At 51.7% G+C, this 69,917-nt stretch overlaps 3 protein-coding genes across 5 annotated transcripts; 1 reads left to right on the top strand and 2 right to left on the bottom strand.

Annotated features, from left to right (window-relative positions):
• Positions 1-20,752: 20,752 nt before the first annotated feature.
• LOC132248332 (ral guanine nucleotide dissociation stimulator-like) lies at positions 20,753-44,873 on the bottom strand. 2 transcript variants are annotated; one of them, XM_059721359.1, is made up of 10 exons: positions 42,963-44,873; positions 42,294-42,359; positions 37,745-37,922; positions 37,418-37,533; positions 35,340-35,420; positions 31,586-31,767; positions 29,409-30,109; positions 26,764-26,832; positions 25,126-25,240; positions 20,753-22,129 (listed from the first exon to the last, which is right to left on the bottom strand). In XM_059721359.1, the coding sequence occupies exons 2-10, from the start codon at positions 42,317-42,319 to the stop codon at positions 21,954-21,956; spliced, it is 1,644 nt and encodes a 547-aa protein (XP_059577342.1). In that variant the 5' UTR covers positions 42,320-42,359; positions 42,963-44,873; the 3' UTR covers positions 20,753-21,953. The 2 variants fall into 2 exon arrangements, with proteins under 2 accessions (XP_059577342.1, XP_059577343.1); XM_059721360.1 differs by lacking the exon at positions 26,764-26,832.
• A 261-nt stretch (positions 44,874-45,134) lies between these two features.
• LOC132248362 (uncharacterized protein SPEM3-like) lies at positions 45,135-50,209 on the top strand. 2 transcript variants are annotated; one of them, XM_059721365.1, is made up of 3 exons: positions 45,135-46,150; positions 46,763-46,940; positions 49,218-50,209. In XM_059721365.1, the coding sequence occupies exons 1-2, from the start codon at positions 45,208-45,210 to the stop codon at positions 46,780-46,782; spliced, it is 963 nt and encodes a 320-aa protein (XP_059577348.1). In that variant the 5' UTR covers positions 45,135-45,207; the 3' UTR covers positions 46,783-46,940; positions 49,218-50,209. The 2 variants fall into 2 exon arrangements, with proteins under 2 accessions (XP_059577348.1, XP_059577352.1); XM_059721369.1 differs by lacking the exon at positions 49,218-50,209 and adding an exon at positions 47,998-48,350.
• A 1,447-nt stretch (positions 50,210-51,656) lies between these two features.
• LOC132248355 (zinc finger protein 135-like) lies at positions 51,657-64,116 on the bottom strand. Its single transcript, XM_059721364.1, has 2 exons — positions 60,851-64,116; positions 51,657-60,302 (listed from the first exon to the last, which is right to left on the bottom strand). The coding sequence occupies exon 2, from the start codon at positions 54,419-54,421 to the stop codon at positions 53,420-53,422; it is 1,002 nt and encodes a 333-aa protein (XP_059577347.1). The 5' UTR covers positions 54,422-60,302; positions 60,851-64,116; the 3' UTR covers positions 51,657-53,419.
• Between the last annotated feature and the right edge of the window lie 5,801 nt (positions 64,117-69,917).

Raw genomic sequence — 69,917 nt, 5'->3', positions numbered from 1 at the left:
GGTGGTTCTTCAAGAGCTTCAGTGCCGCAGAGGGCATAATAGAATGCTAGGTGCAGCTGGTGGAAGTGCCATAGGTGCTTGTGCAGGTCACTGTGTGACCTGTATTGTCTTGGTGGATGGCAGGTTGGGCATAGCAGCTTTGCAGGGAGGGAAAGGGAAGGAACGTGAGCACTGCCACGTCTGCACTTTCGCCTGGGTCATCCATCGGAGAGTCCGGTGGCAGGAGGTCCAGAGCTTCCCCCACCAGGGTGGGGAGGCCCTCGGTGGGGGGGTGGTCTTTATGACCACAGCGGTCTAGGGGCCATTGCCACTTAGGGCCTGCTGTCATGGCTGAGGGGCTGTGGTGGTCCAGAGGGATCTGCCATCACTCAGGGTGCTCCACTGTCATCTGGGGGGCTTTGGGATCTGGGGTCCTCTGCCTGGAGGTGGCTCTTGTCAGCCAGGATTCCTGGCTCTAAGAGTCGCTCTTCCTCCCAGAGTCTGCTGCTGGCTGGGGGTCCACCACCACCTGTCAGGGGCTCGACATTGCAGGGGGTGCGTTGGGGTTCATTGCCAACTCGCGTTCATTGGCTCACCCCCGTGTGAGGGTCCTCCATACCCCTTAGTCGGTGGTCTGTCCCAGCTGGGGGTCTCCTGATGTGCCTCAAGTGTACTTGTCAGTGGATCAGGGCCTCCTAGGGTCCTAGGGTTGTTTATCCATGTTCTGTCCTCAAAGTACAGGCGTTCACCTACTCTGACCAAGGGGCGATGCCAGGTCTTTGGCTACTCGCCCAAGTCAGGGTTTTCGCATAATCTGTTCTGGTGAGCCGTAAGACCCTTCAGCTACTCACCTGAGCAGTGCTGTCGCTTGTGCAACCAGCACTCTTTCGGATGTATTGGTGGCACCGCCTTCCCTAGCCCGTCAGCACTGACAAGAACCCACACTGCACCAGAGGAAAGAAAAACAAGCTGCTAGTTGACTCTCTTTTTTTTTTTTTTTTTTTTTTTTTTTTACGGCTGTTGTTATGGCAGTCTGCTGGACTGGGTTGGTGCTGGTCCTGGAGGAGATGCAATACCAGGCCCAGTGCGGGGAAAGAAGAAGTGGTTCTTGGTCTTTCCAGCAATTTTTAAGCTGGTAAGAATGGATATTTTTCTTTTTTGTGTTAGTAATGCATAAAACACCCCAACAAAACCATAAAATGCAGAAAACACTAACTACATGAGAATCCATTTCTTCTCCACAACTAACTTTTACACTATCCTCTACCTAGCCATCTCATCGAGCCTTTAACCAGAGAAACGGTAACCTAACTCGAAAGTGATAGCATGAGAAGCCCACTCTTTGTTTTAAAAAAAAAAAACAAAAAACCCCAATTTAGACACGTTCAGGCTTCTCTTTACATGTCTTTTCCCTCCTATTAAAACACTTCTCCTTCCCCCTGACCCCCCACCATACATTCTTTACCCCACCCCCGTGGGATAAAACTACCCCTTCCAACTCACCATTTCCCAATCCCTGCCCTCCTATATCCCCCTTCGTTTCATGGTACGCCAACTGCAAACATTCCTGGACAGTGTAAAATAAACCCCTCAAAACTAATAGCCGCCTCACCTTCCACATTGCCACCCGAATCCCCATGAAGAACACCCTCTGTTCCCATTCTTTCTCCCCTTTCACCACCAATCCATACATAACCTTCTTGTATGACACTCCTCTCCCCCAGCCACTCCCCCACAAAGATGTCCCAACTCTTCCCCACACCTTTTGGGTGCACAAACTTTCCCAGAAAATATGGTGTGCCAACTCCTCTTGATTACATAATTCCCTTGGGCATTTCCCTGACCTCACCAAACCCCACCTATATTGAATTTCCCTCCCCATCAATAACCTCCTCAGAAACTCAAACTCCCTGTGTTCTGCCTTCCATCTTTTATCTATACCCCCTTTCCACACTTCTCATACCTGCTCCCATGATAAGTCTCCCCTATCTGTTAAACCACCCCTTCCCCCAATTAGCTTAAATATATTCTTTGGCCCTTGTATCCCACCTGCCCCCAAAACTTCCAATCCCTTCTCTTCTAACAAAGGCCCCCAACCGTGCATAATGGAGCGATGGCTTTTCAGATCACAACTCCATCCACCAGGTCCCAAAAACCCCTAGCTTCCTCAACACTCTCCACCCTATGAATACTTACAAAATTTCCCTGCCACTCCCTTTCCTCCTTGCCCCCCTCTCCCCATGGCTGCCACCGTGTGTCCAGAAATGAAAACCTCCACTTTGGGGAAAGTTCCACCCCCACGATTCCTTCGCCTTATATAATTCTCCCCTTCCATCATGCTGGTTCTTTCCTCTCTAGAAGAAAACGCAGAACTCAGTCTGAATTTTCCTTGCCTGAAGCCAGGATGGTGGATACACCATCCCTGTAAATAATATCACTGGTAGTAAAGCCTCTTTAACAACTCTACCCTCCCTCCCAGGGAAAGCCCCCTTGTTCCCCATAACCGCAATACCTGCTTCACCTTTGACCCTATCTCTTCCCATGCCCTTTCTCCTGTGCCAGTCAAGTCAAATGTCACCCCTAGCACTTCCAAATTCTCCTTTACCACTTGAAACCCATACTCCTCAAGCCCCTCCAATTGCCCACAAAATACTCTTCCCCTCGTTCACTTCAGCTCCAGATGCTTCCCCATATTCCTCAGTGTGCCCCAAAACTTTTCCCAATGACAGTCTATCCCTGACTAGTATTGTAATATCATCCATAGAGAGTAAGCACCGTGCTTTTTCCCCCCCCCCCCACCATGGAGTCTGTACCCCGTGAATGCCCTTATCCCCCCAAATCCTGCATGCCAGTGTCTCTATGCCACACACACACAAGATCAAAGACAAGGGGAACCCTTGTCTGGCCTCTGATCCAATTTGAAAATGACCTCCAAAAAACCCTTTACCAGAACCCTACTAAAGGCCCCACCCAGCATATACTGCCTGTATCCGTCCCACAAACTGTTGTAAAACCCATCCCCTCTAAAACCCTAAACAAAAACCCATGATTCACCCCATCGTATGCCTTTTCTAAATCTAAATTCCCCACCACCAAATTCCATTTCCTTACCCTCCCATGTCCGAACACATCCCTCAAAACTCAGTGCATCTGTACGATTTTCCTTCCCTCTACCACACACGACTCGTGTTCCCCAACCACCTGCTTTAAAACCTCAGCCATCCATGCTGCCAGTATTTATGTGTGTAGCTTGTAGTCTACATTCAAGAGTGTGGTAGGTCTCCAATTTTGTAACTTTTTTTCTCTATCCCCTTTCTTGTATAGTAGAATCACCACCCTTCTGCAAAACTATCTCCCGCCCACCCCGTTCCATGAATTCTTGAAAACCCCAACTAAGTCTTACCCACCCAGTCCCAGAATTTGACACACAATTCTTTAGGGAGCCCTCCCTTTTTAACTTTTTCTGTTCTCTCCCATCCTTTGCATTCATAGTTTCCCCTTGCCCCGAGGGTATTTCCAAATGCTCTTCTGTTTGTTTCTTTTTCCCACCCCCTTCTTCCTCCATGTTCTCCCGGCAGCCATCTTTGTTTCCCCCATCCTCCATTTTGTTTCTCTCCGTCTCCAATTTTCTTCTGATACTTGTGGGAGAAGAAAGCTTGTTGGAACAAGTTCAATCCCCAATGCCATTTCTAACACATCCCCCCCCCCCCCATCTTGTTCTTCCTCCCCCTCTGTCTCCATTTCCCCCACGCTCCCCTCCATAACACTCAGCACATCTTCCCCTCTTTTTCCGTACCCTTCTCCTCCCTTTCTTCTTGTGGTCTCACTTTCTTCACATAGGAAAAGTGGCACTTTTTCTGTATGTGCCCCTCTTCCACACATGCCGCACAAGTGACTTTGCTCATGCTCACAGCCCCTGCTCTGTGCTTCTTTTCCCTGCAGCAAAGATAAATCGTGTGCTGGGAAAAAGCTGCTATATGCCCTGCCCTCCCCTCGCACATTTGCTACGAACCTTCATCTGTCCAAAGTAATGTAAATAACCCCTTTGCGGACCTATTTGGATTGCAGAGGGCTGGGGGGCAGGGGCTGCGGGTGGGAATGGAGAGGTGCCGGGCGGGAGGCCCCACTGGTGTCTGGGCTGTTGGGACACGCTCAGGCCAACACCGCCTGGCCGTGGGTGGGGCTGTGGGGCCCGGGGCCAAGCGCAGGGCAGTGTGGTGGGGCTGGGGGGCAGTGGGGGAGCCGTGTCCCCTGTGGGTGCCGTGGGGGAGGGGAGTCGGTGCTGTGGGGACAGTAGAGGCACCTAAGGGCAGGGACCTGGGCCGCCATCTGGCTGCCATGAACCCGTGCTGGTTTCCCCTCAGCATAATTTGTCCTGCCGGGCTCTCGCATATGTGAGCCTTGATAATTTTTTTCAAAGACTTTGCCAAGGATGGAGGTGAGACTGACTGGCCTATAGTTGCCCGGGTCCTCCTTCCTCCCCTTCTTGAAAATGGGGACCGCATCAGCCCTTTTCCAGTCCTCCGGGACTTGGCCCGTGTGCCACGAGCGTTCAAATATTCCCGCCAGTGGCTCTGCAATGATGTCGGCCAGTGCCTTCAGCACCCTCGGATGGATCTCATCTGGGCCTGCCGACTTAAAGGCATCCAGTTGTTCCAAGTGACTCTGCACCATCTCAGGGTCTACGCATGGCAGTCTGGCGCCTTGCTGCTGCCTCTCTACAACCCCAGTGAGAGACTTGTCGTGTCCCTCGCTTAGGAACAGAGGCAAAGAACTGGTTGAGGAGTTCAGCCTTGTCCCCCCTGTCCGTCACCAATTGCTTCTGCCCATTTAGCAGGGGTCCTATTCCTCCCTGGGCCTTCCTTTTACTCCCTATATATCTAAAGAAGAATGTCTTGTCCTTTACTTGGGATGCCATCCTCAGCTCCATGGTAGCTTTGGCCCATCTAACTGCCTCCCTACAAGCACGAGCAGAGGAGGTATATTTGTCTTTGGTGATCTCTCCCTGTTTCCACTTTTTATGTGCTCCCCTTTTGGCCCTTAGGCTGCCCTGGATTTCTGCGGTCAGCCAAGGAAGCCTCCTGGCCCCTTTCCCTCTTTTACCCCGCATGGTGATCGTCTCGCTTTGTGCCCGAAGGATCGTTTCCTTAAGGCACAGCCACACTTCTTGGGCTCCCATCATTTCAAAACTACTCTGCAGTGCGTCCTTGACTAATCGCCTGAGTTCACTTAAATCAGCTTTCCTAAAGTCTAGTACTTTCACTCTACTAGTTACCTTACCCACTCGACGTCTTATGGTGAATTCTGTTATTAGGTGATCACTGTCCCCCAGATGGCTACCGATCTGTAGGTCCCCTACCATGTCATCCCCTGTTGCCAATACCAGATCCAGTATGGCGTTCCCCCTAGTGGGACCATGTACCTCCTGTGTCAGGTGGAGGTCCTGTACACAGGTTAGAAACCTGTGTGAGTGGTGGGACTTTGCCGTCTGTGTCTCCCAGCAGATGTCTGGGTAGTTTAGGTCCCCCATGACTACCGCCTCTTTAGCTTTTATGGTCTCTGTGAGCTGCCTCAGGAGCCCCGCATCTATTTCTTCCCCTTGATGTGGGGGTCTGTAGCAGACCCCTACCGCCAAATCCCTTTCTCCTTGCCCCCCATGTAGCCTAACCCACAATCCTTCTACTTCCTCATCCTTGGATTCCGTCTTGATGAGGGTTGACGTATATTGCTCATTGACATAGAGCGCAACCCCTCCCCCCCTTTTTCCCCACCCTGTCCTTTCTGTACAATCTATAACCCTCAATATGTACCGCCCAGTCGTGGGACGAATCCCACCAGGTTTCCATTTCCCCTACTAAGTCATAGGTGTTTTGTGTAAGCAGGAGCGCTAGTTCATCCTGCTTGTTTCCCATGCTCCTAGCATTAGTATGTAGGCACTTGAGCCCTGCGACAGGTGCCTTTGCTGCCCCCCCGCTCCGAGTCCCAAGGGGCCCCTTATTTCTTACCTTCTCGTTGCTTACCTGTGCCGTAGTGCTGGCCGCCCCACGGCTTGCAGGTTCCCAATGTTCTCTTTCTTCAGGCTGGGCTGTCCTTGTGGGTGCCACATGGTTTGGTGGTCCACAGCTTCCCCCGCCCTCATCTTCCCCTCCCCCCGGCAAGCCTAGTTTAAAGCCCGCCGGAGGAGATCCGCCAACCTAGAAGAAAACACATGCTTACCTTTGGGGGACAGGTGAAGCCTGTCAGCACACATCTGGGCCTTTAGTGCCAAGACATTGTCCAGAAGGCACCGCTTCAGATCCCACTGATCCCAGCACTGCTCCCGAGGGGCCAGGACTGGGGTGAGCCCGGCCACCTGGTGCTCAGCCCTGTGGCCAGAGCTCAAGCTCCCCTTACTTCTCACCATCTCTTCTCCTCCTCTTGGCAGGGACATGCACGGTGGGGAGGAGCTGCTTTTGTGGGGAGCAGAAATGCACCAGGGTGGAGCAGTGGGTGAAAGAGCACAGGGAAGAAGACCCTGGCACCATGGGGGTGCGGTGATATGAAGAGACTGAAAGAAGGCAAGTGCTAGATGGGGAGAAGAACAGAGAAAAAGACCTCCCCCCCCCCCCCCCCCCCACACACACACGTGAGGTTCCTAGTTGTGACCTCTGGACTCTGACACACGAGGGTGCTGATCGTGGTGATACGGTAACTGGCATCAGCTGCAGCCTCTCAGCTGACCCTGGGCTCCCTGACCAGCTCCTCGCTCCCAGCAGAGCTTTGTCAAGGCACCTAGATACAAATGACAGCATGGGCCCCAGAAACCAAGGTCTTGCCATTCACCGTCATCTACAAACAGTCAGGTGTGAATGCACACAGACACATACGCCTGCACACCCAGGGATCGGTGTGTACGACCCCCTTCCCCCTCCAACCCTATATTCCATGGTTCTTTGCGGCATAGTTGCAGCGTGGGTATGTAGACCTCTTGCTTGGAGCATATAAGTCTTTGGGCTGTCATTTTTTTTTTTTAATGCAGCTTGAAACCCTTGGCAATGAATCAGATTTTAGAAGCTATTTGAATGGCATGCTATTTTTATTATAATCAATGCTTTAGTTTTTTGTTTTGTTTTTTTTTAATAAGGCTATCACTGTGGTACTTGGATGCACAGCAAGTTAAAACAGCCCACAATAAAGAGACCTACTTCAGGGTAGCAGAGAAAACGAAGGAGCTCAGTAATAATCACCAAGTAACCATTTGATGGAAAAGGCTGCTCTGCATCCTCCACTGCAGGTCAACAAGCGTCTTTGCTCCGATACTGCATGCAAACTAATATTGGACAGTTGGTCCCTTTGGACATGCTCCTTTCCGGTTTCGGTGCCCCCACATAGGAACTTTTCAGCGAAGCATCCGTTAGTCACCCACTATAGGACCCCTCTTTTCTACACACTAAAAACCAACCCAAACTGCCCCCCAAGTGATTTAATCCAAACCCCAGCGCCAGAACACCAGTGGCAATTCAGCAGCAAGGCCATTAGGAAGTGGCTACAGGTAGCAGCCAGCCTCAGCCCAAACTGCATTATTTCAGCACACTGCTCCTAAGTGGTTGCTGGCCCCTGAAGCAGGAAGATCCAGGTTAGATCAGTGTCTCTTAACCAGGTGCTGCAGGATCCTGTTAAAAGTGCCATGCCACCTGGCCAGGGTGGGAGAAGGAAAAAGCTCTCCTCCCTCAGTGTGGTGCCCTGTGCCTGCCCCGGCTACTTAGTGGCCCCTGCAGCTCCTCCTCCTCTGGGCACCACTGCCACGACTGCTCTCTCACTGCATCATCGGTTGCCTCCTTCAACATCAGCACCAGCTTGACTACACACTTGTTCTCTTCTTGCCTTCCCACCAGGACTTTCATATTTTGCACTGTGTCTTTCATGTTTGGAATAATGTTCCCCCCACAACTCTCCCAAGCCATTTCTCTGTCCGTAAATCCCTCTTCTAATACAATGCCCACAAAACATTGCCAATTGAGAACAGACATACGGGTACAATCAATTTTTTTGCCTCCATTTATGTCAAATGACTTGTGTCAAATCTTAGCAGAAATTCTGGTATCCAGTGCAAGAGGTATTTAAGGAAAAGAGCGGGGCCATCAGAAGAATAAACACGAAGCAGGTGGAAGCAATTGGAGATGATTTCCTCCCTCTCAGAAATTGCCCCTTATAACAAGACTTTCTTCAAGAAGTCCATTCAGATCTTTTGAACTCTTCTTTGCCCTCCTTTCTGTATTATAGCTGTATAACTCATCTGAATGCCTTATAAAGCTGTGGGAAATAGGATGAGAGTTTCCTAATTTCAGACATCAAGACAAATAGCAATAAATAGCAGCAATAAATAGATAGCAGTGTTTTACAGAGCTGTGTGTTAACAGCAAGTTTCTGCTTAACATGTAGCATCAGCTTTTCTCAGTGTGTTTCATCCATAGATGGCTATGAGCATCTGGCACATTGTGGTCAGCTCTTAGATCAGGGGTGGGGAAAATATGGCCCATGGGCCATATCCAGCCGGCCAAAGTCAGGGCTTGGTCCTGCTCCCTCCATCACAACACTGCCGGAGGTGCAGGGATGGACTCTTGGTAGTGCCTGGGCCCCAGCAATCCTTTTTGGAAAATGTGTATTTCAGGTGGTAAAGAGAGAGCTGGAGAAGACGCTCATTATTGAAGATGATGTGGGCTTGGAGCATCAGTTCAAGAGGAAGCTCCTGACACTGAGGGATGATGAGCAACAAGCGCAGCTAGACCAGGAGCTCGTGGGAGGGATGTTTGCTTGGAGAGCTTTCACTGCTGCCGACCAGAAGGGAGTTCTCCCCCGCTTCCCCTGTCCAGTCCTGTGCATAGTGCAAATGCAGCAGAGCTCAAATCAGAATTATAATCAGAGACGCCTGCTTGTGGCTTGCTGGGAGCGCACACTGGAGACATAAGTTTGCAGTCAGCAAACGGGTTCATCTTCAAAGGGGCTTGTGTAGATACAACTTTGATCAAACAAAGCACATTGCAAGGACTGCCCTCTTGAACGAAGAGCTGCATCCTGTGCTACAGGAGGGCGCTCAGGAAGGAGCGGAGCTCCTACTGAAGCATTCCCACTTTGGCCTAAGCTAATGTCAATTTAGGACAGGAATACATTTGTTCACTGGAAGGCTGGGAGAAGAAGAGAGGGTTTGAATCCTTTTGTTTAGTCATATTAGAAAAAGCCAATTCCCAAAGAGCATCAAGGGGGATGCTGCAAGCTAGCCAGCAAATGCACTTTGACAGAGACCTGCTCCAGCCTGAGCTCATTGCCAGCGATGTTCAGCACCAGCGTGCAATCTCCTGGCGAGAGGCTCTGCACTAGATCATGTAAAGAAGAAGCTGAAGACTGTAGAGAATTGCTCCTCTCTCAAGACATTTTTTATCAAAGTCCCTCCATCACCCTGGGGACACAGCCATTCCTGGGTGCAATCCTTGCTGCATACCATAGGCAAGAAGAGATTTGTTTCTGGATAAACCATCTCTGTCCCGTGCCGCAACCCTTTCACACTTGACCCACGGACCAGGAGCCAGAAGCTCCTGGGAACCCCCAGACAGTCCTCACTATATCACTGGGCACATCTCAGTGAAGGGGGGTTGTCTTCTCTGTGTTTCCCTGGATTCATCCGAGGCCAGTCATGTGGTAAGAAATTCCATGAGCTGCCCTTGCACTGGGAGATGCACTGCAGTGAAATGACGGTGCAGGAAGGCCTGAGGTGCTTGGCATTGTGCACTTGCACCGTGGAGCCAACCTTTATTTTCATGGCCCTCAGTTTCTCCCTTTCAGCGACATCAGGCAGAAAACAATGCAGGGAGAATGGCCTGAAAAGGCAATTCCAGATGTAATGAGCCTTGTGGGAGCAGATTATTCTTACTGAACCTGGGGATATGTAATCTCGTTGCAAGGGGCTTGGAAGTTGATTTGAGCTGAACCTTTCCGCAAGGTGCTACCTGTAGATGATTCCTGCCAGCGCCCGGTGCAAGTAAAGCGTGCTTTCAGCTTGTGACACCTACCGGCTTTGTGTGCACTATGTCTGGCTGGAGGATCTTGAATTGGATGCCATGTGGCCATTTTTATAGTACATCTCCATGCTGACCCAGTTGGTGGAGAAGGGGACTGGATATTATGGTTCTAGGATATCATGGCCCTTGGATACAAAAGCTGGGTAAATTAATTGATGTTTTTTGTGAAATGGGTATAAAAATGCCTACCTCAGAGAAGCCGTGTGAGATTGTTGAATTGATTTTGAATCTGGTCTTCAGTTGAAAGTAAATGAAGCAGTAGGGGGTTAAGGTTATGTATGTGATACCTAGTTTTGAGCCTCAACCTTGCCCACGGGGCCTGGACAAGATCTCTGGGCAACCAGAGCATTGAAAAAACTACCCAGGCATAAAAGTCCTTGTGGGTGTCTTTTGATTTCATTGTGCTACAGTGTTCAGTGTTTTTATTGCAAAGTGTGTGTGTGTTTGTGTGTGTGTGTACAGGAGTAGTCATGACTGTGAACCAACTTTCAGCCAGAGTTGGAAACATTCCTCATTTGTGTGTGCAGGATGTGCATTTTGTGATCTCGAGGCAGTCAGGCTGTCTAAGTGTCTTGGGACGTGATGTCGGTCTGAAGGGTGGTCTACATTTTGTAGACATTTTCTTTCATGTACCATAATGCTCCCACTGAGACGTCTCACCCAAACAATATGCAGTGCCACATCTGTGGTCTTTCTTCTCAACAAGTAGAGTTCTGTCCCTGTGACCACACATTTTTGTCTTCTCAGAGCACGTCTAGGACAGGCCGTTGTTCTCCTTTTGACACCTACTGCCCATCGTTGGGTATTTGGTTCATGTGACATTGGCTGGGTGCATCACTTGGCCTTATCTACACCAGGAACAGTTCCTCTGATGGGAGCAAGTCAGGCTACTCCTGGGTTGTCTGGACTGCCTGGAAGCAAGGTTAGCACGTGTCACTAAAAAACACCAGCAGACAGTTGATGGCAGCATTTACACTACTGTTAACATCAGGAAGCTTCGCTAGGGAGTAGTGGGAGGCAATTTTAACCCCATCTGTCCAGCTCTAGCCTTTTCTGTCTGCTTTCTCCAAGGGGATTTTTTGAAAGCCTTCAGGGCTGGCCTTTCTTGGTTTCCCCTGAAGTCATTGGTCTCAGTCTCAGTCCTGGGAGACTTGGTTTACTTCAGTGGAAACACTTCTTTTAGAAATCCCATACACAGGTCATTTGGGGATGTATGTAAAGGATTCAGAAGCCAACTTGCATGCCCAGAGGCTTTGACAACTTGCACTGCCCCAGAGGTCTCCATTGCCATAAACACTTCTCCAAACGGAGCCAATAAACAGCTTTGCTTCCAGCCGTGCCAGTCTCATGGCACGTTGCCCAGACTGTGGAAAGAGAGGCCGTGTCCCCCTGCAGAAAGGGGTGGTGATTAGCGGATGGGGAAGTGTCTGGTTTCTGAAATGCCTCAGTGCAAGGTTGTCCTTACCTGACCACGGAAAGGTCATTTTTTCCAAGAGCAACCATCTCTTGGCACATCTTCCTTGAGGGATGAGCTAGGACTCCCCACCTTGGTGTGTGACTCTAACCACTGCCGATCTGGCCTCAGACTTGAGGTTTGTCCTAGACGCTTGGAGAGCTGTTCCCATGGTCTCCTTCTTACCATCTTTAATGCAAAAGCAAGTGGAGTGGGGCCTGGCCTCCTCTTTATGGGTTTGGAGTTGAGCCAAAATGTTCCCGGCTGGCAGAAGAACAGAGACGCCTAAAAAAGCATAAGGCAAACTGCAGTCCGTCCTCACGTGGGCTTGTGCTGGCGACACTGCCGTGGGGCAGGAAGCTGGCTCCACGGCACGCTTCCCTTACAGGAATAATCACAGCAATTCCTTGAATGACGACTGTCTGCCATTCCTTGTGTAGAAGACTGTATTTGTAAAGATGAATATATAGGGTCTATGGGTGGACAAGCGTAACACCTTTCCACATTGTTGTTACCATGCTGCTGTGTAACACTAAGTCTTGTAGGTTTGTGGGATTTGTGCCCCTGTCTCTGCAAGAAGCTGCAGCTGTCGTGTGTGTGCGCGTGCAAGAGGGAGTGGGGCGTCCTTTCTTTTTTCCCTTTCAAAGGATCAGAGTGAAGACGAACATGACTTGCCAAAGCGGCCACCTCTGTGTCAATACCAACACTTCTCAGCTTTGTCTGTAGTGTGCCCTCCCCCCAGTTCAGGTTTTCTTTCCTGTAAAAGTAGACATTGCTGAATCCCACGTACCCAGGGGAGGAGGAAGGTGTTTGAAAACCCTGAAACACGTGTACAGGCTCTGGAGCCAATGCCTTAGCTTGAGAACCGACGCCTTTGCTTACTAGAACTGAAAGGTATTTAGAGATCCAGTGTGCTTGTCGCCTCTTAGGAAATTTGCTTGCTTTTTTAGACTCAAGTCACCCCTTGGAAAATCTCAGCTTATGCTTTGATTGTGGAAAGAAAAAGCAAATCTCCTGTAAAGACCTCAGACAGAGCACAGCTGGTCAGAAAGCTTTTGCCGCTGTTATTTCCTATTTGAAATCTGGGTTGCTCCTGTGCTGGTGTCTGCACAACTAAGTGTGGTAATACTGAGTCACCCTTCAAACCCCTCCCAGGATCTTCTGGCACCTTAGCTGAGAATTGCTGACACGGGGCAGAAGAGTAGGGGGTCTTCCCTGGGCCGTCCGCTATGATTTTGGAGAGGCAGGGGGTTCCCCTTGGGAAAATCTCCAGAGCCACAGTCAGGTCTCTGTTTTTCAGCCAGCTGTGCTTGCATCAACTCCATTTACAGCCTGGGCAGGGAGCAGCTGTCAGTGTTCAATAATAAACAGCTTGCCTTGTAGTGTATTAGAGAACCCAAAAAGCATGAACATTTATTCAGAAAACTGAAATTGAAGTTAGTCGTCTTGCTAATCATCAGAAAGGGCCTGCATGAAATCAGTAGGAATTTTAACGTGGTCTTCAGGAAGAGAGGATGGAGGCATTTTTGTGCCATCCACTTTTTAGCAGCATTGAACCAGAATGTCAGGTTGGAGCCCGAATGGGAGCTGAAACTACGGGGAGGTATCATAGCCTCCAAAACAGATCATAGCCTCCAAAACAAGGGGCAAGCAGTGCAGAACTCAGCTTTTTTGCACAGAATTGTAGGTATGAATATGGCATCACAAATATTTCACTTAATTTCAGATTTCCCTTAGAAATGGGATGCCTGTTCAATGTAGGTGGCTTTGCACAGGACATGTATGGAAATCTTGAGATCAGCACCTTTTACATTGGGACCATCTCCATTCCCTTTGGCTACAGATGTCAAGCTGCTCTTGGTGGGAACAAAGGCTAGGACACACTGTAGGTTAGACACATCTCCCCCGTACATGTCCAGTCCTGGCACATCTCCTTCTTGAGGACAGTGAAGAAAACAGACTGGTGTCTAGTGCTCTCCCCACTGCTCCCTAGGACAGTTATTTCCAAATTCCTTGCAATGTCCACTGTCAACCATCAGTATTTTTCAGTTCACCTTTCACTTCATCATGAAACTTTTAATTGGCAGGGAAGGAGGTTTTTTTGCATTTGTGGATCATGTCTGGGGAACCATTGCTCTAAGATAAGCAGCACGTCCTCTGAATATAGCAGCTGCTGTTGTGAGTACATATGAGTCAAGTGTAACTCTTATTCTTCCCTAGCCACTTACCTTATCTCACTGTGTTTGATGACAGCTCAGGCCTGAAGTGCCATACAGCCATAGCACCAAGTTGAAATGTTTATGATGAAGGCTTTAACAAATTATATGCCATAGGACAGTGCACATACAGATACTGCTTTGCAACCAGTGGAGACTAAGCTATGTGCACTTATTTCCCAATGTTTTGCAACAACCACTGTCAACCTTCAGTATTTTTCAGTTCAACTTTCCCTTTTCTCATTCTGCATTGAGGCTGGCGGAGCTTCCCACGGTTTGATCCACTCTCTGGTGAGCTTAAGACACAGGCAGGAAGGGCTGGGCTATCCGCAGGGGCTGTGCAGGCAAGAGATGAAGCATGGCACAGGCATGTACTGCAATGAATGGCACCCAGCAGGAGAAGGACCCTGGGGTGCCACCTCAGCGGCCCCTGCTGCCATGTGCTGCCAGTGCCCCCCAGGTCCTGCAGGCTGGATCCCAGCTCTGAGCATGCTGGAGGCTGTCAACCCCTGTCCTGAACACCAAGACCCCAGGGGCAGGTTCATGATGAACACGTAGTCGGTCCCCCAGTTCCTGCACAGCAGGAGACAAGCTCCACAAGGATGGCTGCTGTTGTGCGTGGATGTACAACAGTGATTCATGCCCCTTTTAAGGCTTGATGCCAGAGCTCACCCTCAGTGGGAGTTTTACCTGAGTCAGGCAGCAAGATGGGGCTCTTAGTGAGACAGCAACATCACTGTGTGGGCTGTACTAAATACAGTTGAGAGAACAGAGAAAACTGCCTGGTCATTTCTTTGGCCGTGATGTAAGTACCTGCCTTACACACTCACACACACAGCACACACAATAACCTATGGAGCACGACTGAGCTCCCTGCTCTGTGTCAAGGCAGAGTTTTCCCACCATGGTCTGCTCAATGTGCTGGAGAATGGGAGGCCCCTGGTTTGGCAAGTCACATTTTAAAACCCAGGCTACACGGTGTACCTGCCTTTGCATGTAAAACACTTCACGTGGAGAAGGGAAACAAGGTGGGATAACATGAGATTGATAAAGACCAAGCTCTTAGATGGGTGAGGAGTCTTAGTTAAGCGTAAAATTATAGCTGTTTGTAGTGTTTCAGCTTTTAAAGCAGTAGTACCTTCTTAAAAACAGAACTTTTAATGATCCTTGAGAAATGTCTGTTCCCTATTCCCATTACAAGGACGGGAAGGACATGGGACCCATTTAATGCCAGAAAATGAAAGATCTAACCTTGTATAATTTAACACAGAAAAGCACTTCTTCTGTGGCAATTTGATTAGGGAAATCCTGCAGTGCGTCTCCACCTCTCCCTGCAGAACGGCACCGATTCTTCCTATACTTCTCCCTAGTTCATCTACTAGCCGAGTGGGAACAGGGACATCTCCAGTGATGATGCAGTGCCAGGATGCAGGACAGGGACATTTCTACCTGGGAGAAGTGGTACAATCTGTGCGTTCTCCTTTGCCTGAGGAAGGGTGAGGGAGCCCAAAAGCTTACAAATAAAGACATTTTTTTGCAACGATTTACTTGGTCTAATAGAAGATACCACCCTGCAATAGCTGGTATAAGCAAGTCTTGTGGGCCTGGACTGTGGTTCTGGTCATTAGAGACCTTCATGTAAGCACCAAAGTTAATCAAGGATGAGCCTTTGTGCAGGTATGAGGACATGTATTTGGGAATTGTGGGTGGGTGCAGCAACCAGGCCACACTTTAGAGGTCAGCTGAACTTTGAGGTGGCTTAAGAGTTCAACATGTCCACTCCAGACACTTCATAGATGAGAAAGGGACATGATGTGGTGGGGACAGAACAAAGGGAAGGTGACGATTTTACTCATTCCAAAACTAGGTCTTACTTTGTAAAGCTGTATTCCTGCTGGGAGTCCCTTCGCTACTCAACCTTCAGTATATCTATATCTGTATCTGTAGCTATATCTATATCCTCCATAATGGTCCAAAGAATTTTGGAGAAAACTCAAACGAATTGGAAATCGCTGGGTATTCATTTCTCTGAAGAGTCTCACAAGTAGGCTGCTCGTTCTCCATGCCCGCTTTCTGCTGGACTTGTTTCCCCAGTACCAAGTGTTATCTGTGACAAATCTGATTAGGAACAAATTGTAAAAACGGTTCTCTATTTTCTTCATTTCCTACTGCAGTTTTCTGAGCAGCGGGTTGGGGTCCTGATGCCAGAGTCATTCAAGAGCTAACTGTCTGCTTTCCTAGCAATTATTTTCACTTTCCCGAGGGATGTCTGAACACCTGACGGCTGCTTGAGCATCCCAGGGCCAGGCATGTAGAAAAACACCAGCTAATTCCTAATGTTATCATAATTTCAGTAAAATATTAATAAATGTTGAATCGAAGAAGCATTCTGCCTTTTGAAAAGACATCTTGTTCAGGAGAGTACAACTGTTTAAAAAGATGACCTTTACCAGGACTTTTTAACTAATAAATATTTAATTGTCTTAAATAATAGGAACATAAACGTTTTAACTATATACATTTTGTCATCTCAGGAATGGAGGTTGTACAGCCATTCTGCAGACACTGTCTGGGTGCACGTCCGTGCTGTTGCCATGTTTAGACGAAAACTGGAACTGACACAGGCTGGGGGCTAAAAACCTGATCCTGCCAAACCTTCCCAGACCCCAGAAATCCCCTGCAGATCCTGCATCCCCATAAACCCTCCCATGGATTGTGCTTAGCCCGCATCCTCCCACAAATTGTGCCAAACCATTCCCCACCCAACCCCCCATGGATTGCACCTGCCCCCCCACCGCCACCCCCCTGCAGACACCCTCTGCCCCCCGCCCCTCTGCCGATGCCCCCCTATCTAGGGTTACCGGGGGGAGCAGGGAGCTGTGGGTTGGGAATGAGGAGCACCAGCGGGGCTGGAGGGTGGGAAAGGGGCTGTGGGTTGGAAGTGGGGGGCACGGGCAGGGCTGGGGGAGTTCAGGAGCGAGGGATGCTGGGAGGGCTGGGAGGGAGCAGGGAGCTGGACACCTGAGACACCTGAGATGGAGCAGGCATTTTTCAGTTAAAAATGCTCTATGCACCCAGCCAGGGGTGTACACCAGACTTCAACAAGCCATTTATATGGCAGACGGATACCTCCAACGTGGCGTTAGGTGCGGTGCTGTCCCAGACACAGGAGGTGGGGGAACATCCAGTGGCCTACATTAGTCAAAATTGTTCTTGGGTCTGCTTCCCGGGGGAGACACGTGGGTTCATGCCCATTGTGTTCCTGGGAGCCAAAGACCCGGACCTCCCAGTGAAGAGCCAGGAGGTAGGAGCTGGGCTGAGAGAGAGGGTGAGTGAGCACAGGGGAGCTTGTAGGGGGCTGAGGAAGTGTGAGCATGTGTGCGAGATTGTGTGTGCATGTGTGTGTGTGGGGCCGTGCCAGGCAGGACATGTCGGCTGAGTGGAGCCCGGGAGGGAAACCCCCCCGCCCAGGTCCCTCCTTAGCTGAGCCCCCCGGGAGCCCTGCGAACAGAGCGCACAAGCAGGCGCAGCCCAACTAGGGAGCAGCGGTTTGCACGGGAGTTCGTGCAGAGGGGCGCGCAGAAGGCGCCCAGAGGGCTGGTCCGAGCAAGCGGCCTGAGCCCAGAGGCCTGAAGAGCAGCTGCTGAGACCAGGTAAGTATGAGACGTAGCTCACAGCCGTGGCAGTGACTCGCCGTGCCCGTCAGCTTCAGCTTCCCCGCACGGAGACCCCACCCAGACAGAGCGTGCAGCCCTGGCCCTGGACTGCGGGGGCTGCCTGGGGTGGCAGCGGCTGCTGACCCCGAGCACAGGCGCTCCCCCACGTGTGGGATGTGCTCCTTGGTGGAGCCCCTGGAGCGCCGAGTGCGGGAGCCTGAGCAGGAGCTATGCCAGCTACGCACATCAGGGCCCATGAAGGCTACACTGACATCTACCGCTGGGCCCTACTCCAGGGAAACGGCGCAGAGAGGAAGGATGTGCAGGAGAAGGGGGAGGAGGTGGCCACAGAGAAGACTGGCAACAAAGACCCCCTGCAGCCACCTGGAAAACAGTTGCCTCCAGGTCCAGAGCATGCAGAGCTGGGGCCACTCCTCCCCGGCACGGCACATCAGCTAGGTCCCCGCACTATGCAGGAGGAGACTCCCACAGAGACGCCAGAGGAGGAGATAAGTGTTCAGGAAGTAAGTATTCCCACCCCGAGGAGGATACAGGGGGTGGGGATGGGGACTCTCTGCTGAGGGGCACAGAAGGACCTAACTGCCATCTGGACCACTTATCCCGAGAGGTCTGCTGTCTCCCTGCTGCCCGCATCCAAGATGTTGTGGACAGGATCCCCAGGCTTGTCCATCCCTCTGACTATTGTCAGACTATGTTCTCTTCTGTGCTCCCTGTTGCAGCCTCCTCTCATCCAGGGCACAGATCTGGGAGGGCTACTGGGCTGTGCTGGACTCCTAAGAGATCATGTTCGCACTTGAGCCCGGCCTCTTCAGCTTCATGCTAGCGCTGGCGCTGGGCCTCCTTGTGCTGGCGCTGGGCGTCCTTGTCCACCATCTGCATCTGCCTCAGCTCCAGGTCATGCTTGAGGTTGTGCTCCTCAACTTCCAGCTGCAGCTGGTATTTGCACAAGTCCCACTCAGAGGATGGCCCCTCAGGGTCTGGATGGATCAAGGAGGTGATCTTGTAGCCTGGTCATCATCGCACAGGATCTTAATCAGGTCTTCTTTCTTCTGCTCCTTCTTCTCTCTTTCATCACCTCTTTCAAGTTGACCACAGTCATGTGGTCATACTCGTCAGTCACCCCAGCTATCTACACTGTCCGCTTGACCAAATGCCAAATGAGAGATTGTTTGCTCAAGGGTTTCCAGTGACTCTGTTCCCTTCCCCAAATGATGCCTTCAAGACAGCTGCTTGTCAGAACCCACCACTACCATCACACGTGGTGGGCCAGTAGAGGGTGCTCCTGCATTGAGCCATGTGTCTCACTGCGCCCAACCACCTTCCAGGCTCCAAGTGCTTCTCTGGGGGTAATGAAGCCACCAACCATGATCTGGTCTGATCTTGGCACTATGCCCCATGGGCAACACAGGCCTAGTAGTCCTTGATGGTATTTGATCCACTGCAAGAACTTGGGGTGCTTCTCTGTCTGAAGCAGAAATAGTGGTTTCCCTTACTCAGCCGAACCAAGGGGATCCCAAGGTATAATCTACACCCTCTCCCAATGAGTCTCCCTTGCTAGGTACACAGGAGAAATGTACTGGTTACAAGAAGTAGGTTTGGAATATGGCACAGGATAGAGCAATATCAGAGAAGTCCCTTAGTGCAAACGGTGGCATGGTAGCCTTTGATCACGCATGTGAGTAAATGCTGGCTATCTATTTAGTTAGTGAGGCTGTGCAAAATTTTGCCAGCTGTTTCATTTCAAAGCTGTTTAAAAATGTTTCAAGCTCAAAACAGTGAAATTGAAACACAACTAAAGGAGTCAAAATGAACTAAGGGCACTTGTAACATTTCAAAAGCTTGAACCGATTTTGAATTTTGAAACAGGGCTTACTTGGCCTCAGCGCTGGTCTCCGACAGCAGCAGCAGCCTCATCTTATCCCGCTCACAGATCTAGGGGTTTGCATACCTGGGAGGAGTCTGGCACAGCCCAGCAGCCCTGCCAGGGGTGTGAGCGCCCAGATCAGTGTATCAGATGAGGGGAGGCTACAGCTGCTGCCTGGAACAGGAGGCAGCAGCAGTTCTCTCCGGGGCCGGGTACACTCCATGCCCAGCAGAAATCCAGGGGCTTGCACCCCGGGAGGACTGCTGGGCTGTGCCACACTACTCTTGGGGGACCAAGCTCCCGTATCTGTGCTGGATGAGGGGAGGCTGCAGCTGCTGCCTGGGACAGGCAGCAGCAGCATTTATCTCCAGTGCTGGGTGCAGCCTGTACCCCGGGGAAGGCTGCCAGGCTGTGCTGGACTCCTTCCAGGGATGCGAGCCCCAGACCTGTGAGCTGGATGAAAGGAGGCTGCCCTGTCACCTGTGACTGGTGCTGAACCTGAATAAGCCCAGCTTCGAAACTTAAAATATTTTGAAACTTTTGAAATGTTCTGAGTGCCCTTGTTTCATTTCGAAGCTGTTTCAAATCCTTTTGTCTTGTTTCAATTTCACTGTTTTGAGTTCGAAATGCATTGAAACAGCTTTGAAATGAAAAACCCAGCAAAATTTTGCACAGCCCCACTAACTAAATAGATAGCCTGCATTAACTCAGATGCGTGATCAAAGGCTACCATGCCACCATTTGCTGGAAGGGATTTCTCTGATATTGCTCAATCCTGTGCCATATTGCAAACCTACTCCTTGTAACTAATACATTTCTCCTAGCATGGGAGACTTGTTGGGAGAGGGTGTAGTTTATGCCTTGGGATCCCCTTGGTTTGGCTGAGTAAGGGGGACCTCTATTTCTGCTTCAGACAGGGAAGCACCCCAAGTTCTTGCAGTGGATCAAATACCCTCAAAAGCTACTAGGCCTTTGTTTCCCATTGGGCATAGGGCCAAGATCAGTCCAGATCGAGAACGGTGCCTTCATTTCCCCCAGCCTTGCAGGTGTGGTCCAGGAGTGGGGGTGCCTGGACGTGAGGTGCCCCCAGGGACGCACTTAGAGCCTGGAAGGTGGTCGGGCTCAGTGAGGTGGGTGCTCAACGCAGGAGCAGTAGCCACTGGCCCACCACGTGTGATGGTAGCTGTGGGATCCGACAACCTGCTGTCTTGAAGGCATCATTTGGGGAAGGGAACAGAGTCACTGGAAACCCTTGAGCAAACAATCTCTCATTTGGCATTGGGTCAAGTGGACAGTGTACATAGCTGGGGTGACTGACGAGTATGACCACATGACTGTGGTCAACTTGAAAGAGGTGATGAAAGAGAGAGGAAGGAGCAGAAGAGAGAAGACCTGATTAAGATCCTGTGTGATGATGACCGCCTGCAAGATCACCTCCGCACGTGCAGGCAGAACCCGAGGGGCCATCCTCTGAGTGGGACTTGTGCAAATACCAGCTGCAGCTGGAAGCTGAGGAGTGCAAGCTCAAGCATGACCTGGAGCTGAAGCGAATGGAGATGGTGGAGAAGGAGGACCAGCACCAGCACAAAGAGGTCCAGTGCCAGCATGAGCATGGTGGCCAAGAGGCCAGGTTCAAGTGCAAACACCATCTCGCAGTACTCAGGATGCAGTCAAACCCTGGAGTTGCAGGCGCTTAGCGAGCCCCAGCTGCTCCCTCAGGCTGAACACACCAATCTCCCCTCACAACAAACATGGAGATGATCCAGAAGCCTTCCCAAAACAGTTTGAAAACCATGCATGCCAATGAAAGCTGGGAAAGGTCTTGAGCATATAACTAACCTCGTCTCCCGAGAGTGTTTGTGCATCACAAACTGTTGGGGACCAGGCTGTGACCACGGAGCCAGCGAACAGGGACTGCCAACAGGGGAGCAGTTTGACTGCAGTTCACAGGCCAGGCATGGGCAGGAGCACATGGGGGCTTATGCCAGAGACTTCAGGGAAGTGAAGGAGGAGGGGTGCTACTATGGGGTGGTGACACGGAGCGCAGCCAAGGCCCCTGCCCTGCTGCTGCCTCCGGCCCGCAGCTCCTGTGAGGCCTCCGCCCAGACAGGCCCCTTGGATGGGTGGGCAGTGCCCTGAGCCCTGTCTGCGGGGGCTGCCTGGCGGGACCTCTGAGGCCTGGGGGTAGCGTGGGGGCCGGGAGTCTCTTGCCTGTCCCACCTGTGCCCGGACTGAGGCCCTGGAGGGGCAGGTGAGGGGGCTCCAGGCAGAGGTGAGCAGGCTGAGGGGGATCAGGGCAATTGAAGAAGGGATTGATGGCTACTTTCATTCTCTGCAGGATAAGGGAGGAGCACCAGGAGGTATGGGGGTGGGTGGGAAAGGGGCTGTGGGTTGGGAGTGAGGGGCACCGGCAGGGCTGGGGGGGCAAGGGGAAGGGTATATACCCCTTCCCCCACCCAGGGGTCTGCTTTCTTGCAATTGCAAAACCCTACCCTTATCCCCGCCTTGTAACAAACCTCCCTCCCATTTTCCCCCTCTCCCTCCCACTCCTTGTGCCCAACATCCCTCCTGAACATAAATTATATTCCCTTCTGCTCCCCATTCCCACCTGACCCCATCCCTCCCATGCCTGCACCCCAACCCCCCACAGGTTCCCAGTCTCCCCCAGCCTGAGAATGGTATTCGTGTCAGCTCCTTGTCAGGATGCTCTCATTCGGGTCTGACCCTGCTGCCTCTAAAGAGGCGAGGTAGGCGCCTCCTCTTTTTCTTGGCTGCAGCAGACAATGGGGAGGCACGGAAAGCTGGCTTTCTTCTTTGGCTGATGTCTGCGTTCCCCTGGCTGTTCATATAAGAAAGCACATTTGCTTCCTGTGGGAAGACTAGCTCTGCAGAAAGAGAAAAGCAAAGAAGCGTCGAGTGATTGACTCTGGATAGTAGCACTGCAAGCAAGCATAGAAAACTGGTGAGCATTCAGAGGTGCATGCTGGCTGGACACGTGCCACTTAGAAGTCTAAATAAGGTTCTTTAATTTGGTTTTTACTAATTATAACATCTCCTTTCCCACCAGCAAAAGTATGAGAAGATGTTGTACTGTCCAAAATTATGCTTCTGGAAGTCTGATAACACCAAACTTACCTGTGCACTACATGAAACAGTTTTCTGGCTCTGAGATCATTGACTACAGACAGTAGCATGACGTATACACACAGGGCTGTACATTTAGGTTGAAAGGCAATCATTTGACTTGCTTCCTTAATGCATCATTTCCATGTGTGGTTTTCTACGGCTTGCATGTGTTGGGTCCTTTATTCAACAAAAAGGTCAAAGCAAATTCTTTTCCATTCAGCTGAAACAACCCCTTTACCTCATCATTAACCAAGAGCAGGGATTGAACTTTGCCTTTTGGCATCAGAGGAGATTGCTGCTCCCTGAGCTCACAGGTCCCTGTCTGCTAGCAATGGGAGACAGCTGTTTTCCAAAAAGGTGCCTGTGTGGGGAGGGGGGACACTGGGGTGTTGGGTTGCTGGTTCCCGGAGGCGAGCAGAAAGAAACCTGCTCAACCTGGCTTTCTCCCCTCCCTTTGCATCCTCCCTCTCTTCACTGGCTCTGAAAGAAGGCTGTAAATCCAGTGCAGGGCCTGATACTGCTGCTGATTTGATGGTGATGATAGTTTGACCTCGCAATGGTCAGGGATTGATGGTAGACTCTCCTCCTGCCACTCAAGATACTCAGCAGGCTTAGGGCTTGCCAAACACTGCAAGTACAATGCCTACAATCAAATAGCCTTCTGTGAAGGTGAAGCTATTCTGTGGGTGATGCTCTGGATTTATACAGTGCTTTCCCCAGTAGGGTCTTTGACCATAAGTATGGCTTTTGGCATGACAATAGTTCAAATAAATAGTAAAGATTAGCGTGGGCATGCAAAACCTCAAACAACTGGTGGCCAGGATCCCATGGACAGTAAGTTTAAAGGAAAAAGGAATCGGGGAATTTGGCTGTACCTTCGAGAGAATATTATGGGCACTAGGATATGCCATCCCTGTGTAAGGAAGGTTAAGAATCACATCAACGGACTGGCTTGTCTAAACAGCAAATGCTTTTGTGACTTGAAACTTAACAAGGAATCTCTCCAAATGTAGAAACATAGCTACAATACTACAGATGACAAGAAAGGAAAACTCCAGGCAGACCAAGGCACTGCAATACAGCTAGTCCGAGACACACAAGCATCCTGTGAAGTTACATGTCAAGGACCAAAGGAAGTGTAGGTCCATTACTGACTGGGGAAAGGGAATTAAAATTGCTCGATACGGAAAAGGCAATGTGTTTAATGACCTCTTATCTCAGTCCACATAAAATGTGTCCTAGAGGTCTCAAGGAACTGAGCATACACTTAGGAAATCTGCAGATGATGCCAAGCGAGGTAGGACAGCAGATGATCTGGAAGATAGGTTGAGGATTCTCAATGACCTTGACCAATTGGAAAAAATGGTCTTAAATTAATGAAAGGATAGTATAATAGTTACAGGAGTAGAGCACAAGCTAAATATGAGTCATCACTGCAATATTCATACAAAAACTGATAAAGAGCAAGAGCATATGGGGCTGTATTAACATGCATGTTGTGTGCAAAGTAGGGGAAACCATTTTTCAATGATATTCAGCATTGGGGAGGCCTTAGCTGGAAAACTGTGGCCAGTTCAAGGCATCGTGCTTTACGACAAACAGATGAACTGGAAAGAGTCTGGAGAAGAGCAACAACAATGAGGAAGGGTCTAATATTGTCCTAGACAGGAAAGTTGGAAGACCTGGATTATGTAATCCTGAGAAAATGGAGGGGGTGTTAGAAATCTTCAGAAAGGGTTGTTACTTGTAAAGAGGATCTCTAGTTGTCTGTGATGATAGCAGGTATAGTAACGGGCTTCCATTGCAACAGGGGGCATTTAAGCTGGAAATGAGGAAATACTTCCTAACTCTAGAAGGTGGGGCTAGGCCCTGGGTGTCCTGCTCCCTGGATGAGTAGCCTTCCCATTAGCTTAAACATTAAAGTATGGGAGGGCCCTCATTCTCCTCCCACTTCTCCAATGAGCTTTTGGCCAGCCAAAATGCCATGACTTATAGTATGGCCTAGTGAGCGCATCTGACCTGTTCATGGCTCCAAACATGCTGAGCTGCAGCACAACCCTATCCAAAACGGCAGCTATGTGGCTGTGGCCACGCTGGTTAGGCACACAAGGTGAAGTGGGATATAGCCCTGTGACTCAGTTTACATGCACGAGGAAGAAAGGAGCTGTGCCCATTTGAAACATCTAGTAAACTTCAGTCTTCTCCAGGAAGTTATTGAAGTCAAGGATGTAATCACTCACAAGGAGACGGGACATATCAGGACAAAAAACGGCTTCAGCCCATACTTAACTAATTGGAGGAGAGGGAGGCTGTACTGTGCTGCACCAGAATTAATACCGTGATGCGGAGATTACACAAGTCATCACAAATTCCTGGTGCAGAGGTCGTAGATTTTTTCAAGCAGGATGGATTTCAGGGAGTGGATCTGGACTGTGTCGTCCCTGTGGCTTTCTGGGCACCAGTCAGGGTACAGGTGACGCTCCCAGACCTTTCTTCTGTTTCATTTGGCCCTGACTTCAGACAGCGGGACACATGTCAGCGCTGGATCTCTAATTGTCAGTCTTCCCCAGCTGCATGCATGACATCCCAAAGGGGAGTAGAGGTGTGCTGACTCCTACCAGGTAATCAAGAGGGAGGTCTACTCCACCTGGCTATGAGATGAAGCACTGCACTATTTCTAAAATGGATTCATAGGCATGTTCTTCTGCAAATATGAGGAGGATATTTGAACCAGCAAAAAGTTTTGCTCTCTTACCTTTGTGTTCCGAAATGACCTGCACAAGTTGGTAGTTTCCAGCTTCCTCCATGTCCAGATCATATTTTCTCATAATTTTTGAGATCACATCTCTAGTTGTGTCTTGGCTCGTTAACTGGAAAAAGCATTTTGCAGTGAATAATTTTACTTCCTTGTTTCTTGACATTTGTTTTCACTTTATGTATCTGGCATGTTGGTTTGGTGTCTCATCGCTGAGGTACAGACAGTGCACAAATGGAAATTACAGAGAGATGGAAATAGTATTGTGCACAGAACATCCTAGCAAAGGGTGACGGTTTCTGTGTGTATTTTACTCTACCAAGCTGCGTCTCTAGATTTGGTTTGTCCCTAGTGTAAAAAAGACCACTATGCATGTTCTTTTATTTTGCCTCTGTCTCTCGGAAATCTTTCATTGCAGCGTGGTCACCCACACGTAGCAGAGTCTCAGAAGCCACTAGGCTGGTCCTATGCCATCAAGGCTTTACTTGCCTAAATCTACCTTGGGCCAGTGAGATGGCACAAGCAGCATCTCCCTCACCATGTGTCTGGCCCAGGGTTTCCCTCTAAACGGTTTCCCTTTCACTGGAAAGTCCCATACAACCTTCTCACAAACAACTGGGAGAAACATGGGGAAAAGCAAATGACTCCAAAGCAGATAGACAACTGGCTCAGCAGCCACAAGCAAAGGTCATTCTGCATGGATCCAGGTGGGAACGGCAGGAGGCTTTGAGTGGACTCCTACAGGGATCTGCCCCGGCTCCGCTGCTGTTCAGATGATTTGGATACAGGAATAAAGAGCTTCCTGAGCAAATTTGCAGAGAACTCAAGACTGGGAAGGACAGCAAACGCACTGGGAACACTGTCTCTTGGCTGGGGATTTGGACTCGGGTGTGCTGATTGCTCTTGTTAGAACTAAAAAAACCTACAAGTTCCTGGGTTTTGCTTCTCTGCTTGGGGTCCTACCAAGCACCACATTTGGGATTGGACCTCCGCCTCCTTGCTTTAACTGTAGCGGGTTATGGTTCTTCTTGGTGTTTTGGGCATTGAGAATAGTAGTTGTGTGGGAGGTTGGTTTCTGCAGTATTAAGAATAGGTCAGACATAACTTGAGTGGAAAGGTTTAGTTAGGAATCATCCTGCCTTCAGCAGGGGGTTAGATTAGATGGCCTCCTGAGGTCTCTTCCAGCTCTACTTTTCTATAAGAGAAAATGAGGGGTAATACACTATGATATTTAGAAGTATATGCCCTTTGGGATCCTAATTTTCTAGTGCTATACAGCATCTTTCGGTGACTTGCCTCCAAGCTGCTCTTCAGTGTATCTGTCTGCCTACCTGTGCACACACGCCCATTCATACAAATGGCGTGCATGGTTTCTTGGTACCTTAGTCAATGATTGAGGACAAGTGGTGGATATTATCCAGCTGAAAGCCCAGAGAAAAGTTTGGGAGGTGGAATGTACTTTGACTACTAAAATAACAATGTCAATTCACCTAAGAATCAAGGGCATGAGGTGGCCCCTAATATTTCAAAGCTTTGTCTTGGTGTGAATCAGAGCAGCAGAGAATTTACATGTAACTTGTCATCCCGAGTGAAAACACATCCTGTAATAAATCTACACAGCTCTTCCACATCACTTACCAGAATGCCTTTGTACACAGCACCTTGACTGTTCGGCACTGAGCAGTGAATGACGTAGGCGTCTTCGTTCTTCTGGGAGTAAGGTGCAGACAGAGCAGATCAGAGGTGGAGGAAGGAGGAGGTGATGAACACGCAGCCATGGAAGGTATGCATGAAGGAGATAATGAGCATTCAGAGAGGTAAATAATGAAAAATAAATGAAGGGAAAAAGTCAGAAACATGATGGAAGCAGTAGGGATGAAAGAGCAGAACCAGAAGCAGGTATTTTGGGTCTATGCCTGGTTCTTGAATGTTGTTAGTGGTGGTGTCCTACCTCCAGGAGTAACTTGGTTTGGTATTTGTAATGAAGTATTCATATTTAGTATTCCATCTACAACTAACACCCCTGAAACACGGAAGATATCGATTTTTGCCGTTTGAAATGGGTGTTTAGTTGGTCTAATAAAAGACAGCACTTTTACCCAAAGAACCTTGTCTGCTGAAAGAAACGGTAGCATTCCTGACTGCACTATGTGCTTTGCTCAGGAAGGAGCTCCTGCAGGGCAGATGCGCCTACTGACCTTTCTCTGCCATTACCTATTGGGCAAGGTTGTGATATGGAAAGTAATATTCAAAACCCTGGAAACTTTGCTTCCATCTTCTGCACTCCTTTGTGTTTACAGACTCCTCTGACTTCTGCCCAGCTGGGGAGGGAGGCATGGGACAGGGGCAGGAGGGCAGGGGAGCCTGGGATGCGGGCACAACAGTGCGGGGAGTGGGGGATATGCCTCGCTGCCTCTTGCCCAGCCAGGACGGATGGCAGGGAGGGGCACAATGCAAATACAGCTTGCTCCAGGTGGAAGGGGGCAAGCAGTAGCAGGGCATAGACCCCACTCCCCGCACTGCTGTGCCCACATCCCGTGCCTCTCTGCCCCGGCTGGGTAAGTGGCAATAGGGCATCGCCCGCCAGTTGCCCATCCGGAGTGAGGGGGCACAGGATGCAAGTGCAGCAGTGCCGGGAGTGGGGGCTATGCCCTGCTGCTGTTTGCCCCCTTCCACCCAGAGCAAGCCGCGCCACCCCCAACCCCCTCCCCAAGTCCCACATCCCCCTGCCCCAGCTGGGCAGCTTGTCCCAGCCTCAGCCCTAGCTCCCGCCCCAATCCCTTCCTCACTGGGGGGCAGTGCAACTCAGTCGAGGCCTGGCCTGGTTTAGTATAGCACCATGAGCTTTTGGGTAGCTCTGGGCCACTCATGCTGTCACTTGCGGGTGCCCCGTGCCCCTCACGGGGACTGTGTGTTGAGGCGGGATGGGTCCTGCGTGCATGAAACAGGCCCCACCCGATGGCATGTGGTGCCCATGCACGCAGGACCTGGGCCAGCATGACAGGTGGTCTCCGGGAGTGGGCCCAGGTGATGTGGCAGAGCAGCGGCCAGTGCCGAGCCGCACTGCTGTGCCACATGGGGGGATGTGCCAGGAGGCCCCAAATGCCCCAGTGCTCACTGCTGCTCCCAGTGAGCTGCAGGCTGTGCACGGGGGGCTGAGGTATTGTGGGGGTAGGTTATGTGGGGGAGCTGTGGGCCCTGCAGGGGGCATGTGGGCCTGGCAGGGGGGGAATGCTGTGGTCCTGGGGGCGGCAGTCCATGTGCTGTGTCAGGGAGTTATGCCTTGTTGGGGGGCAGAGGACCCACCCTACCTGAGCAGCATCCTCCCACAGTCCCCGCCCACCCACAGCCCCCCCACAATCCCCCCACACCTATCCCCACCCCCTGTCCCACCTCACTCCTGCAAGCAGCTGCTGGCCCCAGGCTCTATCTCCCCCTCGCTGCAGATCTGAAAGGAGCTGGGTGGGCTTATTTTGCCCCAGATGGCACAACTTGCCCCACACCAAAGGGTGTGGCCAGGCATTTGGTGAGCCAGAAATCCCCGGCTCAAATACATGCCGCTCCTATTTGAGCTGCTGCAAGCACACATGTGTGGACGTGCCGTAAGGGTGCAGAGAGAAGTGGAGCTCCCAGCTCTAACTCAGAAGGATTTTTGCAAAGCGTTCTGAGTTCCTACATTGCCCGAGACCAAACAGAAGTTCACTGTTGGTCTGGAGGGGTGGGGATCTAGCTGCCCGCTGGGAGCCTGCAAGCAGGTTTCCACAACAAGGGCCAAGCTCTGTGCCAGTGTTGGCTGTTTCAGAATGGGAGGGGGGAAAGGCAGTGGAGGGAGCTCGTTCTTGGGGCTCTGCAGCTGGTGTTGAGGGGTGGAGTGGGTGAATTGGAGCCACCCCACTTTGGGGGGCCTGTAATACACTGGCCCCACTCTGTAGCGGGGGCTGAAAAACCCTAAGACTCAACTCCTTCTGCTCCCTTGCCCCCCTCCCATTCTGAAAACACCCACAGGTTGGGAGCCCCAGCAGACACACGTTACACAAGACACTACGTTTTGAAACATCTTTAGCTGACACCACATGCAATGAGGGGCCAGATTTTCACCCAGTGGGCCATTTAAGCTGTTTGCAGCCGTGCACTTGTGTTTGGTCACAGCTATAAACAGCTTTCTGGGGGACAGGAGTAAACAATGCATGTGGAAATTCAATTTTCATTTATAATACAAATATTGGCAATTCCTCATCCCCTTTTCAAATTGAATACTTTAAACAAAAGGTTCTAGACCATACCTTTTCCTGAGGCAGGTTCCTGGGCTGGTCCCCGGACAGGTCCCTGGGCTGGCCCTTGGGCTGGACTCTGGGCAGGTCCCCAGGTTGGCTCTCGGGCAGGTCCCAAGGTCGGTCCCCCAAATGGTCCTCGGGCTGGTCCCTGGGCTGGCCCTCAGGCTGGTCCCCAGGTTGGTCCTCCGGCTGGCCCTCGGTCTGCACCCCGGGCTGAACCTTGGGCAGGTCCCTGGGCTGGACCTCGTGCAGGTCCCCTAGCTGGCCCTTGGGCTGGTCCCCAGGTTGTTCCTCCCGCTGCTCCCCGGGCTGGCCCTCGGGCTGCACCCCGGGCTGGATCTCGGGCTGCTCTCCAGGCTGGCCCTTGGGTTGGACTTCGGGCAGGTCCCAAGGTCGGTCCCCCAGATGGGCCTCGGGCTGGTCCTTGGGCTGGCCCTTGGGCTGGTCCCCAGGTTGGTCCTCGGGCTGGCCCTCAGGCTGCTCCCCAGGCTGGACCTCGGGCAGGTCCCTGGGCTGGTCCTTGGGCAGGGCCCCTGGCTGGCCCTCGGGCTGGTCCCCCGGCTGGTCCTTGGGATGAACCCCAGGTTGGTCCTCCGGCTGCTCCCCGGGCTGGCCTTTGGGCTGCTTCCCGGGCTGGACCTCAGGCAGTTCCCTGGGCTGGCCCTTGGGCTGGTCCCCTGGCTGGTCTCCTGGCTGGTCCTCAGGCTGGCCTAGATACACCAGTTTATTTTGAGCTAAATGAGGTGAGTGAAAATGGCTCTACCAGCCTTAGTTATGTATGGATAGTTTATGAAAAGAAGCCACATAAATAGAATTTTTAACAATTGTTCACAAAAATCAGCTCTCTGTCCTCCATTTCTGATTCCTTCCCTCCCCAACTGGCATCTCCCCTCTCTCTCTCTTTATCTTAACTCAGTAAAATCAACTCTAAATCTTGTTCTACAAGATGTTAACCTCTTAATTTCCACTGGCATTTCCCCTATAGTCTAACTCATTGACACTTCTCAGTCAAGTGAGGTGTCTGTCACTCAAAGTTTAAGAACCTTTTTCAAATATTACTACAAGAAATAAATGCAAGAACAAAACCCCTGGAAACTTCTGCTTGCTTTGAACAAGAGTTGGATCGAAACATAGACCTGAACATTTTCTTGGCCCACTGGAACCAAATCCAGGACAGAACCTCATTAGACACCTATTAGCAACCTTGGAGATATGAATGTTTTTGGGGCTGAAGAAAAAGTTGGCCGGGGAACTGCCTTTTTGAGGGATGCAATGCATCTTTTAACCACCTTTAAATGCCTGAGTTTATCTGGCAGTGAACCCAATTCTAAAATAACACCTTCTTTCTGGAACATCCACCAGGTCAAGTTTACGGGGTTAAAATACTGCTTTGCTTTTGTATCCTCTATTTCATATATCATTTCCTTTCACTTCTGTGCCAAAGCGAGACATTAGCACATTGCACCCGGTCCAAGAAGCATACCCAGCAAGTGATTTGCCACAGGAAAGTTTCTAACTGGGTTAAGGACTGTGTGTCAATTTGACGCTGGACATATAGCATTCTTATATTGCCACAGCTCACCATTGTTTCAGCAGGTCTTTGACCTGGAATGTAAGTTATTTCTCTGTCCTTGGAGGTCAGAAACCCATCACTCAAAGAGGAAACAACAGTCACACGCACTTCCTGTGCTATGGTGGTCACTAGCAAGACATGCTTCACGACAAAAAGGCTTTGCCTGAAGCTGCCTTTGGTCAGAGCACGGTAACATCTGATGAGATTTTTCTCTTTGCAAGAAGAGAAGTAGGTAGAGAGCAGCTTTGGCCATACTTCCAAGGTGCTGAAAATGCAAAGGCAATTTGCCTCTTGGCTGCTGCTCTGACTCTTGTGCGCTGGCAAATTCTCTGAAATGCCAAGTTGCCAGTTTCCAATCCGCACGACCAGGCCTGTGATTCCCCACTGCAGATTTGTGTTTCTACCCACTCTTTACCCACTCTCCCAGGAGAGATTCACCAGGGACAGAGCCAGAAAAACCCTAAAGTCTACAGGGCCTGATCCTGTCGTGTAAGTGATATCAGGATTAGGCCCTGGCAATATAATTGTTGCTAACATTTACCTCCCAAAATGCAATTCTTTAGTGCAGTTTCGGAGATGATGAAGTGATAGCTTGAAAAAAAATATAACTTACTCTCATTTTCTGCTTCGTTTTGAAACTGGTGGAGGAGGTGTTTGGCCTCCATTTCAATGTCACAGCCAGGGACGTTCTTGCTCAGGTGTGCTATTACTTTCCGCAGTGTGTGGTACTTCGGCAGCTCTTTGAAATCTTCAGGGCTGAAGTGCAGCCAAGTTTTCAAGAAGAAGATGATTGGACTGAAAAGAAATACATTGACAAAATCCAGTCATAATCAGTCTTTGTAACAGTGATATTTGTCATTCAAACTTGTATAAAAAGATGAATCTATTCCTTCTGCTATGAGCAAGCAAGGAATTCTGATCTGGGCACCTTTTTCCGTAATCCTGGTCTAAACTCACTGACACACATTTTACCACTCTTAATTACTCATCAAACTAGTGAATGAACACTGAATTGTATCCTCAAGATGCAAAATATAGGACAATTATAACTATTTTTAGCGATATCATCATCCTCCAATTTGATCTAGTATTACAGCAAACAAAGTAAAAGAGACACAGGAAAACACTAACATCCTGCCCCAAACACAACCTTTACACAACACACAAATTGCCTGGCTTTCTCGCTTTCTACTTTTCTTGCTTTCTTTTCTTCTTGCTACATTTGGGCCACTTTCTGCAGTGCTTCTCTCCTAGTGTCACACAAAGAAGAAATGCCTACTTGAGTGGGTAAACTTCAGCTAAGTCACTACCACAGCTTTTGAAGTCTGCCAGTCTCTCCCCTTGCTCTCCCACAGACAGGCAGGAATAATGCCCATTCTCCTGTATAGACATGATACATAGGACCGTAAGAATCACAATCTGGCTCAGAGCAGAGGCCCGGCTATCTCGCAACACTGTCTCCACAAGTGGTAAGGAGCAGATGTTTTGGAGGACAAGTAGGAGAAAGTGAATAGAGAGATGCATCCTCCGTCTCGATGTTTGCTAAGTCACCACGCACGTGGACATCCCTAAGCCCTATGACTGACAGCCCCAGATTGACAACTTTCGAAAGGGTAGTTGCAATCTTTTCCTGAACCTGGTTATAGTACTGGCCTCCACAACATCCGGGGGTGATGTGTTTCACAAATTAGTGAGGTGTGAAAAAGTGCTTCCTTTTGGTTGTTTCAAACCTGCTGCCTCATCATTTAATGAGGTGGCCCTAAATTCTTGTATCAGGAGAGAGTAAATACAGGTTTCCTTCGATTTCTTCTGTACACACATTCCTGGAGCATGGCACATCAGTCACATTTGCATAATGCAAACCCACTTTACAATTCATAGATTCATAGATGTAGGGTGGGAAGGGACCTTGTAGATCTGCTAGTCCGACCCCTGCCCTGGGCAGGAGAGAAAACTGGGCTCAAATGACCCCAGCCAGGTAAACGTCGAGCCTCCTCTTAAAGACCCCCAGGGTAGGAGCCAGCACCACTTCCCTTGGGAGTTGGTGCCAGATCCCAGCCGCTCTGACTGTGAAGCAGTGCCTTCGGATGTCTAGTCTAAACCTACTCTCTAGCAACTTACGGCCGTTATTCCTTGTTACTCAGGGAGACCCTCAGGGGAACAAGGTCTCTCCCAAACCCCGCTGGTCTCCTGTAGTAAGTTTACAGATGGCCACCAGGTCCCCCCTCAGCCTTCTCTTGCAAAGGTTGAACAGGTTCAGGTCCCATAGCCTCTCCTCATAGGGTCTGCCCTGCTGTCCCCGGATCATGCGGGTGGCCCTGCTCTGGACCCTCTCCATGCTGTCCACGTCCCACCTGAAATGCAGCGCCCAGAACTGGACACAGTACTCCAACTGCAGCCTGCCCAGTGTCACATAGAGGGGGAGGATCCAGCTGTTCCCCCATCCCCCACATCCGGGCCACTCTTCCCTTCCCCTCCCCCACACATCTGGATTGGGGTTGCCCTGACCCAAACTGCCCCTCCCCATGCATCCAGATCAGGACTGGGACCAGGACTGGCTGCGGCTCCCCGCTGCAGTTTCCAGAGGCTCTGATAAAGCCTTAAGCAAAGTATATAGGGGATTAAAACACATCTGTTCCAGAGTGGGCAGTAGCCTCAGGAAGTCCTGGTTTCCAAGGCCATTACTTTAGCCACTAATTCATATTTCTTCCCAAGTAAACCCAAAGACAAGCAGGTTATTCAGCACTTTATTAACATCAGACTTAGAGATAAGATCGAGCTTCGACCATCTCAGGTCCAGACTCAACAGCTGCTGCTTCCCAGAACATGCCCTACTCGCACTTCACAACCCCACAGCCACCCAGTTAAGAGGATTTCCCGATGGTGGGACTGGTAGGTCAGATATTTTATAGCGTGTAATGGTAAGTATTAATAATCATTTTGTAGTGGGGTTTGAAAACCTGTGGCTTTCTCTGTAACACCCCCCTGCCAGAATGTCTTAGGAATGAGCAATGTTAAACTTCGGAAAACTAAAAACCCTATTCATGAAACTTTGTAGAAAGGTTGTTTCTGGGAGGGAAGATCCTGTGTAAGGGCTTGGAAGTTAGACTCTCGTCTTGGATTTACTAGTCCTGGGGTACTGACGAGATGGCACATGACACAAAAGGATGTGGAACTTGTTTTTTCCCAAAAGAAATGAAAGAATTGAAGCTACTTGAACCCTTGCTTAAATCCAATCATTGACAAGCAAGATCATGGGAGTTAAGACAATTTACTTAATGTGGGAAACTGTGTTAATTTACTTGCCGGAAGCTGTGCTAGCACTCTTACAGAGAAACTCAGAGCCATACGCTCACTGCCGAGAGCTGAAGGGAGTCAGCGGGATCAACAAGGGGGGGATCAAATATAATCCTTCAAGTCCTTTATACTGCCAGTGCATACCAAACCTCAGAGCATGCAGATGACAATGTATAGATGTGCTGAGGGAAGGTTCATTAGACTCCTGCCTCTTAAAAACTAAGTAATGGTCCGTATGGAACTAGAGGCAGAAGAAGACATCTTCTTTTTTCATTTAAGAAAGGTTCAGTTTCACCATTTTGAGCATCCAAATGTAAACACAATTTAAAAATCCACAAGGATGAATGATTAATCAAATGACCAATTAACCAATGCTTAAGCAATTCCAGCATGTAGGATTTGGGGGACAGGCACTTGCATGCACACAAACACATGCACGCAGACATACACACATACATGCATCACATGCAAGCACACAGAGATACAGTCATGCAGAAACATGCATGCAGATACATGCACACTTGTGCATGCACAGACACATGCAAGCACACACTTGTGCATGCCAAAGATGTGTGCACACACATGCATGTACACATGCACGTGTGCACACAGGCACATGCATGCACAAACACATGCTCACAGACATACACACATGCATCACATGCAAGCACAATCAGGGCTACATCCCCCCTAGAGTATGTCGGCATTTCCAGAATAGAAAATGAAATCCACAACAGACAATAACATGCATATTTGCATAACATGTGGTGAAAAGAAGCAAGGGCAACAAGCATGCTTTGTTTGTCCCCCAGAAATTATTGACCCCAAAATAAAGGACAGTTTCTGTTTAGTTTTGGGGCAGCATCCCAGTCTGTGTCAATTAATGTAGGCATGATACAGTGAATTCTTTGCTGATACCAATAAGGATGGCTCTGTGTGCATGTGTGTGTGTGTGTGTGTGTGTGTATATATATATATATATATATATATATATATATATATATGAAAGATGATTAGTTTTACCACATCCCTTGAATCCTGACTGAGGTTTTGCTGTACAGCACACTTACTTCCTGAGGACTGCCCTGGAGTCCGCTGAGAAATCTGGACTTTCATCTCCTCTGCAGCTCAAGGTCTCCAGCTTTCCATGCCTAAACATCAAAATGGATATTTTAGAGAGTTATTTAAAAAACAAGCTCAACATACTTGGAAGGGCAGCACCACTAGACTCTTCAGCACCACTAGACCGCACAGCCTATCAGGGTAATAGGACCAGCAGGTGTGATCAGAGATCATGACGGACAAGAACGTAACTACGCCTTAGTAAAATGTCCTTGTCATATCCATTTACGTTCTTATCACTATTCTGATTAGTCTGCAAAAGCACAAAAGTGCAGCAGGAAAACCACTCCCCAAGTCAGAGAGGAAACCAAATCTGGCCAGTTTGGGGGGACAAGGATCACGTTGTGACCCTGAGCAGAGTAAAAGATGTGAGAGGTTTCTTCAGAAATCCCTGCCTTTCCCATAATTACTGGACTATCATGGCTACATCACGCTTTCACTGAGACTCAAATAAAATGTTTTTTTTCTAATAGTGAGGCTGGACAGCAAAGCGGGGATCTGGTTAAATGGAAGAGCTAGATTAGCAGACCTTGTCGTTGGAAAGGTGGGAGGGCTTGGAAGAAAGGAGAAGACTGCATATAGATCGGTGATAACTAGACCTGCTCCCACCCCAGGGCTGCTGGCTTAGTCCAGCACCAAAGAGAGGCTGTTACACATCGGGTGCATCTACACGTGACATTAAGGCGAGCCATAAACTCTGGTGCACTTGGCGCCAGAGTCAACTGCTCCCAGGCACAGCATCTGCACGTGCACCCAGGACCACAGCACTTTGTGCCAGGGCAGAAGAGTCCCAGGCTGAAAGGGAGCATCAGTCCCAGTTCGGGGGCAGCACTGGGCAATGGAGGGACTGGCCGGGCACGAAGGTGCTACAGAGTGGAGCGAGGAGGCAGGCAGCCCCTGTAGTTAGCACCCTTGTGCCCCAAGGAGTCTCTTTCTACAGGACTTTGGTTTAACATAATTTCTTCTCCGGCTGTCAGCCCACCCTCATCCTGCTGAGGACCAGATTGAGACTGCCCTTTGGGGAAGGGCTGCTGTGATAAGATTTCCCCTCCGCCCCTCATGTTCTCCATACGCAGAGAGGGGCTGTCACATTTTCTGAAGTCGTGAGAGTATTGAGACTGCTCTCGCTGTTCATTCTCAGATGGATATCACCTTTCAGCGGCATATCACTACAAAGAGGACAGGAAGGAGGTCAAGTCTTAGCCCTGTCCCCCTCCCTCTTCTGCTTCCTTCTACACCAGGGCATTTCCAGCAACTAAATGGTACAATTTGGCCCACCCTTTCGTGTGACATTACATCAGAAGAATTAGTTGCAAAATAAAGATGTTAATTATTTGCTGCTAGGAAAAATAGAAGTCTTCTTTACCGACTGTTGTAGGGAAAAACTTGGCCATTGCAAATCTATACATATTAAAGGCTGCCCACATTTTCCATTGAAATATGCTTGTGGGAGAATTTAATGCTGAGACATGGTGCCTAATGGTATGCTTTATACCTGTTCTGGAGACCACTGCTAGGGGCAGGCAGGAGGCAGGGCAGGGTGGCACTGAGACAATAACTTCTTCAGAGAGCTACAGACTTTTGTTGGCCTTCCTCAGACACTATGAACGGACTTGCAGAGAGCAGGGGGACGAGATAGAAAGGTCCTGATCCAGCACAGGCCGATTCATGCAGCAAAGAGTTACGCAGAGGGACAGCGACAGCCTGGATTTGTTAACTCTGGATTTTCCCAGCAGTGTGTTGAGCTGTTTGGAGGACTGCTTGCCTCCAGCTGTCCTCTCTTTCCACTAAGGAACCAAGCAGTCCAATTTACTTATTGGTCTCCTTGTTTGAGGAAGTACTCAGCTCTGAGGAGGCATTTTCAACCCTGTTTCAACTGAAACACTGACTTTTTCAAGCTCGTTAGAAATACATGCATAGCATTAACTTCTTAAGTATGCCATCTTCAAAACTATTTGAGATCATTTCTTGCAACGTCCCACCTCTAAAGGCCATCACAGCTTCCTCCACAGCTCTTGGCTCTTACCTGCTGAGGAGCATTTCTAGGACCTCACCAGGAGAGGCAAAGGTCCTGTATGTTGCGAAAAATGTATGTATGTTCCCAAAATCCTCCAGAAGAGCATCTACATTTTTCTGCATGACCTGTGAAACAAAAGAAGAAAATCATGACATCAGTCATGAAACAAGCAGTCTCCCCGCTCTGAAACTCGGGGAGGGTGGCAGTGGTGCTGGGTGGGGGGTCGGGGGGCTATGGTGAATTTTGGAGTGGCTGCTGTCCCCCATCCCCAGAGCCCTACTGGGGCCTCCATCTGCCCCCCACCCACGGCCCTGTCCCCTTCCTCCACAGACTTACCTGCAGCTGCAGCTGCTGCCTCCATTGAGCCTGCAAGGTCCTCCAGTCTCCGCTGTCAAATAGCTGCTCCTGCCCTTCCTGGCTGCCTGCTCGGGGCCTCGGCTCTCGGGTGCGGAGGCGCTGGAGGAAAGAAGGCAGAGGGATGCAGCTGCACCCATAGCCCTCCTCCTGCTCTGCCCTGTTGAGGAGTTCAAAACCTGGTTAATTGGAAGTTATTACTTTCAGTAGTGTGAGGAGCCAAGATGATTAGGTGTTAAGATTCATAGACTGTCGAGTCGGAAGGGGCCACGAAGGATCATCGTGTCCGACCTCCTGCCTCGGCAGGAAAGAGGGCCGAGGTCAGAGGACCCCAGCCAGGTGCCTATCTAGCCTCCTCTTGAAGACCTCCAAGTTGGGTGAAAGCACCACCTCTCTTGGAAGCCAGTTCCAGATTCTGGCCACCCTTACTGTAAAAAATGCCTTCCTAATGTCAAACCTGAATCTACTCTCCGCTAGTTTGCACCCATTATTCTGAGTTACTCTCTGGGGTGCTCTGGTAAACAGCGCATCACCAATTCCCTGCCATCCTCTCTGATGAAGTTATAGGCGGCTTCGAGGTTGCCCCTCAGCCGTCTCTTGTAAAGACCGAAGAAATCCAGATCTCTCAACATCCCCTCACAGGGTCTTTCACAGAGACCACTAATTATGCGACTGGCCCTCCTCTGGACCCTCTCCAAGTTCTCCGTGTCCCTGCTGAAGTGGGCACCCAAAACTGGACACGGTACTCCAGCTGCAGCCTGACCAGTGCTGCATCGAGCGGGAGCATCACCTCCCTCCATCTGTTGCTCATGCATCTGCTAATACATGACAAGGTGCAATTGGCTTTGTTGATGGCTTCATTACACTGCCAGCTCATGTTCATCTTGGAGTCAACTGTGACTCCAAGATCCCTCTCAGCCTCTGAGCCACTGAGGAGGTCATGCCCCAACCTGGCGGTGTGCTGGGGATTCCCCCTGCCTCGGTGCAGTACCCTGCATTTATCTTTGTTGAACTCAATCCTATTTTGTTCCGTCCATTGATCCAACCTGTCCAGGTCAGCCTGTATCTGCTACCTGCCCTCCAGTGTATTAATTTTTCCCCATAACTTAGTATCATCTGCGAACTTGCAGAGGGTGCTTTCCATACCCTCCTCCAAATCGCTGATGAAAATATTAAATGACACCTGTTCAAGGACCAAACCCCATGAGACCCCACTGCCCACCTCCATCCGGGCCAAGAACGACCCAGCTACCACCACTCTCTGGGTGCTAAGCACATCTATACCTTTCAAAAGAAAACAAAAATAAATCAGAGAGACAAAAACAGAAAAATAAATCAACATGCATTGTGCCACTTCTTTGCACACATCAATCGTGTCCCGATGAGTGTGCACATGCAGTTTGTGGTACTTCAAACACGTTTCAGGCCCCATAGACCACACGTGGCACATATGCACTCCTTTGCCATGCTGCAGATTTATAGTGTGGTGCCCAAATTTGACACTGGGAGCTCCTGGTGTCAAAAAACAAAAGAAATCAAAGGTGGCACAGTGCACATGGCACCTACGTGTGCTGCCAGAAACAGAGCCTGGCTGGACAGAGCTATGCTCTGGCACCTGGGCAGGCTCCAAGCAGCAGGATTGCTGCCACTGCTGCCCTGGGAGGCCCCAAGTCAAGTTGCTGGGGCCAGCACAGCTGCTGGCTCCAGCCTCCCACCCCCACCCAAGACAGCTTGCCCTGCACCAATCCCATGTGCAAGGGCTTGCACCGCAGCATAAAGGAAATTTATGTCACCTCTATTTTTGCTGTGGCAACCGCATGCCCCTGCATGTGGAGACACACGCCTAATGACTGTGCCCTGCTTTTATATCCATGCATCGTCATTCATCCTGAAAGATTGCAAAGTGCTTCCCAAAATACAGACTGGACATACCACTGACCTTCGGCCACCCCCGGCAGATACACAGACACGTAGCACACCTGATAGCTAGGGCCTGAGGGAGAAGAATGAGGGGGAACGATGGAAAGACGTTATCCAGGGGACAGGTCTGAAATGACAGGACAGTCTCTCCAGGAGTGAAGGACTAGTGCTGAATTATGTGCACAACAAGTGACAGGGGAACCACAAGCATTGCAGCCAAGGTGGCAGAAGATCCATGTCAATGGGAGAGGGAGAAGTTAAAAAGAAAATGCGAGGATTATTAACTTAACTTCATTTCATGTACTTTACTGTGTGTCCTCTGAGCTGAGATATGTTGAATTAAGTTTCAGGAAGACTAAACAGTGGTGAAGATTTCCGTGTTTTGCATTTACATTGTAGGCAAGACAAAACACTTCTTGCAGTGCAGGGAAATGAAGTTCTAGTAACCGCTGTCCTGATCATCTTTTCTCATGTGAGCAATGGTCTGAATTACCATAAGGGGGTAACATGGACGGGAGGGAAACAGCCTGTGCCACAGCAACCTGGAGGGGAGGAGTCCATGAAAAAACCTCTCATCCAAACTGCTGGAAGAAGTGAGATTCCCCCAGGATTTATAAAGTAGAGCTTTGCGCCTAGGCAACACTGAGAGGATGACGAATTAGAAATGCCTGCCTAGGACACAGTATGTTTCTGTCTTCGATTGAAAATCTCCTGCAGCATCTCATGAATGAATACTGTTTTCCTCTTAATGGCATATAGTCTAATTTTGATAACTGATAGATGAAATGTATCATTCTTAAGACAAAAACCCTTAAAATGAAAGCTGAAGAAATGGATACAGAAGGTGAGCACAATATTGCTGAAAGCATGCATTACTAAAAGCAAAATGCAAAAACTTTTCTATTATTTCAGTGAGTCACTATGAGCTCCTATACGCGGGCAGGGAGCCTGCTCTGACACGCTGGAAATGCAGCACGTTGGAGCAAACTATATGAACCGAGTCTGCCAGAGCCTGGACATCACCGCGCTCCAGCAGGCAGTAGAAAGACAGACACCCAGAGTTAGTCCAATGGTATTAATACCACAGGATTCATAAAGAAGAATATTTCAACTTAGTGCCGTGGTCTTGTGTTTTAGAAAGAGGAATTGTGTAAAGAAAAATGGGGAAGATCCTAAAGTTAAAATTAAATAAATGTATATCCTTACTTTAATTTCAAAAGCATGCCATAATGGAGACACGGACCATGAGCACACTGCCACAGAGCCAGACCTCTTAACAAAAAAAGGAAGCAGGAAGGCATGAAAGAAAAGTGTTATGATATTAAATAGCAAGTTTTAGGAGACTGTTTGCATCAACTCGTTTAGAAAATGGAAATTGAAATCCAAAAGAAGCCCACAGAGCCTGAAGTCCAGCGTGAGAAGGGGAGACCAGGATGTTACGTGGGGAGCAAACTGTTCGTCGATTCATGCACTGTCAGGCCTGGAAGGACCTTGTCGATCCTCGGGTCCACCCCTGCACCAGGCAGGACAAGACACAGGGGGTCAAGTGACCGCGGCGCGGTGACATTCCCGTCTCCTCCTGAAGATTTCCAAGGCAGGTGACTGCACCCCTCAGGGTCACAGTCAGGGCGACCAGGATCTGGAACCAGCTGCCAAGGGAAGTGGTGCTGGCTCCTACCTTGGGGGTCTTTCCAAGGAGCCTGGATAACTACCCAGCTGGGTCACATGAGCTTCAACGTACCAGGACTCATATGAGCCCAGTATTCATTCCTGCCCAGGGCAGGGGGTCGGACTCGATGATCTGCTCGGGTCGCTTCCCACCCTACATCTATGAAGCTATGAACCACCACTGCGGGGAGTTTCTTCCAGGCTGGACACCCAATTAAACACATAGAAATACATTTTTAAAATAGATTAAAGCAGGAAACTTGGAAAAGAAACAGTGCATCGATGGGACTACTAAGGCATTAAAGGAGAAGAAGACCCCAAAGAAGACCCTTCAAGGCTATCATCCAACACAAAACACTTTAATAATCAGGTTTTGCTTATGTAAATCCCCCAGAGTCAATGGACGGCAACCAATGAAACTGGAAGCAGAATTTAGGGGTCAGTTCAATTACCAAAAAAGCCAACAGAAAAACTGTTCTTGTTGGGTTGAGCCCTCAGCCCTTTTCCTCAGTGTTCAACCAGGGCCAAGTTAGCCTCAATAGCATCTTCTCCTTCCCTAGAATAAAGAGGGGAAATGAAAATGAAGTAAGGCTTCATTGTCGTCTGCGGGCCTCGGGGGATCTTTTCTGGTCCTGCTCCAGAGCTCACTCCACCGCTATGCACAGACACCTGGCTGGGCCATCTTCTTTCCAGTGCAGCTCTCTGCCCTTCCCCTCGCCATGAAAACAGAGTCGTTACACGGAGATGGCATTATCACATTTAACATCACGTGCTGCTGTCGACAGCGACAGGAGTGTTTGATCACACGCACTACTCATTTCCTTACCACACATTGTGAAGATCTGCTGAGCACTGCATTCTTCAAGTAACACCTGAATCTCTCAAATTCGGCGAGGCAAAAAAAGCGTATAACAGTGAGAATTGACATCTCTATTTGATTTACCTTCCTGTGTCTCCAAAGGATCCCATGGTTGTATCCTGGGATAACAAGCTCTCCAGTTTTCTGTAGCTGTATGAAAGAAAGAAGGAAGAGCAAGTTGAAACCACAACCAGTAATTCCCAGTTACTTGATGTCTGGAGTGAGGGGCAGCATCATGGCCCGGGGGGCAGGGTACTGCAGTTTGGGGGTGAGGGGCACTGGCAGGGCTGGGGTCAGTGGGTTGGGAGTGAGGGGCAGCAGCAGGGCTGGCGGGGGCTGTGGCTTGGCACTGAGGGGCAACAGCATGGGCAGTGACAGGGCACTGGCATGTCCCTGCCCTCACACTGTCATATCCCCCCGTCCCCCCTCCGCCATGTGACAGGTGTCCTGCATTTTGGACCTGGAAATATGGAAACCCTAAAGCAACCATCCACATCCTCACTGCCCCCTCCGCTGCACCCCTCACCATGCCTGCCCCGGCAAACTTCATCGCTCCAAGCACTCCCCCCGCCTCCCCCCATGGCAGGCAAGCACACCTAGTCTTCAGTCCTTGGCTTGCTACTGGAGCGGACTGAAGTCATGTTTAGGAAAGAAACGAAAGCATAAAAGTGACAATACCCCCAGCCACAAGTCACCCACCCTAGGACTCCCCAAGTGTGGGTGCAAACACCCCCCTCATTTGCCCACACTTACCCTTGCGGTCAGGGTGATCGCAAGGACACGGGTGTGACCTGACAACAACCAGTGTCGGGTCGGGAGCAGTTGACCTGCTGTGTGCGTCTCCAAGAGCCGCACGGCGACGAGCCGGTTCTAGAAGGGGCCATTGTGATGCGTGTCACGTTCTCCGGGTCTGCCCACCTGCACGTCTCGGCCGTGTCCGTCCGCACCGCTGCATCAGCCACCGGGTGTGAGACAGGGCTTGGCTTGCACACGACCTGATGGTACTCACAAGGAGGGACTCCAACCAGGACTGGACCCTGCAAGGGTTTCCCTCCAGGGCACTGTGACAGCGGATGAGGAAAGGGACTCCAACAACAGCTCCTAACGAACACCATTTATTGTGTGTGCACAAGAACATACGGCCCAGGTCTATCTCACACGTGTTCCCTGCGGTGACGTAACCTCTATTTCTGTAGGCCGGGGGGCTCCCGCTGGCTCCCAGCTCTGAGCTGGGGGAAATACACTGTATTACTTGCTGCCTACTGTCGGCCCTTTGACGCTGTGGATCCTCCCAGTCTCTCAGCATTGCACCACTTTCATTGGCAACTTCCCTCAGTTTCCCTTCAAGCCCTTTCCCTTTCTGGAGGGCGAAATGTTTAACCAGATCCGTGCCCTGGATCTCCCTCTTCTGCCTTTGGACAAACAGCCCTTTCACCAGAGCTGCGGCTGAAGAGGCTCTTTCATGGATATCATGTGCTTACTGCGCCTTGAGGTAATGCTCCTTCTCTGCCATCCTCATGTTACCTTCCCTGCCTGCTTCCTTAACGATAATGGCGCTATCTCTTTCGTTTGGGATGAACGGACTGGAAGATGGACGTATCTTGGTTGAACGACTGTGTTGTGAGATTAGTCCTCGAGAGCTCGATGTCTTCAAATCCCTGAGAGGTGGCCATGGAGAGGATGGAGACGTGTCCTGTTTTCTTCAGCCACAGCAACAGACTCAGAGTAAATCAAGTATTGCAGCAGGGGATATTTTGGTTCGATATAAGACCTTTCGCTCTATATGAGGGTGATTTTTTTTAGGTTTTTTGGAACACGGAAATGGGCTACCCGGAGAGTTGTGCAATCTCCATGCTTGCCAATGCGTACGAGCAGGGTTGATGCTTGGCTGGACGGGTTTGTAGGGCGTGCTCCTGCCTTGAGCAGGGGGTGACTAGACGGCCCCGACGTCTCTTCCAGTCCCATAGTTGGTGATTCGATGCTCTCTTGGTGTGCTACTCCAGGGACAGAAGCAGCGGCATAAGAAGATTAGATAAATCCCTTTTGTCACTAAGAGTGAAATACAAGATACATTTGTTATAGTGGCTCCGTGGCCTTGTTTGGGAAAGGGAGGTGAAGTAGAAGACTAAAAAGTCATTTTGTGAGCTTGGGGAGATCAGTTCATGCAAACATTAAAAAAAATGACTATAAAGCAGTGCCCACGTGCTAACCACCTTGGAAGTTGGTAGCGTGCTCTCATGACAAAATGTGAAGTCTCCTAGGTCTGAAGGCTGACAAAATGGTATACTTTAAGCACGGATTCACAGATTCACAGATGCTAGGGTGGGAAGGGACCTCAACAGATCATCGAGTCCGACCCCCTGCTTGGGCAGGAAGGAGCGCTGGGCCAGATGCCCCCAGCCAGGTGCCTATCCAGCCCTCTCTTAAAGACCCCCGAGGTGGGAGACAGCACCGCCTCCCTTGGGAGCCCACTCCAAATTTTGGGCACCCTTACTCTGAAGGAGTTTTCCCTGATACCTAGCCTAAATCTGCTCTCTGTCAGTTTGTGACCATTGTTCCTTGTGTGACTCTACTTACCACAGGGGCAATGTGTAGGGATGCACGCATGTACACATGCCCCCCCTGAGCGTGGCACTGCACCCCCTACAAAAATGCACGGCCGACATTGCTGGCAAGGTCTCTGGGTGGTTGCTGCCCCCTGGTCAGTGCTCGCCACCACCCCCCACCCTCCGACCGCTGACAGCACCAGTGCCGCCTGCAGGAGCTCCCGCTTCGCACCGCCACTCTCCCGCCGCCACCGTCGTGCTCCCGTCACCTCCGTGGGCACGTGTCCTTCATGACGCACCATCTCTCTGCACATGGGCATGCAGACACACACATATTCTCCCTGCCATGAACACAGACGCATACACATGCACGCACACACACAGAGACAGGTGTGCTCTCTACTCACTCTGCATGAGGACACATTAACACGCTCTCCATGCCATGAACACAGATGCATACACTCACGCACACATGCAGACAGGAGCGCACTGTAGGCACTCACTCTCTGCACATGGACACAGACACAAATATACTCTTCTGCCATGAACACAGACACATGTGCAGACAGGCACACACACATGCAGAGGAGCGCATGCACACACACATGCATGTATGCATGGACATGCACGCATGCACAAACAGCATACATGCACATGCAGGCAGGCACATACAGACATGCACATGCACACAGGCACATGCATGTATGAATGCACACAGACATGCACACACAAATGCACATGCATGCACATGCACACACATCAACACACATGCACATATGCACAGACATGCAGGCACATGCACGCAGACACACGCACATGCATGCACAGACACATGTACACTGACATGCACATACAGAATGGAGAGACATGCACACCCTCGTGCCCGCGTGCGGGAATATGCATGCACACACGCGCACACACGCAGGCCGGGGTCCTTGTCCGGCGCGGGCGGCCCCCGCCACCCCCCGGGGCAGCCTGGGCAGCGCGGCCGGCGGAGGCCCGGAGCCCCCGGGGTGCCGGGAAGAGCCCGGCAGGTCGCGTGCGGCGCAGGGCCGGGGGCGGCGGGGCGGCTGCGGCCGGGCTCCCCCTCTGCTCCGGCCGCCTCCTGCCCGGCCCCGGCCCCGGCCCCGGCCCCGGCGCTGCCCCGCTCCGAGCCCCGCAGCCGGCGGGCAGCAGAGGGGAGGGAGCCCGGCCCCGCGGGGGGAGCGCACGGGCCGGGCCGGGCCAAGCGGGGCTGCGACCGCCGCCTCCCGCAGTGCCCGGCCCGGCCCGGCCCGGCCCTGCCGGCTGCAAACGCCCCGGTCCCCCTGTCCCGCGGCTCCAGGACGTGGGGACAGACAGGCACGGACCCCGTGTTGTTATATTGGAGTAGACATAGGTGCCTCTGTATACAAGGTACCGAGATCTGTATCTATCTCTCTCCCCCTCCACCCATGCGCCGCCCGGGTCCCAGTCCCAGTGCCCCCGAGCCGGGCCGGGCCGGGCCGGGCAGGACGAGGTGGGCGCGGGCAGGCGGCCGTGGCGGAGCTGCGCTGCCCGCACCAGGCAGGTCCCCGCGTGTCCTGCGCATCCCCGGGGCTGGGCCGGGGCAGTGCGGGCAGCACCTCTGGTCCCGCTGCACCCTCGGGCTGTGGCATCCCACCCACACGTGCTTGGCTTCCCCCGCTGGTCTGGTGCGTTCAGGGCTTTGCTTCTCTTTCTACCTCCTGTTTTACTGTGTTGGTGTCAACTGAAATAGCAGGTCAGGTCCTGCCCGTGGGCACGATCCGTTCTGCCCCGCGGGAGATTTTGGTGGCGGGTGGGGAGGGGGCGCGGGGCAGGAGCAGCTCTGGTTTAAATCTCAGGGCGTTTGGGGGGGGTTGGGGAGCTGCTGGGAGGAGCAGGACTGACTAGTACCACTGAGATGAGTTTTCTTTAGCACAGGTGCATGCAGAGCTCAGGAACACAGTTACTGTCTTGGCTGCCCATACGTTGCCTTTTTATTTGTATTTCATTTTATTCTTTTAGAGTCGCTGAGATTTTCATGAGAGGTGGGAGCTGCGGGTGACTCTTCTCGGGCTTGGATGTGAGATTGCAGCAGTTCCTGCATCCCCTGGTGTGACAGAGCTGGCAGATGGAGGCAAGGATGGAGACAGAGCGTCCTGTGCTCTGGGGGCTCCTCCAGCCCCTCCTCAGCCACATGAAGGTAAGAGACTGTGGGGGGTCAGGTGCTAAGGCCCCTTCTTGTAGGCCTGCCTGCCTGGACTTTACAGCCACCACACGATCGCACCATAAAATCCAGCTGCACTGCAGAGTCGTTGCATCCAGTGCCCCTGGGCTGGGCTGGAGAGCAGGTCCCTGCCTGCTTTCCTAGATGTGCATCGGAGGAACGACGCCTGTAATTCGCCCTTATTCACTGTTCATCTGACATCTCATAGTTCCTGAGTTGTTTGCAGGACAGCACCTCCTTTTTCCTCAGCCCCTTTCCATGGATGTCCAAATGTCCCTGCCCTTCTCTTCCTCAAGTGGATTTTTCTAAACCCGGGGTTTTCTCCCCCGCCTACTTCTGGACACTGAAGCCTGTCAGGTTCCTCCCAGAATAAATGTGTCGAGATAGATGGAGTCAAGGAGACCTGCAATCGTGTACGGGGAGCCCGGGGGTGAGCTGCGAGGATGCGTGCCATTCATGTGCCAGGCTGACGGGTGCAGGTAAAGACTCTGGATCTGCAGATAATACATGGATCAGTTTTGTAGGATGAACCTGCGCTGTACTCCGGTTTGTCCTTTGTGGATAGGTTAGGCTGATGTAAATGGCAATCGCCTCTTCCTGGATCGATACTGAAATGCAGAGTGTCCCTCCAGATCCTTTGTGTGAGAGATCCTTCAGCTGAGGAGTTGCTCGGGTTATCCCTGGCAGCCAAGTGTTTCTCTTTTCTTTTCTTTTCCCAAGATGGGAGGTGTTTGCATGCCTGGCTTGGTAAAACTCAACCAGAAGCCGTTCAGGATTTGAGCAGTGATGACTTGAAACCACGGCGAGCAGCGTGAGAACAGTGTACCGTGGCACGCACTGCAGACGCCTGCGCTGCTCCCCTTAGTCAGGGCAAGCCTCCGTTCACCAAAGAGGTTTCCTGACGGGAGGGATTCAGTAGCCGAGACTTGCTGAGGACATGGCCAGATAATGAGGGACCCTCATCTAAATACACCCAGTAGCAAAGGGTGTAGGCTACACCACTAATAAATCACTGTTACATACCCCTCTCTAGGCATCAACTACAGAAATGATCCCTGAAAGTACCTACTCATAACCATTGTCACCACATACTCAATGTATGTTTAATTGGTGCGGGCTCTTTTCCACCCCGCAGAAGGGCTGAGAAATGATGGTTCAAGTGCAGCTGGTTTTATGAACCGAGGGATTTACTGGTGCAGGTGGGTGTGTACTGGTCTGGGTGGGAGCCTGGTGTTAATGATTGGCAGTGGATTTAGGGGAATGCTTTTTATTAGGGCAGCACTGAAAGATATTTTTGGGCTGAAACCAAAGACTGATTATTGAGCTGCCAAAGCGGGTCATAGAGATCTGATTGCTGCTCTGCAGCCCGGCAGCTTGGACAGCAGCGTCTGGCTGGTAGGTGTGGGGGGAAGGAGTGTGGGGGGGGGCAGATCGAGGGAGGGAGTCAGTAGGGCAGGGGCAGGGTTAGCTGGCCTAATAAAAAATATCACATTGACCCATAGAGCCTTGTCTGCCCATGTCTTTAGACCAACACAGATAGCAGATTCAGGCTGACCTGGACAGGTTGGATCAATGGGCAGAGAGAAATAGGATGCAATTTAATAAAGATAAATTTAAGGTACTCCACCTGGGAAGGAGGAACCCCCAGCACACCTATAGGTTGGGGAGTATCCTTCTCAGCAGCTCGGAGGCAGAGAGGGATCTTGGAGTCATAATTGACTCCAAGATGAACATGAGCCGGCAGTGTAACGAGGCCATCAACAAGGCCAATCGCACCTTGTTGTGCATTAGCAGGTGCATGATTAATAGATCAGAGGAGGTGATGCTCCCCGTCTATGCAGCACTGGTCAGGCCACAGTTGGAGCACTGTGTCCAGTTTTGGGCGCTGCACTTCAGGAGGGACGCAGGGAATCTGGAGAGTGTCCAGAGGATGGCCACTCGCCTATACAACCTATACCCCTCAATGCCTACCGCCCAGTCGTGTGTAGAATCCCACCATGTCTCGGTTAGTCCGACTAGGTCGTACTGGGTGCTAGCAAGCAAGAGTGCGAGCTCCTCCTGCTTGTTCCCCATACTCCTGGCATTTGTATAAAGACATTTTAATCCCCCAAAGGGGGCTCTTGGTGTCCCTGTGCCTTGATGGCATATATTCCCTTTATTACTTACCTGATGTGGTCTGGTGCCTTGTTTATGGCTTACCAACCCCTTAATACTTACCTGGTGTGATCTGGCATCTTGTTTGTCATTTACCAGCCCTGGGCTCTCTTTGACTACTGGTTGCCCAACCCCCATCGAGCCTAGTTTAAAGCTCTTGGGAGGAGATCAGCCAAGCTGCGGGCCAACAGATACTTACCTCTGGGGGAGAGATGAAGATCATCATCTCCCAGGAAGCCTCCTCCCTGCAAGTGCTGGTCATGGCTGTAGAATCCGAAGCTCTCCTGAAGACACCGACTCTGGAGCCGCCGGTTAACTTCTTTGATGCAGCCACCCTGGCGTCTCCAGCTGCTGCCGACCGGAAAGATGGAAGAAAATACAACCTGTGCTCCAGTCTTCTTGAGGCTGTCTCCCAGTTCATGGAAGTCCTTCATGATGCAGTCAGGGCTGGTCCTAGCCGCATCGTTGGTTCCCACTTATCCCAGATCACCTGTTCCCTCTTATCTGGGGTGACCTGTTTCTGCGCCTGGGCCACCCGTCAAAGTTCCTCCAAGCTGGGGTTTGAACTCCTGCCCAGCTAGGCAATCAGCAGGGAGTTCAAGTGCTTCCCTAAGGGGTGACCCTTCCTCCACTGGGATGTTCTCTAATTCCTCCCTGAGAGCCTCGGCTTCCTCTGCCACTGACTGACTGGGCTCCTCCCTGGGGCTGTCACTTAGCTTGACCCCAGGGTCATTGGTTCCCTCAGCAGCCAGCTGGTTGCTGCAGTCGGGGGGTCTCTTCCTTATCCCCCTCTTGCCTCCACAGCCAACTGGGTTACTTGGCTCTGGGCGGTTTCCCTACCTCCCCTCCTCACCTTCTTGCTCTGCCAGCGAGTCACTACATCAATGCGGAGGGGATCTAGGAAGTTTCCCCACGCTGCTCGCTTACACTCCAGCTCTATAATATCCCTCCCCACCAGCATGGGGGCAGGAGCATTTTCCATTGCTTCTATCTCCACTTCCAGTCCCTCCACCAGATGGGGAGACGTGCTACCTGTACTTTGGATGGCATGGCATTAAAAAAAAGTTAAAATAAAACAAAATCAAAATGTGGCACGTTTTCTTTCCTAGGTGGAACAGTATGAGAGTTCATGCTGTTTGGGGGTGTGGGAGGGGATGCACGTGGCTAGGCATGGGGATCCCTGCCAACCATGGGTTGCCTGGAGATCCCATGGTGATGAGAGTTGGGAGCGCCAGGTGGGGCTGGGGGGATGCAAGGTGCAGGGCGCCTGTATGGGCAGGTGGGGGGAAGCTGTGTGGTGCAGGCATAGGGCAAGGCACGTGGTGGGATGGAGGGGGGCTGCACGGTCTGAGGATGCAGTAGGGGTGTGAGGAGTAACTGGGGCTTGAGCTGGGGCAACAGCTGCAGGCATGGGTGGGCGTAGAGCATGCCTGGAGGATCCCTTGTAGCGGGCAGACGGTGCTTGCCCTCGCTGGCTTAGGCATTACTGGTTTGACAGTGCCTCTGCTGGCTCTAATCGAATACCAAAAACATCAGCTCTTCACTGAAACATTGTGTGTTGGAATCTTTGGTTTTAAAACAAAAACCCGTTTGTTTTAGTTGTTTGTTTTTTTAATTTGAAACCATTTTTACTACCAGGAGTTTTCCCTTTTCACATTTCAATCAGAAGATATTTAGAGGAAAATCACAAACATAAAAGGCATTTGCAAAATTCTGCATGCTGCATACGGGTCATCGGCATTTCCTGCCCATAAGCAATCTGAAGTCTCTGGCAGGGCGGCTCAATGGTAGCACACCCTCAGCTGTTCCTTCCCTAAGGAGTCTTGTCCCCTGAGCTCCAGGACTGAGACATGCTGGGATTCCCCTCTGAGGACAGACACATTTGAGCTTGTGACTGAGACTGCAGCGAACTGCCCACAACTAGACCCTGCTCACACTGGCCAAGGCAGGAGCAAGGAAGCCCATAAAGACTATTTCCCAGAGGACCGGGGTGGGGGGCGGAGGGGGGTGTCATGAAGGACACTGGGAGGGAGAGCACAGAGCAAAAAGCAGAAGGGACGTACCTCCAAGAAGAGCCAAGTCCCATCCATGAAGTGAAGGAGGGGAGGGCTTCTCCTAGCCACTGCACCGCTCCTGATGCCCACAAGCCTCCCTGACCCCAGCAGCCCCCAGCACCACCTGTCTCTCTCCATCCAGGGGAGCTGGCCAGAGACAGAAAGGCCCCAGCCCCCGGGCCCCAAACAGTGATGCCAGAGCCACCGGTGATGGCAACATATGGGGCATTCACTTCCCCATGGGCAGTGGCAGCAACACCAGGCCCTTGAGCAGCCTCCCCCTGCCCTGTTCCAGCCCCTCTGGCAAAGGCTTTGCTCCCCACAGCTGCCTCTGCTCATGGCCAGGGCCTGCTCAGATGTCTCATGTCCCGCTCCTGGCCCAGGGGAACAGTCCTGCAGCTGCCTCTAGTGCAAAGGCTGTGCTTTGTGGGCTGCTGTCTCTGATCTCTGCCCCACCAGCACCCAGTAACACAGCAAGGCAAGCTGTAACCTGGCACCTTTATTGATGGGGAGCAGAGGATGGGGGCAGAACGAAGAAGTCAGAGTACACTTTGAGTAAACACCAGCTACTTGAGATGTACGAAGCAGGTATAGGGTCTCTTTTAAGACGCAACTGGCCTAGACGTAACTCATAACTGCTGGCTAGTTTCCAGGTTTTTATAGAAATTCACCAGGCAGCAGCCTGGGACACTCGCTTGTAGCTTTCAAAATGCCTGGGGAAGGAAGCAAGGGCTGTCTCCTCCCCCTAGGAATTTTATGTGGCCGGGCCACCTGCTTCACCAGCCTGAACCAAGAAGAAATCTGGGAGAGACAGGGGTCACCTGGGATAACTCAAGTGAGGGGCAGAGAGGGAAGGGATTTCTTCACGGCACCTCTCAGTGGGAGACCTGCAGGATGCATGTTCAGAGGCGTCAGGGTGCAGCCCCCATACCTCTGTCTCAACATGCTCCCCTTGTTTCTACACGCTGGAACAGCTCAGGGGTCCCACTGAAGGGGAAGGTCTCCCTCCCTGCACTCCTCCCTCCTAGGGGATGCAGTGGTCTGGCTGGACTCCCCCTGCCTGGGACCAGTATCCTGGGGGGTTGCAAGGGTCCCTCAGGCAGCTCCACAGCAGTACATGTTCCCAGGACCTTCATTGAGCCAAACGGCTAGAGCACGAGCAGGAAGGCCTTAGTATTTCCAATGGGAGAATACATTATGCTGCATTTCACCCACAGAACATCTTCATACTTTCCTCACCCTTCCACAGGAGAGGCAGGACCTGCCACCGGCTGCATCTCCTTCACCCCTGGTACTTTACTGCCTCCTGCCCAGTGGTCCCTCCAGAAGGGCAGGGACCTTGCTGCACAGCAGGACAGGGGAGTGAGGCCTCAAATCAGAACAATTCCTGTTCCTGAGGGTTGGAACAAGCTCCAATGGTCTGGAAAGAGAAGGGCCATGAAGTCACAGAGACATCTGCCCTGGAAAGTGTTGTGGGCCCTTGTCTGTTCCCATTGCATAGCTCAGGAAAGGACAGAGACCAACCACAGGGGTGCCATGTTCGGTTCTGGTGCTGGAGTAGCAGTGAATGCATTAGAGAGAGTAACATGAGGGGAAGGGAGCAGCAGGCACCCAGTGGTGCACAGCTCTGGAGAGGCTGAAAAGCAACACAAGCCATAAAGGCTCAGGGGGTGGTAGTAGCAGCTACTTGCAGACCCCACGGGGCATGGGGAGGCCTGGGAGAGGGGTGATGTTGCGGTGAGGAAAGGTGAGGTCAGGGTGCAGGGCAGAGAATACTTCCCAGCCACAAATGTCCTCCTTCCTGCTATTCAAGAGCCTCACACCAGAACATCAGGAGGGGAGAGAAAGCTGGCAGGCAGCAAAGGACAGTCCCTGGGAGTCATTTGAAGCCAGTTCTCTTGGGGAGGACACCCTATCATGTAGTCACTTCTTCCCCAGGGAGCGCTCACTGGTTTTAGAGATTGCTGGGAAATGCACAGGCTCCAAGGGTGCTGCAAAAAATCATCTCCTCCTTATCTCCTCCCCCCAACACCTGGGCTGGCCTTGCCTGAGGTGTTCCTCATAATCCCTCCCCACAATCAAACCTTGGGGGGCTGGGCCTCTGGCTTCTATTGTGCCCTACAATGGATAAAGCCTGGAGGAACTCTTTCTGCAGTCTACCAACATGAAGATGCTTGACAAAATGCAGCCACTGGTGGGTGCTGAGCAGGAAGACAGCACCAAGCCCTTCCTGCACTGCTGGCAGAATTAGGGATGCTTCTGGGTGTGGATGCACTGATGCTGGGACAGGTTGCTGCAACAGGTGAAGCTCCTTCCACACTCAGAACAATGATGTGGCTTCTCCCCTGTGCGGATGCGCTGGTGATGGGCCAGGTTGCAGGACCAGATGAAGCTCTTCCCACACACAGAGCACCCACGTGGCTTCTCCCCTGCATGGATGCACCGGTGCTGCAAGAGGTGGGAGGGGGAGGTGAAGCTCTTCCCACACACAGAGCACCCATGTGGCTTCTCCCCTGCATGGATGAACTGGTGCCGCAAGAGGTGGGAGGGGTCGGTGAAGCTCTTCCCACACACAGAGCACCCATGTGGCTTCTCCCATATGGACAAACTGGTGTTCGGCCAGGCTGGAAGAGTGGAGGTAGTTCTTCTCACACACAGAGCACTGATGTAGCTTCTCCCCTCTGTGGATAAGCTGGTGCCGGGCCAGGCTGGAAAATTGTCTGAAGCTCTTACGACACTCCAAGCACTGATTTGGCTTTTCCCCGTGTGAATGAGCTGACCTTTGGCCACAGTGGAAGAGTGGGTGAAGTTCTTGCCAAAGTCAGAGCATTTATGGGACTTCTCCCTTGTGTGCATGCACCTGTGCCTGGCCAGGTTGGCAGACTGCCTGAAGCTCTTTTCACACTTTGTGCAGGAGTGTAACTGCTGCCTGCTTTGCACACACTGGTGCTGGGACAGGCCTTCCCTGTTGATGAAGTTCTTCCTGAACTTGGTGCAGTGGTGTGTCTTCCTCCCCAAGTATGTGTGCTGATGCTGAACCAGCAAGAAGAAACATGTGAAGGTCTTACAACAAGTGACACAGCAGTAATGATTCTGCTCCCTGTGCACATGTTGGTTCTTCATGAGCTCTGAGCTGCAGACCACAATCTTTCCCCTTTTGGTGAAGCAATGGGGAGCTGTCCAGAATGGATCTGGCAGTGAGCAGCCAGGGTCGGGAGGCAGGTGAAGCTCTTCCCACACATAGTGCATACGTGGGGCTTCTCTCCAGGGTGCATTATCTTGTGCAGAGCCAGGAGTGAGAGCCAACTAAAGCTTTTCATGCGCTGAGGGCAGGGGTGGGCTCTCCCCCTGGGCTTGGTAGTGAGCTCTGGTTTCCCTCCAAGGCCACCCCACTGCCTTGCTTTACATGCAGGCTCTCTCTTTGGTGGACCTTTTCTTTACGCCTCTTCAGGTCTCTCAGCACCAGAAAATCTTCCCTGAACCCAGGTCCTTTTCTGGCTTCTTTCCCTTCTTAATTCTCACAAGCAACTGGAGATGGGACCTGATTCATTGCTACATTCTCCTTTCACTTTGGGGGTCTCTCCTGGCCCTTGTGCCGTTGGTGCTTCACAGGGCTCAGGGAGTCCATCTCACCCAAACACCCTTGGGAAGCCCACGGTGGCTCCAGATTTGCAGGCCCTTCCTTAGGAGGCATCTCCTCAGCTCTGCTCAGCAGCCAGCTACCTCCTACATGGGGAAGAGAAAATCCAGATTAGTCCCCACCCTGCTGCCAAGGGACACATACAGCTATTCCTTCTGCTGGGATGGGCCTATGGGGAGGACTGGACTTGGCACTTGTCTATCCTCAACTCAACAAGTTCTTCCTACCATGACCCCAAGTGCTGGGGATGTGGCAGTGCCAGGTCCCTGTGCCAGCCTAACCTTTCCTACTCACTGCAGTTCTGAGCCAGACTCTCAAGGTTTCTGGCCCAGCTCTCAGTCCCAGCACCTAATGCCCTGCAGGGAGAACCATGTGGGCCATGTATGCTTGGACAGTATCTGGATGGCTTCATGTTGTAATAAGCTGAAGTTGAGACCAGAATGATCTGCTAAAAGGAAAAATGAAGCTCTTGAATGGCTTCTCTTTCCCACCACACTAGTGAGTCCAGGGGGAGATTATGCTGGGTAGGGTTGTACTGCTAAAGATTTTTTGGGCCAATTCTGATGGCCCGTTACTAATGAGCCATATAGGCCGAGACTGACCTGATTGCCAACACGCAAGCCTGGTGTCTCTAGTGGCTTCTAGAATAGAGAAGATCCCACACAACTTACTGATTTGTTTGATGCGCCTGGATAGGGGAGTTTTTAGCTACTTGCACGATTTCACAATGATTGCACACTTAATTCATACACCACAATTTTATTTTAAAATTCTTTGCTAGGCATATAACACTGCTTAGCTTTAAGAAATACCACAAACATTAAGAACACAATAACTACATATATCAGAAACAATGCTCCAAATGGACTTCTTTAAAACAATTACAATTACAACTAACTATATAATTTTAACTAGAAAAGTTATTACTATATTATACTTACAGTCCTAGAATTCCAAGAAGCCAAACACCTAAATATAGTTTCATTCCTCAGTAGTACAACTTAATGGGTTGGCCTCAGTAGTACGGTTCAATGGGCTAGCCTCAGTAGTACAGTTCAATGGGCTGGCCTCAGCAGTGATAGGAACAAGTCCCCTTCCTTCAGTCCCACTCGGGCGCTCTGCGGCTTCAGCGTGAACTAAGAGATTTGTGTTCATGGAGAGGGTGGTTCAGGTGATCAGTCTGATCTGGCCTACACTTGCGATTCTTCCTTCGTTGTTCTGCAAGTGAGGTCACCTCCAAATTGGGACAGTAGGTTACAGTTTGTATCGAGTGAGTTGCCGTCTTGGGCCACTCCTACCCAAACCTGTCACTACTCCCAAATTTGGGCTCAGATCTTTCTTAACAGATTCTTTTGCTTGGTAATTAGTTTCTTTTGTTGACCATTTTAATTACTTTGAGGAATTTCCTTTCTTTCCAATTTTTAAAAGGCTCCTAGGGTTTGATCTCTCGGAATGTGGGATGTTTGCTTAAGGGTCATTTTTATGTTCACTTTGTTAAAGGCCTCTAAAGATAAAATTCAAGAGTTAAGACTTTGAGCAAAGCTAGGACCTTCCACACATAGGCCAAAACAATGGCCTAGATCAGAAGATGAATCTTGTCTTTTTCCTAAACTGGCTAGTGGGAAACTATTACAGGTATTCAGACTATTACATTCAATATGACACCTGGAAGCTTGGAGAGCAACGTCTAGCTGGTAAGTGTCTGGGGGGAATGGGGTGGGAGGGGCATATTGAGGTCCCTGTGTTGAGGGAGGGAGTGGGGCTGGGGCAGATGTTGCCCAGATGGGGCCAGAGCCCCAAGCAGCTGGTTCAGGAGTCATGGGATGGCTGTCTCCTGCCACAGTGCACAACCCCGGGAAAGGCATGGGGGGCACATGCCACCTGGATCTGTGCGCAGGGCAAGGGTGGACTGCTGCTGCAGGCTGGGGCCAGAGCTGTGCTCTTGCTGGTGGGTGTTTTGGCCAAGGCTGCAATCAGGGCAGGCAGCAGAAGTGTTGGGAGGGGGGTTACGGCAAATTTTGGGGTGGCTGCAGCCCCTTCTTTAGCTCCACCACCTGCACCAAGTGCATCCCCTGCCCAGCCGCACTGCAGCTCTGCACCAAACACCCACCGGGAACAGCCCAGCCCAGCCCAACCCAGGGTTGTCAGCCGTCAGGAGTGTGCAGGGAGCACTGCCTTACACTGCACCAGCTACTTCTGTTGTACAGAAAATACTACTTCTGCTTGATAAGAAAAGCCCAGGTTTCAAACCTCATCCCTCCAAGAAATGTTCTGGAAGCGGAGGATTCAGAGCTGTGGTCTCCCTTCTGGAAGGAGCAGCAGGGTGCTTCCTACCTGTTTTGTAACAGCCAGAACCAGAGGGATTATTAAGCAATACTATGTGCTTCTTGGAGGCATTTGGTATTTTGCTTAAACAGGTAATATTAGTTAATATAAGCTTTTAAGTTTGTAAACTGCAAATGTAACTTGTCTGTCATAAGTTTAATCAAAATGATAAATTCACTGTTCATGGGACTGACTGGTCCCCAGAGGCAAAGCTGTAGCTGGGAGATTAGCTGGCCTAACGGTTTTTTGCTCAGGGTTCAGCCTTAGCGATAAAAACTAGATCTAACTGCTTGGCACACCCAACATATTCTAGGAAAGCATATCCCAAAAAAGCATATTCAAATGAAGCCTAAAAGGGGTTGGGATTTAGGCAGAGCGATGACAATTTCAAACCTTAAGGTGCTGCATCATAATTTGCTTATTGGATAAACCTGAGTCTCAGTAGTCACCTTTTATGATAGTTTCATCACCTTTCAATCCCATAGGGTAACAGCTATAGGGCAACATTATGAGTGGTCCTGAGGCCAACAGATTAACATAAGACTAGGTATAAAAAGCACGTGCATCAGGTAACCAGCAGGAAGGAGGGAATAGAATGGTTGTTTCTGGTCCACGCCCGGACCCCAGACTCCCCGTGTGAGTGAGGATCGGGTCCCTGTTCCTGATCAAGGGATCTTCCCCGGTAATCCCTCTGACAGCGTCGATCATCAGGGACGCCTGACTTCACTGGAATCACTTGGCGCACACGTGGCATCGAGGGACTATCGATAAGTTGCCAACCCATGTCTGTCTATTTGTTGTTTTGAACAGCCCAGTGTGGCTAATACCCTCGCAGTGCCCAGTTGGCCTACGACAGATTGAAAGATTCCTATGACCATACATCCACTCCCTGCATGACAAGGACCATCATCTCCTGAAGGCTTCTCCCTGCTTTGCCTTCTCTTTCATCCTTCAGTCCCCACCCTTCACTGGCCATCAAGTCCTGAGTAGAAACCTTGAATTCATTGGATCCCTTCCCCAAATCCCAGTTGGTTATTCTGCGTCCAGTACCCAGTCAGAAACACGCTTTAACTACAGCCCCAAACAGGATATTGAGGTCCCACACCTGACTTAATCAGTGAGGACAGGTGCATCTCTGGGTCTCTGATGATGAGGACCAAGGGGAAACCTGGAGGTCAGAGGACCAGCTGCCAGGTGATTTGTGGCTGTCCCATCCACCTGACTCCCCTCTCACAAATGCTCCATGCCCAGGGTGAAAGGGGGCCTGAAAACTGCAGACCTGCCCCGTGCTGCCATCCCTGAGTGCTAACCTCAAATAGCTTATGCTGTCATGTGTCCAGGCAAGTGTTTCACTCTTTGAAATTCAGAGCTGTGGAGACAAGCACCTGTCCCATTGTTCTCCCCCTGACTACAGCTGTTAGGGGACAATAGAGCTTGCTGTCTTCCTTTTTAGGCTCAGATCTGGTTTCCTTGGGACACCATGATTTTAAATTTCTCTCTTTACTCCCCATTGTAGGAGTTGATTCCCCGGCCCAAGTAGCCATACCTCTCTAACACCCTCTCTCAGGGCAAGATGGGATTTGTAGTCCCCCATGGAAATCCACATGGTGTGCAGAAGAAGCTCTTTGTAGCCATGGCTCTTGGCTGAGAGAGGCTGGGGTTGTCCCTGACATCTCCTGGTTGGGTCGACCTGGAGCACAGGACGTGTCTAATCCTGGTCTTAGGCTGCATGAAGTGGCTCCATGGAGTTAGTTGGATTCAGAAGTTTTCTGTTGTGATGGGAAGGGAATACCCCATCGTTTGCAGCAGAATTTCCCCAAATCTATTCCCACTCTTAGGCCCAGAGTGTCACAAAGCCTGAGACTCAGCCCAAAGTCCATTGAAGGTTCATACCAAGGCCTTTGTCCCAGTGCAGATTCCTGTGATGTGGAGGCTCCCTGGGACTCATCAGCAGAGGAAATCCCCATGGGCTCATTCCCTGTACCAGACATTGCCCTAAAACAGTGTCACAAGCCTGATGGGCACTGTGAGTGTATCAATTTTTTCACAGGCCAACTGGGCTGTTTGATTCAGTTTTGGATAGCGGAGGTAAAGTTGGGAGTGAAATAAAGGCAAATATATTATAGTTTACACACACAAAACAGTTAACAGAAAGTTATCTTTCCTTGGGGAGCTGACCTATACCCAGTAGCCAACAGTTATAAGAGGGGGTTGGGGGTTACTGATGCTCTTTGGGTGTCGAGCCCTTGTTAACCATATACATCGAAAAGGCTGGTAAGGACCTGACTCTTGGTGTGTTGGCAGCTCATCATGGAGGACATGAGGCAGCTTGTCCTCGGGCCCTGGGGTTTCCTGCTCTCCTGCCTCCACCAGAGGCCTGTCCCCACAATGGACCTTTGGGTGCTGCACGCACTGTGACCTAGGGACAAGACAAATGTGTCACTGGGGAGCCTTGATCCTGGAGGGAACATCCCCCAGACACGTGGAGGTGCAGATGGCAGCAAACAAACACTCTCACCTGGAGCTTCTCATCTTCTGCCTGCCCCAGCTGAAACCCCTTGGCCAGGTTAACAGCCTTGGCAGAGGCCTCCACTTGGCACCCGCACCCCCAGCTCTGCATGTCTTGGGGCAGGATGGCCAGGACTTGCTCCAGCACCACCAGCTCCAGGATCTGCTCCTTGCTGCAGTGCTGGGGCTCCAGCCAGCGCTGGCAGAGCTCCCACAGGCGGCGACAAATCTTCCTTGGGCCCTCGGCTTCCCAGTAGCAGAGGCCACGGGAGAGCTGGTGCCAGGCCTCTGGGGTGGGGAGCTCATCCCACAGTGCCAGCTGTGGGGTCGCAGAGGGCAGCTCGGTCTCACAAGGGGGTTGCATGGCCTGCATTGTGTCCTGCCCCCAAAGCTCCCGGTGCTGGACTGGCTCCGTCTGCAGCTGCTGTTTTACTGGCTGTGATGCCGACCGCTGTAGGGACTCCTGCCCCCCGTCCCGCTCTGCACGACACGAGGGACTTCTGCACCCTCAGCTCCTCCCTGCAGATCTACTGCCACGGGCTCCAGCGCAGCAGCCACGTCTCCCCAGGAGAGATCTCAGCTAGATGGCGGCCCGGGCTCTTGCTGTCCCTGCACTCACGCACAGCGCCTGTTGGCAGCGTCCGGTGTGTGGGGCACCTGCAGGAAAGGCCACAGCACAAATCAGACAATGGATCGGAGACCTGGGATTGGGACTCTGCCCCAGCCTGAGGTCTGCCCGGCCCTGACACTCCCGACTGCCCCCACTCCCAGCAGTGTCGGAGCCGTCCTCCCTTCCCTGCAGCCCTAGCACTGGCTCCCAGGACTGGACTAGCTGCACAAAGGGTGCAAGCCCAGCTCCCTGCCACAACCCTGCAGGGCGGGTGACCACCTGTCCCTAACCAGGCGGGACAGTCGCTGCGTGCGGACCTCAAGCCCCATCCCAGGACACACAAGCCCGGGGCAGCATGTCCCCCAGGAGGGGTTGGGGACCTGGGGGGGCAGCGGCCAGGCTGGTGAGGGGGTGCTGTAGGCAGGATGCCTAGATTTTGTCTGCCAAAGTCTTGATGGTCCCATGCCCTCCTAGGAATCCCAGGTACTTTGATTCCCGTCTTCCTACTACACCTTTTTTTGGATTGGCCGCCATCCCAAGCTCCCTCAGTTGGTGCATATGACAATATCGTTTATGTATGCCAACATGTACCTACCATGTAAGGCCAAAGCTCGGTTCATCAGTCTTTGGAAGGGGGCTGCCGCCCCGTGCAGGCTGAAGGGCATTCTACAAAATTCATATAGGCCCCATGGGGTCCCAAAAGCAGCTTTGGCATCGTCTTTTGTGGCCATGGGTATTTGCCAGTACTCTTGAGACAGGTCAAGCATCGTTATGTAGCAGGCCTGTCCTATTCTTTCTAAAAGCTGGGGCATGGGGAAGGCATCGAAAGCTGCTCCAGCATTTGAAATCTACACTGAGACGTAAGGTCCCATCAGGCTTTGCCACAGACCCCGTGAGGGGACTGTTACCCCTCGTCCAAGCATCTTTCAGAGCTCCTGCTTCATGGGGCCATATAAACGGTCGGGGTCAGGGCGCCATCACTCTCACACCACTCTTCTAGGCAGGGTGTGCGACCCACCCACGTTCCTCTCGAAAGACATCGCGGAAGGCGCAAATAACCCGAACCAAGTCTCCTCCCTGACTAGCTGCCAGGCGCTCTTCAATTTGTACTCTTTCCTCCCCGGGTGTCTCCCTAACGTCCCCGCTTATTGCAGGGCCAAGTTCTGCACTTTCTAGTTCAGCCTCAGCCAACCACCGCTCGGCCTTCTTCCAGCTTTTAACAAGTTTACATGGAAAATCTGTTGCTCCCATTGATGCCCGGTTGGAATAGCTCGTCATCCACCAGCCCGGCGTGCCTTCTTATTTCCAAGGGCCTTGCCACTTTGTCAGCAGGTTACCGGCCATGGTGGGTAATAGGACTGACACCCTGTTGTTGACTGGCAGCTCTCTCCTCAGCCGTTCTGTCATGATGCCTCTTTGGTTTCTGTTGGATCTCCCTCAAATTTTCCAGGGCCACCTGCCTCGTGGGCAGCAAACAGGCCCTCAGAGCTTCACAATGAGCCTCAGCTCCTGTTGGGCTCAATGTGGGTTCCTTAAGAACTGCTAATAGCCCCCTGCGCCTGCGTCCATAAACCAGATCCAAGGGAGACTACTTCGTGGATGCCCGTGGGGTGGCCCTCAGGACAAACAATAACTGGGTGATCAACAAGTCCCACTTTTATGAGTCCTTCTGAGTGCACTTATTGAGCATCCCTTTTAGTGTCCCATTTAACCTCTCTACCAGACCATTTGTCCAGGGGTGGTAGCCTCATGTTGGCAACCATCGGATCCCTAGGACCCAACAGGCGTTCTGTGATACCTTAGCCATGAAGTTAGTGCCCTGATTGGTTACAACATCCCTTGGAAGTCCTACCCTCGATATCCACTTCAGTAACTCCTCCGTAACATGTGTCCCCGTCGCTGCCCACAAAGGGATTGCCTCAGGGTACCAGGTGGCTTAATCGATTATGACTAAGATGCAGGCAAAGTGCCTGTCAGGAATGATGGGGCCGGGCAGGTGGGGATGGAGCCCTGTGTCTGGCCACGCGCCCCTGCAACCCCACCACTCTGGGTCCAGCCCTGCTCTGCTCCCCGCAGAGGCAAATTAATGTGTACTGGGGCGCTGGGCAAACACCAAATTGAAGGCCCCCTCCTCAACGGGACCTGGGCTACAGGGGGTGGGGGAAGGGGCTCTTCCCATCCCGGTGCTGGTGGGGGAGGCTGGAGGGACCCTGCCGGGCTGGGGGTGCAGAGGCACATGGCCCCCTCTTCTCCCTGCTACCTATCCTCCTCCCCCACTATGGCCAATCACACACACAGGCGTACGCACAGATGGGTGCACACTCTACTCTCACTCACTCTCTGCACCTAGACACACAGAGACAAACATACTGTCCCTGGCATGAACACAGACACATGCACGCACAGATGCACACATGCACAGCCACGCACAGACAGACATGCACACGTGCAGACATGCACGCACAGACACATGCACACAGACATGCACACACTCTCTCCCTCCCATGAACAGACACATGCATGCACACAGACACATGCGCACACACACACACGCACAGATGCATACACAGACACACACACAGACACGTGCATATGCACACACACACACGCACACATGCAGACGGGCGTACACTCTGCTCACTCACTCTCTGCACATGGACACACGGAGACAAACGCACTCTCCCTCCTGCCATGAACACAGACACATGTACGCAGAAACACACACGCATGTACACACAGACACATGCATGCACGCAGATGGGCATGAGCTCTACTCACTCTGCACATGGACACACAGGCAAACACACTCTCCCTCCTGCCACGAACAGACACATACACACACACACGCACGCAGACACATGCACAGACACTCACTCTCTGCACATGGACACACAAACACACTTTCCCTGCCACGAACCAGGGTCAACGTGTAGGGGGTTCACATGGGTGCATGTGCACCCCCTAAGTGTGGTGGTGCACCCCCTACAAAATGGCACTGCCGACACTGCCAGCAGCGGCTGTGCTTGGTTGCCAATGCTTGGTTGGCGCTTGCCACCACTCCACCCCCTCCCACCACTGACAGCCACTGCACTCCTGCCTCTCCTGCTACTGCTGTGCCCCCCAGCCATGGCACGAGTCGTTCATGCCATGAACACAGATGCATGCACGCACACACACAGGCTTGCAGCCATTATGGGTCGCGCCCAAGCCACAGGCTTTTCACTTCCCCCATAACTATTGTCCATGGCCTCCACCGCTTCAGGTTCCTTGGGCCTTTCCCTGGGGGCTTGGGGGGAGCTATTCTCTTCCCACCTTCATTACGAGTAAGCCCGCAGTCTCGGGCAGCGTGTCCCCCTCGGTCACATCTGTAACAGGTGATTTCTTTAGGGCGCCACCTAACGGGTTCTCATCTTCTCTCCCCGCCTTCGTCCTGGGACCCAGGGGGTCCCAGTGAGCCGCTCTCTGGGACAATGACTTCGGCCCGTTTCAAGCTTCTTCGTAGCTCTGTGGTAAGAGTCTTCTCGCCAGTTCTGGGTGTGCGCCTCCAAATCGCTAGGGAATAGCTCTCAGAGAATCTCATCTGTGCGTCCTTCCTGACCACGCACCGGTGCTTTAAGCCTGAGCACCCTTTTCCCCGGCACCCCTCCCCTTGGCGTCTGCAAAGCGCCCACAGTCGCTGCAGGGCCCCTGGGGGCCGGTCCTGGCTGTGGGAAGGGCACGTTTCCCACTGAGACCACGCCCCAAGACCCAGGTGCAGGGGGACCCCAAAATCCCTCCACGCCTGGTGCCATCAGGGATGCCTGGGGCCCCCCAAAGCTGCCCCACATCTGCCAGCATTGGGGACCCTGACACCTCCCCAGTCCCAGGAGCAGGGGGACCCCGAGACCCCCCCCCCCAGCTGGCAGCACCGAGCCCCCCGAGCTGCGTGCTGGGGACCCCGAGACCCCCCAGGACTGGCAGTATTAGGGACCCCGAGACCCCCACGGTGCCGTGTGCAGGGGGGCCGATACCGCCCAGAGCTGGCAGCACCGGGGACCCCAGTACACCGCCAGAGCTGGGGTGGGGGGACCCCGAAACCCTCCCCGGAGCCCGGCGCTGCGGGACACTGAGCCCCCGAGAGCCGGCAGCACCGGGGCCCCCTCGCCCCGACCCCGGCGCGTCCCCCAGCCCCGGGCGGCACGGCCCTCCGCACCGGGGCGCGGGCAGGCGGCGCGTCTCCAGGCACAAAGGAAACTGCGGCCGGGCTGGAGGCTGGCGGGGGAAACTGAGGCAGGGCCGGGGCGGGGCGGGGCGGGGCTGGCGGGAGCGCGCGGGGAAACTGAGGCAGGGGCCGAAGGGGCCGGCAGGACAGGAGCCGCGGAGGGACCCCCCCACCCCAGTCTTGCCAGAGGCTGCTGCCACCAAGGGGTTAACGCGGGGGCGGGGCGGCAACAGCGGCGCCAACCGGTGACGTCATGCGTGTGACGTCGATGGGAGGGGGCGGGGCAGGGAGCAGAGAGCAGGTCCGTGCGGGGCGGGGCGGGGCTGCGGGCTGGGAGTGAGGGGCGCTGCCCGGCTGGGCGGGGGCGGGGGCTGCGGGGTGGGTTGGGGAAACTGGCTGGAGCCGGGGCACAAGCGCTGGTGGGGGCAAAGGGGGCTCTTGCTTCCACCCCAGGTGAGGTACAGCTGAAGGGACTGGTGGTTTGGGCAGAGATGTCCCGTGCTGTTGAAGTCAGTGGTGACTGTCACTAATGAAGACTTTCCTGCTGTCCTGGCACTGGCAGTGGCCAGGTGATGTAAAATGGAAGGGACTGGTAGTTTAGACAGAGATGTCCTGTGCTGCCAAAGTCAATGCTGACTGGCATTCATGAAGAGTTTCTTGCCATCCTGGCTTTGTCTCATAGACAGTGCTCTCTAGCCATCACGTTGTGGGTGCAGGCAGATGTCGCATTTGAAGCATTTCCCCGTACACGTGTACACTGAAGGCCTTCAAAACCAGGGTGTTTCTGATGTGAAGAGAGGTATGACCCTTGTTGTGCCTCCCAGCTGGAGAGTTTAAAGTCACTCGGTCTCCCTGCAGTGACTTGCTCTCTGGACCAGGATGCAATTGTGGGATGCAGTGACCTCCAGCTCTGCGCGATGCAGGGAGTGGAGGGAGAGGCAGAGCGGACTCTCAGTGTGGCTCTGCCACCCCGGTCTTCTGGGGGCTGTGGCTCCACGCAACCTCCTCCGTAGCTGAGGGAGAGATCAGAGTTGGTGTCTGTGAGAAGTCTCCTCTCCGCTTTGCCTCCATTCTCTTGGAAAACCCCCATTGCCACATCCAGGATACCCTGGAACCAGGGGAGAAGAGGTATTGCTATATGTGCCTGCAAGTGATGTGAAAACTAGATGTACCTGCTGTATGTACATGCTATATATACATGCAAATGTGACAGCTCCCCTTCACACACAGCATAGGCCTGAGTCCCCAGCATTGGGAATGTACAGCTGAAAAGCAGGCACACAAAAGCAGAGGCAACAGTGCAGGCAGATGTGAGACATCCATTTATGGAAGGAAGTCGGCCGTGTGCGATTGGAGCCCCCACGTGCCAGAAGTGGAACAAGAACAGCTGAGACTTCCTGGGATGAACCGGCTTGTTCATCCCAGTGAGAGGCAGGCTGAGAAGGGAGCTGACTGCTCTCTGGAAATACTGCTGAGAGGGAGAAGAGCCACACAAGAGAAAAGACAAATGCCTGCCCCAGGAGAAGTGGGGAAATAGGGGTCACACATACATATAGGCTGAAGCTCAGAAGAAGGATTGTAACCATCAGAACAGGAGGCTCTGGAGCAGGTTCCCCGTGGGAGGGAACAACTAGTTTTAAAATACTGATTGTCGGATTTCAGCATGGGATCATACAGTGGGATTGCCTGCACTGGCAAGGATATAGCCATGAATAAAGAGGTCCCTTCCAGTCCCATGTTTCTTTGTCCTCTCCAGTCCATGGTCTGAGAGAGCCATGGGGTCAGCACACCATTTACACCCAACAGAGGCCAGTAGATATCTATCATTGGCATCATACAAATTTCTTCTCTGCCCAGAGTGCAGCTGCTGTCTGTTAAATAAAACCCCCCTGGGCATTGCTGTAGGCATGGGGGTGATGCGCTGCTCAGCTGGGTGGTCATCACGGGGGGAGAGCACAGAAAAGGGAGGATGCTATTCGGTCTATTTTGGGGGCATCTGTTCCAGGATTTTGGCTGAAGTCACTCGATCTGCCACAAGAAGATTTCTGGAGGCAGTAAAGTGACTCTTATGATGAGAAAGGGCCCTGCTGGCTGCTCCAGAGACAGCAACGGAGTTAAACATGCCCTTCCATGTGCCTTAAATGTGGAGCTCTTTCCAGGTGCCCTGAGGGAAAGGGGCTGGGGCTGGAAGTCCTCTATGTGCTGAGGACAGGGCAGCCGTCAGGTTTGTTATAATAATTCTTGCTGCAGCCTTGGGGCCTGAAGTTCCCTCTGATTCCTGGACATCAAGTCATCTGGGACATGGATGGTACCTGGGATCCTGCCGGGACCATCCTCTCTTATGTGCAACATGATGAATGGCTGCTAAAAACCACCCCCAGACCCTTACTGAGGATTTTATTGCCAAGGGAAGACCTTTCAGGTACGGGCTGAGCCTGGAACACACTGGAGCAGATGAAATCATGTCACAGGAGCGGAGGGATTCCCAGGGCTTTGCCGAGGATTTCACTGCACGTATCCAGTCTGGTCCCGTCTCCTCTTGAAGACCCCCAGGGTAGAGGAGAGCATCACCTCCCTTGGGAGCCCTTTCCAGATTCTGGCAACCCTCACCATGAAGAAGCTCTTTCTAATGTCCAACCTAAATCTTCTCTCCATCGATTTGTGGCCATTGTTCCTAGCAACTCCAGGGGGTGCCCTAGTAAATAGAGCATCTCCTAGTCCCTGCTGTGCTTCCCTGATGAAATTCAGGCAGCCACAAGATCACCTCTCAGCCTTCTCTGGTGACAGCTGAAGAGATTCTGGTCTCTCCGTCTCTCCTCATAGGGCCTTGCCTCCAAGTGGGACACTTGCTTTACAGGTTGGCTTAGGGCTGTGCAAGGCTTCAGACCGTACTTCAGATCTGGAGAAGCTTTGGACACTTCGGCATCCGAAGCAGCATGTCTGGATCCAAGTGCTGGCTTCGTTAGGCTCTCCAAAGCGCTTCGGAAAAGCTTCAGAGATCTGGCCATAGGGTATCATGGGGAATCAATGAAATATCTATAATGCTGTTGTTTTTCATCTGATTTGGATGAAATATGCAGGGATGGTAGCCTCTTCTAGGAGCATGAAGCCTGCCACGTTTCAAGGAGGTCGATGCAGGGGTTTGGGAGGAACTGCACCTCAAATTCTTGAAAGCAAACTCCTGTCATGTGTATGTGTTGCACCACAGGGGAGTGAAAAGTGCAGGGGTGGTGGCCCGTGGGGAGGCCACAAAGCCTGCCAAGTTTCAAGAAGATCAGTGCAGGGGTTTGGGGGAACTGCACCTCAAGCTGCAGACTAGCCAAACTCATGCCATGGGTGACACTGTGCGTGTGAAAGCGCAGCAGGGCGAAAGCTGCAGGCCTGCTAGCTCCTGCTGTGGCCACAACGTCTGCCAGCTGTGGAGGAGGTAGGGGCAGGGGGCTTCTGGCTTCTGGGGCCCTGCACTCCTAGCTGCTGACATGCAAAACTCATGCCATGGGTGCTTGTGGGACTGACTGTCTCTGTCTTGGGGCAGTTGATTGTATTGATTATTCCCTCTCCTTAATCTGTGGTTTTGTAGGTGTTAATGGTTGCTGATTGACTAATTACCTAGTAGCTACTAGTAGTTAGGTCCTGTGTATTGAGCTGGTCCCTCAGTGAATCATGATTGATTGGGAACTGGTAAGGCAGTAGCTTAGCAGCCAGGACTGCAGTAGTCCCCCCCAGTCTGTGCCACAAGACAGACACGATTGCACAAGCACCCATGTCACGAGTTGTGCCTGAGACACGGGAGGACACTCTCTTATCAAGACTTGCTCTAAATAGTGGAACTGAACAGTTCATATATTGATGTGTATTTATCTTATTAAAACAAGGCATGATCACACAAAATAAGGAGAACATCACAATCCTGAGAAAATGATCTTTATTTAATGAAACTAAAAGGCTCTGGGGACATCAGGCAGAAAGGACCAGGAGCTACTGGCAGGATCAGACAGGGAACACATTTGCAAGAAGGAGCTGGTCTTCTCTTTGGAGGGCTAGGAGACTCTGAGTTTTCACCAAAGACCAGTTTGCCTCTGGAAATGCAGCTTGGGTGTGCTACCTTGGTCTTGAGCCATCCTCCTTCTGGCTGCTTGGTAGCAGGAAGAGGGTTTCTGTTAGATTTAGTGCCAGTGACTTTTCCAAGCTCTTGGGTCTGTTCCTGATTGCCCTGTCTCAGCAGGATGTGTTGCCGTTTGGCTCCCTGCCCTGAGAATGCAGAGGCTTCTTTCTTTCTAGAGTCTTCCTATTTTACACGGACCCTGAGTGTAAAGGCAATGTCTCCTCCTCTTCTCCTCCCTCAGTACACAAAATCCATCTGATAGACTCTCGTAGCTGCAGTATTCCTCCAGGTCGTTATTCGGGGTTGTGCCTCGTTAGGATATTCATCTTCTGCCCAAGAAGAAGCTTCGTTGTCTCCACAGGCCCCCTCATCTATTTCCCAAACACGGTGGTCCAGCCTCTCTTCCACCACCTCCTCCTTTAGGAGTGCCAGCCTTGGCCTCTTCTCCAGTCGGGTCCTTCTTTGCCATTTCTTCTCTCTAGGCCTATGCTCTGCCCTCAGCAGCCTGCGGCGGCACCTCTCTGCACCGGTCCTTCTGCTTTGTTTCCCCTGAGCCATTCGCATGTGGTTTGTCTCATGGCAACACTACTGTCAAGGAGCTTCTCGCTTTGATGGGAAGTCCTTGGCTTCAGAGAGGAGCTCAGCCCTTGGGCCCTTTTATAAGGGAGCTGCTGGCCAGCCAGGTCCCATGTCATCACTCACCGAGGGCCAACCAGACTTGGCTTGTCCATATATGGCCATCAGATTGGTCCCCATCCCGTCCAAGTCTCCATATAGGGAAACACACAGCTATTATGACTGTGGGCATTGCCGTTACATGGGCACGGGACTTTTTGAGTGGCTTTTATGGCCATGTTTAGTCATGTATGTGTGTTTTCTTATATGGCCAAAGATGGACAAAAGCCGTGTGGATGCCTGGGACTAGGACATGAGAGCCAGTGGAGACAGTGGGTCTGGTGCTCTGGAGAAATGTCAGATCACCTCCTTTCACTGGAGGAGTACTGCATTCAGCCTCCTGATTTAGAGAAGGGAGGGGAGTCAGTGGATCCCCTGAGATGTCCTCTTCTGTTCAGTCATCACTCCTCTCCTTTCTGATTTCAGCAAATCCAGAAGCTTTCTGTGGCCACGTTCAGTGCTGACTTCTCACGTGCCACTTGAATGATCCACGTCAAAAAAGAACCGAAATGACGTTCCCTGTTGTCACCAGGTGTGGTTCACCTAAGCGCTCATCTCTTGTTTGCATCTAAGCTCTCCCTTTACTCCCATATCACACAGAGGTCTGTCCTTACCGGAAGCACAGAACGTACCCCTCCCACAATGTGGCAGCAGCAGCCGACCCCACCTTAGCAAATCTAC

This window comes from Alligator mississippiensis, chromosome 1 (assembly GCF_030867095.1).
Source record: "Alligator mississippiensis isolate rAllMis1 chromosome 1, rAllMis1, whole genome shotgun sequence".
NCBI classification, from domain to species: Eukaryota; Metazoa; Chordata; order Crocodylia; family Alligatoridae; genus Alligator; species Alligator mississippiensis.
This window is presented reverse-complemented; position numbering and strand designations above follow the sequence as displayed.

Excerpts from the sequence above, each read along its gene's own strand:
- LOC132248332 (XM_059721359.1), bottom strand. The coding sequence starts at position 42,319 with ATGGGATCCTTTGGAGACACAGGAAG. Across the intron at positions 37,923-42,293 it reads TCCTTTGGAGACACAGGAAG|GGCAGAGCAGGAGGAGGGCT; the intron begins GTAAATCAAATA and ends ACTCCTCAACAG. Across the intron at positions 31,768-35,339 it reads TCCAGGGCAGTCCTCAGGAA|TCCAATCATCTTCTTCTTGA; the intron begins GTAAGTGTGCTG and ends ATTTCTTTTCAG.
- LOC132248362 (XM_059721365.1), top strand. The coding sequence starts at position 45,208 with ATGCATACACTCACGCACACATGCAGACAGGAGCGCACTGTAGGCACT. Across the intron at positions 46,151-46,762 it reads TAGGTGCCTCTGTATACAAG|AGTCGCTGAGATTTTCATGA; the intron begins GTACCGAGATCT and ends TTATTCTTTTAG.
- LOC132248355 (XM_059721364.1), bottom strand. The coding sequence starts at position 54,421 with ATGCACTATGTGTGGGAAGAGCTTCACCTGCCTCCCGACCCTGGCTGC.